A 72089-nucleotide genomic window follows, 5' to 3' on the forward strand; every position below is an offset into this window, starting at 1 on the left:
TCGGTCCCATTACCCGACCATCGACCTTTAGTCAATAGGGGGTGGGTTCGCCGAAGGACTAAGCAACGCTGGGACCCAGTAGCTAGAGGATGAGGTGGAGGACACAGCAAAGATGCTAGCCAGCAATATAGATCTGTTTGGTGAGATGGATGGTAATGGTGGTGCTCAGTAATCTGCTCATAGATTATCATCTGTAAAATCTTGACAGTGTAATTAGAACGCGCGAAAGCGCAAGAAACAATTATTTATCGAATAAATGTTATAATGTGCATGTATATGCAATATATGCAGTTTGCTTGTATTTCGGCAAAAAAATCTTCGCAGTTTCAATCCTGACACGATTATGCGTAGTTCAAATAACGTCCGAACAGTTGGTCTGCTACTGATCCCTATGGCCTTGGCCGCCCCATAGTCTATAACATCGAGCGCGGAGCCTGTGCACATGTAGGAATAATAGGCATGACCCAGGAACCGTAGCCGACCACCCATGATATAGAGCGCGGAGCCCGTGGCATGTGTAGGGAGAGATTGGTGACTGGGTCTTCTCCATAAAAAACCATGCAAAACATGTGCTGCTTGGCAGTTGTTGTATGAACTTGGAGATAAAGGCAGCATAAGCGGCGTCCGAGCAATGTGTTCTATGTTGAACTCTCGACCTTGGCTGACCCATAGTCCATAGCATCGAGCGCGGAGCCCGTAGACATGTAGGACAAATAGGTGTGACCAAGGAACCGCAGCCGACCACCCATAATGTAGAGCGCGGAGCCCGTAGCACGTGTAGGGAGAAATCGAAGACTAGGTCTTCTCCGAAGAGAACAGAAAAGAAAAGATGTTGCTCTCCGATCGGGAAAAGTGTTCGGCGATTTTGGAGAAAACATGTTCGGCGATAACGTTTGGAGAAATCGTGTTCGATGATTTTGGAAGAAACATGTTTGGCGATAACATTTGGAGAAATCGTGTTCGGCGATTTTGGAGGAAACATGTTCGGCGATTTGGAGAAACGTGGTCGACGCAGTTATGGCTATTACGTATTGGAGTTCGTTATGGAGCTCAGCGACCGCAATTGGATGTTAAACCATAATTGAGACAAAACGGAGACAAGTTATGGAGACTAAAACTTTACTAAATATAAAATTGGAGAGTACATATCTGGAGTGTTTCAAGGATAGAAACGTATAAGGTGTTCAATGTGCCACGAGTTAGGAACATTGACTCCTTCTAAGTCACTTAGGCGATAAGAACCTAGTCGAGTAACCTCCTTTACAACGTAAGGCCCTTCCCAAGGGGAAGAGAGCTTGTGCATCCCTTCAACTTTTTGTTTTCTGTGGAGAACGAGATTGCCGACAGCAAATGAATGACCTTTGACGTTTTGGTTGTAGTACCTCCGCAAGCCTTCCAGATATTTAGCTGTATGAAGGTAGGTGATTAGGCGTTCTTCCTTGGCCCTATCGACGTCCTCAGACCGAACGGCCTCGGCCTGCTCTTCATCATAATTTTCCACTCTAGGAGCTCAGAAAGTAACGCCCACTGGTAGTATGGCTTCTAAGCCATAGACCAAAAAGTATGGAGTCACACCGGTGCTGCAACTAGCTTGAGTATGCAATCCCCAGACTACAACTGGAAGCTCCTTGAGCCATCTACCCGGGTGCTTTTCTTCTTTCTAATATAGTCGCTTTTTGAGGGCATCAAGGATCATGCCGTTCGCCCGTTCGACCTGGCCGTTGGCTCTTGGATGGGCAACGGAGACATATTTGATGGAGATGCAATGGTCTTCATAGAACTCCTAGAAGTGATGGCCAGTAAACATAGTTCCGAGATCAGTGATGATGCTGTTCGGTAGACCAAATCTGTGGATGATATCTTCGAAGAGCTCAACTGCTTTCTTTGCAGTAGCCGAGACGAGCGGTTTATATTCAATCCACTTGGAGAACTTGTTAATGGCGACATACACGTATCGAAAACCACCTGGTGCTGGTTTGAAAGGGCCAATCATGTCCAGTCCCCAGCACGCGAAGGGCCAGGAAGCTAGGATGGTTTGCAGCTCTTGCGCCGGCACGTGTATTTGTTTAGCGAAAAATTGGCATCCTTCACAACGTCGGACGAGGTCCTCTACATCAGTGATAGCTGTGCGCCAATAAAAACCAGCTCGAAAAGCCTTGCCGACCAGTGTTCTCGAGGCCACGTGGTTGCCATAGGAACCAGAGTGAATTTTGAGAAGTAGCTTTACTCCCTCCTCTTGGGTGATGCATTTCTGCAGTATCCCTTCCTTGGCGCTTTTCCTCATTAAGTTGCCATCCACCAGCACATAAAGTTTGCTTCGACGAATTAGGCATTTAGTTTCAGTCTTGTCGGCGGGTACCTCGACGCTGGTGAGGTACTTGATGAATTGCTCCCTCCAATCGGCGACCGGTGAAGGTACCGCAAGTACCAACTACTCGGTAGGGGGGGACCTCTTTGACTTCCTTATCTTCTTTGATGGATGGCGTCAGGAGATCTTGAACAAAGACCCCTGGTGGGATCATGGCGCGAGAAGAGCCTAGCTTGGATAAGTGATCGGTGAGCTAATTTTGGTCACGTACCACGTGGTGATACTCGATGCCATAGAATTTTCCTTTGAGCTTCCTGATTTTGGCGTAGTATGCATTCATCTTCTCACTAGAACAGGACCAGTCCTTGTTGAGCTGGTGGATAACCAGCGTGGAGTGCCCGTACACCATGAGGCGTTTGACGCCGAGCTCGACGGCTATATGGAGACCATGGAGACACGCTTCGTATTCAGCGGCGTTGTTGGAGGCCGGAAAGTGTACCTAGAGAACATAGCGTAGCTTATCCTTAGTCGGCGTAATGAACAAAATGCCCACACCAGCACCATTGATGTTAAGGGCACCGTCGAAGTACATGATCCAGTGTTTGGGGCAAGTTGTGGCGATGGGCTCTTGGATCTTGGTCCATTCAGCGATGAAATCAGCAAGTGCCTGTGACTTAATGGTAGGTCTGCTTCTGAATTCGATGGAATAGGTGCTAAGCTCAACAGCCCACTTAATGATGCGGCCATTGGCCTCTTTGTTGTGAAGAATGTCCCCTAGAGGGAACTCAATGACCACGGTGATCTTGTAGTATTCGAAGTAGTGGTGGAGTTTGCGCGACGTAATAAGAATGGCGTATAACAGCTTTTGTACCTGAGGATAACGAGTTTTGGGCTCACTAAGTACCTCGTTGATGAAGTAAACTGGACGTTGCACTTTATAAGCGTGCCCGGCTTCCTCGTGTTCGACGGCAATAGCTGTGCTCACGACGCAAGTAGCGGCGATGTATATTAGCAGAGTCTCATCTAGACGTGGCGCCGTCATGATCGAAGGCTTTGTTAAGAATAGCTTGAGCTGCTCAAAAGCTAAGTCTGCCTCCTCCGACTAGGAGAATCGCTCAGAGGCCTTGAGGAGTTTGAAGAAAGGTAGCCCTTTTTCACCAAGGCATGATATGAAGCGACTTAAAGCAGCCATGCAGCCTGTAAGCTTCTGTATATCCTTGATGCATGTCGGTCATTTCATATTGGTGATGGCAAAGACCTTGTCAGGGTTAGGTTCAATACCTCGAGCACTGATGATGTAGCCCAGCAGTATACCGGATGGAACTCCAAAGATGCACTTTGAAGGGTTCAGCTTCCATCGATACTTGTTTAGGTTGGCAAAGGTTTCTTAGAGGTTGGCGATAAGGTTGTTGGCTATCTTGGTCTTGACGACCACGTCGTCTATGTAGGCTTTGACATTGCGGCTGATCTGTTGATCAAGGCACATCTGGATGGCCCTTTGATAGGTAGCCCTGGCGTTCTTGAGTCCGAAGGACATAGTTGTGTAGCAGTATGCACCGAATGGCGTAATGAATGATGTCTTGATCTGGTCTTCTTCCTTGAGGGAGATCTAATGATAGCCAGAGTAACAATCAAGGAAGGAGAGTAGGTCACAGCCGGTGGTAGAATCTACAACCTCGTCTATCCGAGGCAAGCCGAAGGGGTCTTTAGGGCAGTGTTTGTTAAGATCAGTATAATCAACGCATGTTCTCCATTCTTTATTCTTTTTTCGAATGAGAACAGGGTTTGCTAACCAATCTGGATGATACACTTCTTTTATAAACCCGACAGCTAAGAGCCATTTTATTTCTACCCTAATAGCCTCCTTCTTGTCTAGTGTGAATCGGTGGAGTTTCTGCTTGATCGGTTTGGCGATCGGCAAGACATTCAAGGAGTGCTCGTTCTTCTCCCGTGGTACCCCCGACATGTTTGTAGGTTTCCAAGCAAACACATCAGCGTTGGCATGTAGGAAGGAGATGAGCACGCTTTCCTATTTGGGGTCAAGGTGAGCCCCAATCTTCATGGTCTTGGAGACGTCGTTGAGGCCGAGGCCGACCTCCTTGATTTCCTTAGACTTGGTGGAGGCACGAGGAAGCTCTAGCTCTGGGATCTCCATATCATCGGTGGGCACTGTCTTGGCTTCGGCGACCATGCTAGCCATCTAGATGGAGAGGTCAGTGGCTTCGATGAGAGCGAGACTCTCTGTCTCGCAGGCATAGGCAACGGAGAGGTTGGCCCGTAGAGTTAGGACTCCTACAGGCGAAGGCATCTTCATCACCAGATATGCATAGTGCGGTACAGCCATGAACTTGGCTAGAGCTGGCTGGCCAAGTATGGCGTGGTAGGCGGTGTCAAAGTCGGCGACGTAGAAGTTGATATGCTCAATGCGGTAGTTGCTTGCCGTGCCGAACTGTACTAGTAGGATGATCTCTCCAAGTGGTCTGGATGCCCTTCCAGGTACCACACCCTAGAAGGAGGAGTCAAAGGGTGTGAGATCTGTTATCGCGAGGCCCAACTCCCTTAGGGCCCCGGCGAAGAGTAGGTTCAAAGCACTGCCACCATCATCGAGGACTTTTCTAAAGAGCATCTTTGGACAGTTGCGTCGAGGACGAGGGGAAACGCCCTATGTAGGGTATGTCTGCCCATTGGTCGGCCCTACTAAAGGTGATGGGGACCTCAGACCATGGGTGATAACTAGGGTTGGTGGTGGTTTCCTCTGAAGTGACGGCAAGCACTCGTCGGGCAGCGAGCTTCCATTCTCTTCTACTCTTAGTGGAGGCGAGGCCCCCAAAGATGGTGGCAACCACCTTATCGTAGTCCTAAAAGGCATTGTTGTTGCCCCTAGGTGGTCAGCGACCTCCGGCTCCATTGTTGGCGTTGTCATCGAGCCTCTTGTCCAAGAACTCCTTAGCCAGACCAATGCAGTCCTTCATCTTGTGTTTGGCATTTTTGTGAAGAGGGCACGAGCCGTCAAGGATCTTTTGGTACTGTTCATCGTAGTTGCGCTTGGCGCGAGGTTGAATGACGGTGGCAACGATGTGTTCTGGCCAGCGGCGGCAATTTTGGCCAGGCTTGTGTCCTCTTGTCCGATCACAGTCGCCGTCGCGATGGTAGTTGCGGTCGTCGGGGCGGCGGTTGCTGTGGCGCCGGTCATCAAGGCGATCATCGTAGTGGTGAGATGGGTGATGAGTGCCTACATCCTCGTTGAAGCGCATCTCAGCTTCCTTGGCATCGGCGTACTGGTTGGCAGTAGTTATCATTTTGCCGATACCGGTGGGTGGCTTGCGGTTGAATTTGGAGCAAAGCTCGCGATGGTGGAGTCCTCGGATAAAGGTGGTGATGACTTTAGCTTCCGTGATGTTGGGAATAGAGTTCCTCATCTCAAAGAAGCATCGGATTTAGCTGTGAAGGAGCTCGAATGGCTTCTGGTTGATGGGGCTAAGATCATGCTTTGTGCCAGGTCAAGTACACGTGGCCATATAGTTGTCAGTGAAGACTTTCTTCAGCTCTTCCCATGATCCGATGGAGTTTGGCGCAAGGCTGGTAAACCAGCTCAAGGCGGGTGGCGTGAGCATGATAGGGAGATAATTTGCCATGACACTGGTGTCTCCTCTGGTGGCGCAGATAGCAGTGGCGTAAGCCTGCAGCCACTGAGTCAGGTTCATTCTTCCTTCGTAGGGCTCGACCCCGGTGATCTTAAAACCACAGGGCCACCGAAGCGTTCGGAGCGCCCTTGTGAAAGCTGGAGGCCCCTTAGGGTTGTTGACACCATCGTCTGTGGTGTTGCGGTCAGGGATAGGCTCAAGGGCTGAGTCCGGGTTGCTGTACTCCTTTTCGTACTCCTGGCGATGAAGCACTTCATCCTCATGGCGACCGAAGCGACGTTGCTCGATATGCCATCGCGCATCCTGGAGGTTGCTAAGATGCACTCGAGCGTCCTGTTCGACCTCCTGGTCATGTTGGCGATGGTGTTCGGCGTGATGCCTCCTGGCTCCCCCCTAGAGAGGTAGTGACTAGTCAACAAAACGGCTTTGACTAGGGCGGCGATTGGATCTTGGCACAGCTGATCGGTGAATCATGCTCATGGAGCACGAAGGTCTTTGATCCTCGTGAATCTCATTGACCTGACAATGAGCCACTTTAAGCATGGCGGCAATCTTGACGAGCTCAGATGTTTGAGGGAAACGAGCGAGCTCATTAGCGGCTACTGCCAAATTGGCGCTTGGAGTCTTGAAGATGTCATGGCCATCAATGCGGAGAAATTATTCGTTGAGGTCACGGTGGAGCGGGAGCGGTCTTCCTTGAGAATCGAGCCGATTATTCCGAGCAGCCTCGGCCCTTGCAATGGCTACCTTGTTTTCTCATTGCTGTGCGCGGTTGACACCCTGGTTCTCCTGAGCAACGCGCTCCTCCTCAGTTTCACCGTTACGAGGAGGGCTGTCGATGCTGCTGTTGAAGATCGCACCACCCCGGAAGGGTGGAAGGAGAAATTGCTTGGAGAAGGTTTCGGCAAGGGTCTCCATAGAGCCCTGAGACTCGGAGCCCTGAGTTTCTTCTGGGATAGTCTGGAGGGGCACCCTGGGGCTCCGACCTAAGTGTAGCATGTTGACGGCTAGCGGAAGCTGAACGGCGACCTAGTCGGTGAGTAGACGGGCGCAGTCCACCTAGTCAGTGTGTTTGCCCCTCAGGGCGTGTTGATAAGCGGCGGTAGCGTTGGTGGGCCCAAAGGGTAGGGCCATAACCATTGTAGTTTTTTGAGCGGCCTTCGATAGATCTAGGTTGGAGGGCGATCGACGCTGAACCAGAGTGTCCAGAGCCAATTCGGCGATGGAGAGACAATCGGCGAGCTTCAATCCGACCCGATTGATGGATTCGATCAGATCGCCATTGTTGATCTGCCTCCTCTGGTAGCGAGGAAGCGGATAGCGAGTCATTGCTGAAGGAGACCTCAGAATTGGCTCCAAGATTGGATCTATAGTTGCAGGTGCGGGGGTGGTCGGCGCAGAACCAATCTGCCCTGGCTTGAGGAGCTCTCCGACTCCGTTAGCGTTGAAGACCCACGAGATGGATCCAACCATGAAGATCTGGCTGGGCTACGGAAGGGACAAAGTGCCTACGGGAAAAGCCATCTTATTCGATGAGGAAACAGCACACACACCCCTATCTAGCGCGCCAACTGTCGATAGAATATCATCAGCAGTCCTCCGAGGGGTATCCCACGAAGGTAGATTGATCGGCAGAGGAGCGTGAGATCAAGAATAAGAAGGCAACAGAGACACATGAGTTAGACAGGTTCAGGCCGTCAGTATGACGTAATATCCTACTCCTGTGGTCTGTTGGTTTGTATTAGCTATCGTATGATATGCCGTGATTTTGGAGGGGGTCCCTACCCGCCTTATATAGTATGGAAGGCAGGGTTACAAGTCGGTTAGATCTAAGAGATAACCAAAAAGTAATAACTAATTACAGGAATCTTGGGATCATACATATCCTAATAGATCTCATAGTATCTTCCCGATGTCTTGCGGGAGGCGCCGAGCAGAATCGTGTCTCGCAAGGCTTTGTCTTGTGGGCTAGGCCACCCCTAGGGGTGTAGCCCATGTGGCCTGCCGTGGGTATCAGGGTCGTACACCCCACAGAACCTCTTGAGAAGATCCTTAGTATACTTCTCTTGAGAGATGAAAATCTCTTCTCTCATTTGCTTGACTTGAAAACCAAGAAAGAATGTAAGCTCTCTAATCATTGACATCTCAAACTCCTTCGACATCAATTCACTAAACTCTTTGCAAGAATCTTCATTTGATGATCCAAAGATGATATCATCAACATACACTTGACAAATGAAGATATATCCATCAAGCTTCTTAGTGAATAGTGTGGTGTCGACCTTCCCAATAGTGAAGCCCTTCTCAATGAGAAAGTCCCAAAGGCGCTCATACCAAGCTCTTGGGGATTACTTAAGCCCATATAACGCCTTGGACAACCTATAAACATGATTAGGATATCTAGAGTTTTCAAACCCGGGAGGTTGATCAACATAGACTAGTTTATTAATAAGCCATTTAAAAATACACTTTTTACATCCATTTGATATAGTTTCATTTCATGATGTGATGCATATGCAAGGAAGATACGAATGGCTTCTAGTCTTGCTACCAGTGCAAAGGTCTCTCCAAAATCCAATCCTTCAAGTTGAGAGAACCTCTTTGTAACTAGTCTTGCCATGTTCCTCACAACAACGCCTTGATCATCTTGCTTGTTGCAGAACACTCACTTTGTTCCAATGACTCTTGCACCTTGTGGTCGCTCTTCAAGAGTCCAAACTTCATTGCGGGTGAAGTTGTTCAACTCTTCATGCATGTCATTTATCCAATCCGGATCTTGAAGAGCTTCTTCTACCTTGGTAGGCTCAAAACAAGAGACAAAAGAGTGATGTTCAATAAATGAAGCAAGTTTTTGAGATCGAGTCATTACACCCTTTAATGGACTCCCTATGATGAGATCTTGTGGATGAGCTTATAGTAGAGGTGAGTTTCTTCTATCAACCACTTGAGAGGGAGGTTGTGGAGCATCAACATCTTGTGTTTGTACCACTATTTGATCATGGGAGACATGAGTGTCTTCATTTTCTACTCTCCCATCTTTATCACCATCTTGTGGCACACTTGATGAAGAAGGTGGATTGATCACTTGTACAACATCTTCATCATCTTGAGGCTTGATGTCTCCAACCAGAATATTCTTCATAGCCTCCCTCAATGGTTCATCACCTACATCATCAAGATTCTCATATGCTCCTTGGGAGCCGTTAGATTCATCAAATTCCACATCATATATTTCTTCAACTAAGCCGGTGGCATGATTAAATACTCTATATGCTTTGGACTTTGATGAGTAACCAACAAGAAAACCAATATCACAATATCTTTAAAACTTTCCTAGGTGTTGCCGCTTCTTATAAATGTAGCATTTGCAACCAAACACCCTAAAGAAGGAGATGTCTGGCTTCTTCCCATTGAGCAACTCATAAGGTGTCTTGCTAAGAAACTTTTGAAGGAATAGACGGTTGGATGCATAGCATGCGGTGTTGATAGCTTCTGCCCATAGAGCTTCGGGAGTGTTGTACTCATCAAGCATTGTTCTTGCTAGTGTGATCAATGTTTGGTTCTTTCTCTCAACTACACCATTTTATTGAGGAGTATATGTTGCGAAGACCTCATGCTTGATCCCAACTTCATCATAATATGCTTCAATGTTTGTGTTGTCAAATTCTTTCCCATTGTCGCTTCTAATCTTCTTGAGCTTTACTTCAAACTCATTTTGTGCTCTCTTGGCAAACTTCTTAAAGCATGATGCAACTTTAGATTTGTCATGAAGTAAGAACACCCATGTGTATCTTAAGTAGTCATCAACAATCACAAGACAATAAAGATTTCCTTCCAAACTCTTGTATGTTGTTGGTCCAAATAAATCCATGTGGAGGAGCTCTAGCACTCTTATGGTTAACATGAAAGCTTTTGTAGGATGAGTATTTGCATCTTGCTTGCTGGCTTGATATGCACTACAAAGCTTGTCCTTCTCAAACTTCATATCCTTCAACCCTCTCACCAAATCATTCTTCATTAGCTTCTTGAGTGAGCTCATCCCAACATGAGCAAGTCTTCTATGACATAGCCACCCAAGTGTTATTTTGATGAATAGGCAAGTCTTCAAATTAGCATCTTCGGAGGTGAAGTCCACTAGATATAGGTTATTGTATCTAAATCCCTTGAATATCACTTGATCATCATCTTTCTTAGATACAACCACTTCCTTCTTGGTAAATAGGCATTGGAAGCCAAGATCACATAATTGTCCAACGGATAGCAAGTCGAAGCTCAATGAAGCAACATATAGCACATTTAAGATTGAATGATCATTTGGTATTGCCACTTTGCCTAATTCTTTAACTTTGCCCTTTGAATTATCTCCAAATGTGATTCTTTCTTGTCCATATACTTCTTCATATAGGGAGGTGAACATACGAGGATCACTGGTCATATATTGTGTGCAACCACTATCAATTACCCAATGACTTCCATCGGTCTTATAGTTCACCTACACATAAGAGATCAAGCTTTAGGAACCCAAACTTATTAAGGGCCCTTGACTTTCTCAACAAGTGACTTTGCAACCCAAATTTTTTTAGGCCTATTCTTGTTGGGAGGTCCTAAGAACATAACTTTCATCTTGCCACTAGAGTCCTTTCTAAGCATGTAATGAGCATTAAAAACAAAGGGTCTAGCATGCTTGGGCAAGAGTTGTGGTGGTGGAGTTTGACACTCATAGGCAAAGTGGCCTTCTTGTCCACACTCAAAACAGCTCTTTGGCTTTGGCTTTGACTTTTGTTGTTGTTGTTGAGCTTGAGCCTTCTTCTCTTGGTTTGCCAAATACCCAATGCCACTTCTATCCATCTTTATGATGGTGTTCATTAGTAGCTCACTTTGAAGATGCTTGCCTCTTGTGAACTTGCTCAATCCAATCTTGAGATGTTCTTTCTCCAACTTGAGCTTCTTGTTCTCTCCCCTGCGTGCATCAATATTCTTCTCTTCCTTGAGTTTCTTGTTCTCTTCTTTGAGCTTCTCATTCTCAAGAATCAAATCACCACCATGATCAAAAGTTTCTAGCACTATAGTGTTGGTGGTTTTGAGCTCTTCAAGATTTTCTTGAGCTTTTCATTATCATGCTTGAGCTTGACATACTCATCATAGTTGTCGGTTTCAACCACTTGCTTACCTTTGCTACTAGATCCTTGCTCAATGCTCTCAACAATTAAATCATCACATGATGTAGCTATATCAATCTTAACAACATCGTTAGTAGCATCACGTGGCTCATTGGATAAAAATTCTTGAGCAATGACAAGATTATCATGATTGATCTTGAGAGTTGTATATTCTTCTTTTAGCATATTGTGGCTAGTGATGAGCTCATTATGTATCCTCTAAAGTTTATCATATTTATCTTTAAGCTCTTTCTTAGAAGATTTGAGCTCCTTGAGTTTGGATGACATAGCATCATTTGCTTCTCTAAGCTCAACACTAGCCTTTTCCGCTATATCACATTTAGCTAAAAGAGAATCATTCTTAGCTTCTAGCTTATCATTCTTAGCTCTAGTATTTCTAATAATCTTAGTGTATTGATTTAGCAATTTAACAAGATCATCATATGAAGGTGATTCAAATTTATCATCATCACTATCACTATCACTATCATCATTATTAGCATGATCAAGCGTGAGTACATTTTATTAGCACTCTTTTTAGGAAGCATATCAAAACAATTAAGCTTTTTTATAATGAGATGATAGCGTTCCTCACGCTCGCTCTTAGTTCCCTCATGGAGCGCACAAATGTCCAACCATAGTGCATGGGCGTCCTGGTGGTTCCTCACCCGGTTAAACACATTTTTGCAAAGGCCCCCTAAAGATGGTGTTTCGAGCCTTTGCATTCCATTTCTCATAATTTACTTCATCACCTTGAAGGTACGTGGGATCCAGAGGTTTTGGGAATCCTTGTGAGGCGGCTCTAAGTATTCCAACATCTAGAGCTTCTAAATACGCCTTCATGCGGATTTTTTAATAAGGAAAATCATCCCCCTCAAAGATAGGAGGAGGACCATCCCCATGAGACATCTTTCTCTAGATGGTTAAGTCTAAAAATGTGAGCACGAGGCTCTGATACTAATTGAAAGGATCAAGATGGCCAAGAGGGGGGGGGGGGGTGAATTGGGCTAATTCTAAAATTCTTTACAATAATTAAACCCTACGGTTAGCCCACTTCACTCCTTGTGCATAGAAAGTGTTTCTATTGTTCTACCGCACAAAAGTTTAGCAACCTATGTTCTAATCCTACTCTAGCATGGCAATTCTATGAATGTAAAGACAAGTATTGAATTGCTCAAAGTAAAGGGAGAAGGAGGAACACGACGATGTTTTATCGAGGTATCAGAGAATCGCCACTCCCCACTAGTCCTCGTTGGAGCACCCGTGCAAGGGTGTAGCTCCCTCTTGATCCGCGTAAGGATCAAGTGCTCTCTACGGATTGATTCTTCAACACTTCATTGCGGTGAATCACCAACAACCGCTCACAACTTGAGTTGGGTCATCCACAAGCTCCGCCGAATGATCACCAAGCTCCCAATCACCACCAAGCCATCTAGGTGATGGCGATCACCAAGAGTAACAAGCACGAACTCTCACTTGACCACGACAAGCCTAATGAGAAGGGTGGATGCACACTTTGCTACTCTTACTTTCACTAATGAGGCTTCTCTCTTGGATTCTTAAATCTTAATCACCTCACTAGGACCTTGCTTTTCTTGGCACTCTCAAAGGTGTTTCTCAGCTATTGGAATGAGCAAAAGTGATCCCTTAGATGAATAGAGGAAGTATTTATACACCCTTGTTCAAAATGAATCGTTATGTGCCTCTACGGGGTGACCAGATGCTCTGGTCAAGGTGACTGGATGCTCCAGTCAGTTCACCCACTACTGCGCAGTTTAAGTTGTGACTGGACACTGGCCAGCGTCCGGTCAGCACTGACCGGACGCGTCCGATCGCGAAAACTGCTCTCTGGAACCTTACTGGAGTTGACCGGACGCTGGCACCCAGCGTTCGGTCACTCACCTCTTAGCGTCCGGTCGTAACCAGATGACTTCACCTTGATCAAATGAACTGACCGGACTCTGCGTCAGCATCTGGTCACACCAAAACCAGCGTTCGGTCAACATTTTACCCTCCATTCACTTCCAACTCGCAATCATATGTGTATGAAGTTTGCTTCAATTGATCTAAGGGCTATTTAGGAGCTACCTAGTGCTAGTTTTGACAAGTATGCACGACACCTAACCCACTAGACTCACCTATGTCAAGCTACCCATCCATACCCCCCTTAATAGTACGGCCAAAGTAAAACAAAGTCCTAAACTACTCTAAGCGTCTCTTCAACATCAAACGACACTTAGAACTAGTCCATCCTTAACCTTGTCATCCATCCTTTGAAAACCGAAACGATTTCCATCATAGGGGCATGACAACCATGATTGCCTAATCAATTGTCATTACCATGACCTAACTTAATTGCATCTGCAAAACACACGTTAGTCACAGTAATCTCGTATTGCCATTAATCACCGAAACCCAATTAGGGGCCTAGATGCTTTCACCTAGCTATTTAATATCCTAGATTCCTTGTTATCTATGGGTTATTGCATTGGGTAGTATGATGCTAGTGCTCAACTAAAGCCATGATCTTGTAACTTGACTAATGGTATATGCAATAAATACTAAAAGATGTTTTTAGCAACATAGAATCAGGGGGCTAGAGCATTAGGCTATTATATGGTGCTCTAAATTTCTCTCACTAAGGATTTATCTGTAAGTAAACATCCAGAACTTATAGTACAACTATGAGGGCTGCATGGCTCTAGCTTTAGCTCAGTATGAGAACCTTTTCTAGCTTGTTAGTGGTTACCTTTATTGACGGAAGAATGACTTGATGAATTGGGTATAGTGTGGCATCTGTCCCCTTGTGTATAGGCTGCACATCATTGTGCCATCGCAAAGGGAGGCTCTATATCTGTTTGCCGAGTGAATCTAATGGCCCTAACTTGTTAAATGAACCTTTGAAAGGCTTCATAGTGAATTATGCCGACCTTTCTAGGTAGTGGGTTAAGAGGCTGATCACCTCGGGCGAAAGGATAAATCACGACTCACAGTAAAAGTGTACAACCTCTAAAGAGTGTAAAACTGGTATATCAGCCGTGCTCATGGTCACGAGCGACCTTGGAACCCTTACAGAATAGATGATGAACACTGATGATACGGATGATAAAGATACTCATTAATGGTTAATTGTTTATACTATTCATTATTCATGTTTACCTGATCATGTATTTACATGGCTTATGATAAACTTGTTGATACTCAATTGCTAAAATCATGACTCATTAAAAGGTAATCGCAGTTAAACCAGTGTTAGCCTTTTGAGCCTCACGAACCCCATGTTATATTTGTTGAGTACGACATATATTTATGCTTGCTTTACTTTTCAATTATTTAAAAAAATCTCGGATGGATAACAGATTGCTAGTCTGGAGGAGTTAGGCTTGTGATCAACCAGTCAGTTGTCCCTGTAGATTGGACTCTTCACCCGAAGATCGGAGTTGTCTTTCCGCTGTTCGTTGTCTAAGGTTATATTCTTTATGCTAAGTACGTTATATATTAAGCATTGTCTTTTGATATTACCCTTATTTGTAGCTATATATGAAATTTGACTTCCTAGGTTCATATATGGTGCGTATCTGGTTTTATTCTTAAAACTAGGTGCTACATTCTACTTGATCGTAATGAAGCAGCGCCACATCCCAGAGTGTCTTTCCTTGACATGAAACACGCCGGCCAGTGGGTGGCGATGTTGGCGGCGGGACCGACTGGGCTACCCGTGGATCATGTCATGTCATGTTATTACAGCTACAGGCCAGCGACTGTTGCTCCTCCAGTCGACACGTGTGCTTTCGACGGCGGCGACCCAGCTGTCGCGGCCGTGTGCATCTCCGTCCTCGCGATGTGGGCGAGCGGCCACCCCGTCGGGGGGCTACGCCACACTGCTAGGGCACTGCCGGGCCGGTCATGCGCAACACGCAGGGGTGGCTGCGCTTTGCGCCACATCAAGAGAGAGAGGGAGAGAGAGAGAGAGGATGGGGACAGCGGAGACGGGGACGGTGCGGAGCCAGCGGCGTCGACGAGTGGGGGTGGGAGCGGCGGTGTTGCCTAAGGCGGCAATGGGTACGGAGCGGTCGATTTATTTCCTTTTTTGGGATGCGGGCGAGCGGCGCGAGCAAATGGAGCGGGTTGTTCCACCCCGAAGGACGCATGGGTCTAATCATTGTCGTTAGAAATAAGATCGAAGAGAATAAAAGATATCTGTTTTGACGCTAAAATATATTTCTTACTTCATTTTTTTATTTGCAACTTGGGTATTTTTATGGATATTTTTTATTACTTTTTAGGAAGGAAAACTCCTTTTTTAAAGACCACTCGTCCGTCTTTGTTTATCCTTTCAAATACAAATGTTGATAATGTTTTCAATATATATATTCATAATAATTTTTTTAGTGATACAAATGTTGATATACTATTTTCAATACTTCCTCCATCTTAAAAGTATAAATCTCGATTTCCGAAGAGTCATTCCTAGATTTGACCAAAGATTTATAAAAAAATATTACTAATAATTATTAAGCATCACTAGATTAAACATGAAATATATTTTTATAATAAACCTATTTAAAGATATAAATGTTGATAATATTTTTTATGGATATAGTCTAACTTAAAATTGTTTGACTCTTTTGTTATTAACAGAGAAAATATATCTAGTTAATTAAACTTGACGGCTCACGGCTGGCCGGGTCTGCCGTCTCTGTTCGTTCGTGCAGCCTGCAGCCAGCGGCGCCAGCGAGAAGTGGTTCGGATGGACGGACGCCATGGATCACTCTGGGTGCACGCATTGCAACTGCAACCACTCCAACTTGGCTGTTGGGCAGTGGAGAGGGACGACGAGTCGGTGACGATGCGTGTTTTGTTGCGTGCTGTGCACCAAGCCAGCTGCATGCCTGATTTTGTTGAGTTCGCGACGTGCATGGACCAATGCATCGCATCGCAGCCATCGTTGCGTGCATCCCTCCTCCGCATGAGCATGCACGCAACAGTCTTGGATTGGCATCCAGTTAGCTCCTCTGCGGAGGTTTGGCAGCGCCTAGATTTGATATCGATGTATTACTTCCCCTGTCCCGAAATAAGTCCTTGACTCAATCGCGACTTTGATCGAATATTTAAAAAAAAACTAATGTTTATGATACGATAAATATCATTAAACTAATTATGTCATCTATTTTCGTAGCAAACCTATTTAGAGATTTTTTTACGAGCTTTAGAGATACGGTTTTTGATACTATTTTCTATAAATTTAGTCAAAGTTAAGATTGATTAACTCCTCAAAATATGACGTGGGGACTTATTTTGCTACGGATGGAGTATATGTTGTGTGTTCAGGTATGGTCTACAGTGGCTACTGCCCGCAATTCTCGTGAAGTCTAATATTTTTAAGTTTTTTAATTATAGATAGAATACATTCACATTAAAATTATGTGAGACATAAATATTAATATTATTTTCACTAAAATTTTAGCTTGTCCTAAATTTTAAGTTGTTTTTTTCCGGGATGGAGTGAGCAGACATAAGCATGGAATTCTGTTTGGAGGTAAACATGCATTCCGGGTAATGAAAATAGCGTGTACTGCAGCTGCGACTGTGTGCATGTTTACACGGCTGGCGCACGTAGCAGTTCAGGTGTGTTCGAGAAGAGTTTTTTTCAAGTATCCATGGAGCTTCCTCTTCATGCAAGAAAACGTGCAGTCCAGGATCTTCTTCGATGTTGAAGGGAACAACACCAACTGTCCTTGGAGATATTAATTTCAAGTACTGCAAACGACCCTCTTAATTTCACTTGTTGCCAAAAGATTCACGCGATTTAGATATTTTTAGTGGTTGCATGGTGAAGTACAGCTCATACCAAAAGTTTCTTTTTAGCAACCAGAGTTCAAATTTCTTGCAAACGTCAGTAGTGGTTTGGAACTTTGGATCTCGTAGGAATTATAGGAATATGCTAAAAAAAATCTCACAGGATCCAATTCTTCATATCCTTGTGTACTCCCACGGTCCAAAACTAGAAAAAAAATCTCATTTTTTTAATGAGTCAACAATCCTAAGTTTCAATAATTTTGTAGGAAATAGTATCTATATTTATATCTTCAAATAATCTTATTGTGAAAATGTATTCCATAATTAATCTAGTGATACTTATTAAATTTAGTTTTTTTTAACTCTTTGAGAAAGCGTGACTTTCATTCTTTTTTGGGATGGAGGGGGTAGATTATTTTGGGCATATTTTTGGTTTGTTGCATTAGCATGTGTCTAGACTTGTGCAATGCACTTTACTTTTGTTTATTAGTCCCAAAGCTCTTATATATATAGTTTAGCTCTTATATGTGTAGACTTGCATGGTGCTCAAACCAAGTCCAATACAATGTTAACTAGTACGTTAGTTTTGGTCGTGTTAGGCAAGGTATATTTACACATGCTAATGGGGCATACCACAAACAATGAAATATTCTCACCTCTTCCACCGCTCCTAGAACATTGGACGTCTACTCGAACATGCGTGAAGGTGACTACATGTAACACATCGCAAGCAACCAAACACAAACTTACCCAACACAACTTCTCTGTGCAGCCCAACCAAACAATAAGATATTGCGTACGTTTAAATTGTTTTGAATGGAACTGCATAAGATATAATGCGGCTAAAACTAATGCAAAGCGACCAATCATACCTTATTAGATCCAACCATCTATATTCCTGTTTTACGAACTTGACCAACCAAACATCTTACAATCTAGGGGGCATTTACATATTTACCATTATTACGGATGACATCTTACACTGTGTCACTAACACATGAGTCACTGACATGGTATTGAAATAATATACCAGGTGGGGAGCAATCCCCCCTAAGACATTAAAAGAAAAAACAACCCAACATTATAGGTGTAAAGGGCCAACCCAACATCCCCCTAAGATTCTATAGTGGCTGTGTAAAGGGCCTATTTGGATTACTTTTGGATTATTAGAATCTGGAGTAATAATTTGGGCTGTTTAGATCCCTAAATTATAGGTGTTGGATTATTGTCCATCCATCTACCCTATTAGTAGATTTGAGATGGATTATAGGATTGCAATAATATGTTGGTGGTATTTTAATCTAACCCATAATATAGAATGTCTGAATCACCTAGACATTATTTTATTTGATTACTACAATCAAATAGACCCTAAATTCTTACAATCATCCAAAGTGGCCTTACTCTGTCAGGACACGTTCTTGCACAAGTTGGAGACCGAGGCAACCTCACTTTGGTATCTCTACACAATCTAACAGTCGTTTGAACCAAACGGCATAGGACGGTGGCATTTCCATTAATGAATGGCCACTTCTTCTACAATATAACAGTTAGCATGTCTGACTTTGCTCTGCCAAGACTAGATATATCAGTTTCACGTATACAGAAGCATGCGAGATTTTTTCCCCAAGACCGGCCATTTGCATTGTGTTCGGAAAGTAATAATAATAAGTAAATTGGTGAAAGGTCAAATACAGGTGCAAACAGGTTTTGAGACAAGACACTTCGAAAAAGGGGAGGACATATCCAAACTCCTTAAGGCCTCGTACATTTCGCATGGAATGGCCACCTGCAAAATGGAATGCTAGCTAAATTTGTATAAGATTCTTCAGTTGGAGTAATTCCTGGGCTGATTGTACTGTAACTGAACGGGCCCTAATTAGTCTCAAACTGCCCCTGATTTGTGTTCAACCAACAAGAAAAGAATCTCGCAATCCAGCTACCTGGGTGTGCTGGCAAATGTATACGATTTGGTTTTCTATTTCTATTCTACCAGGATAGTATTAGTATGGGAGGGAGCAGTATTCTCATGTCAATCAGGATCAGGTAATGCAATTGCAGCTATCATATTACTGCTAAAAAAATTAGCTCATGCAGCGATCGATCTACTATACGATCAAGAACAAGATTGAAAGGCAGCAAGGCACCATAATTGTTGACGAGGTTCACATCAAAGTCAACTTGAGATTGGTAATTCAAATCTTTTTGCTACCTCAAAATCAAGGAGGTGGCACACATACATGACACAACAAAAGTTTACAATACGGTAACAACAATATTACCTCATGATCAAACCGTAATATAAACTGCAGCAAACTCAATTAACTGGGATTGAGCACTGCTAGCCAGTAGCGGTAAGTATATATATGCAGTAACAACAGGACACGGTAAAAAGCCAGCACCAACAAGCTCGCTCATACACACACTGGTCACAGAGGTCACGACTGATACAGTACAGCTCAGAAGCACCAGAAAGTCGGCGCCGGTGCCGGCCGCGCCTTCTTGGGCGGCGGCGGCTGCGGGAACTCCGGCACCGCGAACACGTCGCTGTCGCTGTCGGAGTTCCAGCTCCTCTCCCTCACGCACCCCTGCTGCTGCTTGGCCGCCGTCGGAAGGACCACGACGGAGGCCGGCACCTTGTCGAAGCACAGCGGTCCGCCGCCGGACCACGCGCCTCCGCGCTTCCCCGGCCGGCCGCCGGCCACCACGTCGAAGAGGTCGGCGTCCAGGGACGGCACCTGCTCGTGGTCGTCGTCGCTGTAGCCGGCCTTCTGCTTCCAAGAACGAACCACCGCGAGGTCGATCTGTTAGCTAGCGTCATCCGGCTGCGGATAGAATAGAACAGAGCGCGGCGACGATGGCTGGGCACGTACCGATGCCGCTGAGAACGCGGGGTCGTCGAAGAGGAGGTCGTCGACGCGCCAGCCGGGGCAGATGTTGGTGAGGTAGTCGGAGATGCTGCTGCCGCCGCCTACGCCGCTGGACTCAAGAGCCGAGGCCTTGGCCGCGCAGGAGCCCTGCGCGCCGAGGACGGGCACAGCGTCGGGCTCGCAGGCGGCGCCGTTGCCGCGGCCGCAGTCGTCGTCGTCAGGGGAGGGGGGCACCTGGTCGACGAGCGCGGCGGAGAGCTTGGCCCCGACGAGGAGGAAGCGGGTGTGCTTGGCGGTGAGGTCGTTGGCGCTGTGGATGGGGTCGTCGCAGTCGGGGCACAGGATGGCGCGGTCTTCCACGCAGAACACGAGGCCCCTCCGCTCCTGCAAGGCGCACCAACCATGTCAGCAGCAGCAGCAGCTCCGAATCCGATCCTCTCCGTCTCCGGCCGAAGCATGCACCGGACCTTGCAGACGTCGCAGAGCGGCGCGGCGGCGTTTGCGGCAGCGTCGGAGTCGTCGTTGCCGGAGGCGGGTTGGAGGAGCGGTATGCGGCGGTGCTTGTGGGCGAGCTTGTTGGCGCGGTGGACGCGGCGGTCGCAGGCGGAGCAGAGCGCGGCCTCGTCGGCGCAGCAGAGCACGGCGGCAGGCGCGGCGCCGCAGACGTCGCAGCGCACCTGCATGGCTAGCCTATCGGAGACCAGCTAGCGCTCAGCCGCTCGGGAGGAGGAGAATCTGGTAGGCACTAAGCTTGCTCTCAAGCTACAGCGTCAAAGGTTGAAAAAAGGAGGCTGGAGAGAGACAGGGGAGAGGACATGGCGGGATGGGTACAGCGAGGAGGAAGCAATAATAAAACAGAGCACGAGGGGTAGTGAGATTAAATTAAATTATCCGCCATGACAGCGAGAGGCGAGATCTTGTTTGGGGAAGAGGGGAGGAGATAAGGGCCAAGCCAAGTTGGCCACCTGGTTTTGTGCTTCTTTGGATTCAATTCACGGCTTACTGCATGGCTCTTCTCTCAAAAGCTAGATTAAGGTCTATTTGATATTTTGAGCTCACGGTCTAACATATCGAAGCCAAAAATTAGCTCTACTCCATTCAAACAGAAAGGCTAACGATCAAACACAACTAGCTAACAAAAGCCAAACTAATAGTTCATTGCTAGAGATGTATGTAAATTTTTACGAGGAATACAAATATACACCGGTTAATAATCAACTATTTTTTAGCTATGACAAACAATTAGTCTTAGTCGGTCCAAACAGACTCTGAGTAATTAGCCATAAATAAGACCTACATAGAATCAACCAGATAGATTTTGCCCAACTTTACTTGATAGCTTTGCTTACTTTATTACATGCATATGCCTGCAAGATATTTGTACTTTTTGCAATGCAAGTGGTTGATGGTTATTGTTGTTGTTCCTTCCAACATTTTTGTAGAAGTTGCGATGAGTTTCTAAAGTCCAATTGGGTATCCATTTAGGTGAAACAAATGATAGCCTCCACTTGGCAATAATATTAGTTCTATTCACATGCATAGGAGGCATATCATCAAGCCGATATAGATGTACATCTTTGTGTAGTTGGATTATTGTAATTTTTACTATATAGATGTAGTAACTTTATATAAAGTTACTATAAGAGCCATGTACATCTTTGTGTAGTTGGATTATTGTAATTTTTACTATATAGATGTAGTATTGATCCTTGATCTATCTCCTGAGTACAATTTTGACTAGTGTTAAGCCATTTTGGCATGCGACAAGGGATCACGACTCCCAACACAAACATGATAGGCCACTTATGGAGTCTTAGCATTCACTCAAGAATATGCTAGAGGCTAAGCAACCTCCTACATACGGTTGCCCAATTAGCTTCCTTGATGTGGAACTTGCTGAGTCAAATTGGAGTCTAACTAAATATGTACACTAATATTATATTAAATAAATAATGAGCAAGATTATGAGCAATAAAACACTACCAACAGGAACAAGTATGTCCAAATAACTCTAAATTAACCACCAATAGATATTGTTTGTAGAAAAATGGTACAACATTTGTATTTTATTGAAACTAAATTAGTTATATGTTTTAGAGATGTAAACATTTTTTTTTTGAAAATACATATGTAGGCAAAACCAATTTTAAAACTAGTTGAGGGCTAAAGTTGTCTAGTTTAGTAGTTAAATGGCCAAAGTAGTTTGATTGTCATTGGACCTTGACGGCCACAATCAGACTCGAAACGATAACTCGATTGTAAAAAATAAACTTCTTCCTTATTCTTCGAGGGGTAAAAGTGAGTTTAGCTATCGTGACCATATACCGGTAATTTTTCAATCTCAAACCTACCAGCAAAGTCTCTCACAAATGTTTATGAGTTAGAACTTTTTTTTTGCGAACAAATTTATGAGTTAGAACTTGCATACGTTCATTCATAAAAGTAAGTATGGGTACAAGTATGCAAGCATTTGCATCTATAAATATGCCCTACATTAGTTGCTATTATTGTGCAAAAGTTACTTCCTCCGTCCTGAAATATAAGGGGCCCAAGTTTGCCATAAGTCAAACTACGCTAAGTTTGACTAAATTTATAGAGAAGAATATCAACATCTATAACTTCAAAGAGGTATATTATAGATATATATTTTATAATATATTTAATTAAGCTAATTCGAAGTTCTCTATATTTTTTAATAAACTTAGTCAAAGTTACTACTATAGTTTGACTAAGGATAAACTGAATCCTTTATATTTTAGGACAGGACAAAGAGAGTATACCATTGATAGAAGGCTACAACATCATAATAAAAAATATTTCTGACATTTACAAAAAATGAGTAAAATCTCGTTAGAGGATATAATCCCATCTACATGCATGCCAATGCCATAGATAATTTTTTTTAGACGAAAGAAGAATTATATTAGATCAGAGCTGAGTACATCATCACGTTACAAGCACACTGAAATACACTAGGTATATCCAGATCATCTAAATTGTACCCACGCTTTGTATAGCACAAAATCTCAACTCCAAACCTGTATGATGATTCATATAGACGACCGCACGGTCAAACACTTGGCTAAAGGCCTGAGAACATATGTCCAACGAACGACAGCCAACATTCCTGCAGGCGAAGTGGGGAAACTTCTTTCTTTCTTGTGTCTTTCTTCTTCTTTCTACCACCAAAGAATAAGAAAGACTGATCTGAAACTTATTCTCTCTAGTCCTTCGCTGTGGTCAGATCTAACCACAATAAAACGAAGAAGAGGCCGGAGAAAATTATTCCATGACGATGACATCATCTCCGCCTTGATGTCGCCATCCGGAAAGCCAAGTCTCCATGTCGTCAAGCCGACAAAGTTGCTGATGCTGATGTCGCCCTCATCTTCAATAGAGCCGCCATGGAGAAAACGAATCCACACTGCCCCCTCGCCGTCGCCAGAGAGGAGGAGGAGGAGATAAATTCCTAGTACCAAGAAACTTGGCATGGAGAGACTATAACCCTAGATGACCCGGTCTACTAGAAAACTTATAAAAAATGATGGATCCCCACTCCCTCCGACCTCCGACGAGATACAGGAGGGAGAAGGGAGGGAGACCAACGGTGGTGGATGCGGAGGCGATGGCGACGACGGCGCTAGGGCGAGCGACTCGCTAGTCGCGGAAACTTCCCCTTGAGACCTCGATAGGAAACCAGCCCAAAACGGATCTCAACCTTGACTCCAATGCCATAGATAATTGAGCTCGCTTGTTTGCACTCAAAAAATCTCTCCCCCTGTACTGTACTGCACACACAGTGTGTAAACTGGGCCTAGCAAAGTCAATGCTGCACGCCTCGGATCACGACTTGATGGCACTATAAACCTCTGTGAGTGGCATGGTCCATGTGACAAAAAAAAATACGCATGTCATGTTCTGGATGTGTACGTACGTACGGGGCCCAATTAATGGACGCGTGGACCACCACTGTACGTGGCACTGTGTAGCGTGCTTAATCTGCGTGATGAGCGCGTTAGTTGTTCATCGATCGTTTCATTATTTCTGCTCCCATCGATCTCAAGTCTCAACTGTTGCTAATCCGGCCGGCCGGGCCGGCTTATTATTGTTGCTCCCATTGGTCAACCAAGAGTACCTACCTACAAGTAAGCTAAGTAACAATTAACTAACAAGCACAGCGATGTGGTTGCCATGGCGACGACTTCTTCTTGCTCCTCTTAAACATATGTGTCGACCATGGATCGATCGCCCAGCTACTACTTTTTTTTTTTCGAAAGCGTGCGCTGCACGTGCTTCATTAAGAGAAGAAAGAGTTTTCGTTACACCATGGTTGCACACCACGGCGAGTTGCCATGATATATAAACCACGCACACTAACAAGGATCGCCGGCTTTAACGGCGGTGCTAAACCGTTGTACTAAACGTTTAAACAAATGTTGCGACCGAAGGAGGTGGGTGCGCGCTGTAACCGCCAGCCATGAAGAACGACGCCAGACACCTGTACCCGGCGCCGATGTAGGCGTCCAGCTCTTCGGTGACCACGGCGAGCACCTGTGTCGTCGTCATGGCAACGTTGCTAAAGGTCCTGTTGTTCCGTTCTTTCCAGATGATCCAGGCGACTAGGAGGACGAGTGAGTCGAAGGCCCGTCTGAAGGTTCCCGGGACTTCGTCGCGTGTCAGCAGCCACCAGTCGGCGAGTGTGGAGTCGTTGCCCGGTGCAAGGTGCTGGTGCCCCGCCGAGGCGAGCAGGCGTGCCCAGACCTCGCGCGTGAACGGGCAAGAGGCCAGCAGGTGGTCGGTCGTCTCGCCATCTTGATCACAGAGCGCGCACGTAGCTTCCGGCTGCAGTCCATGTCGTTTGGGACGGTCCGCTGTCCAGAGGCGGCCATGCAGAGCGAGCCAGAAAAAGAACTTGACCTTTGGCGGCATGGCCGCCCTCCAAACGAACTTGGCGCCCAGCAGAGAAGTCATACCGATGAAAAACGCCCTGTACGCCGACGACGCGGTGTAGGTGCCGCTGGCAGTCCACTTCCAGATGAAGCGGTCGGAGGTGTGCGGTGATAGCTGGAACGTCTCCAGGGTGTCCCAAAGATGGATATACTCGCAGAGTACCGCAGCGGTGGGCGCGCCAGTGATGTCCCTGGTCCATTGCCGGCCGTCGAGGGCGTCCATGACGGTGCGGTTGCGACGGCGGCATGCTACTGCCCTGAAAAGGTTTGGGGCTGAGCGGCAGATAGGCCCGTTCGGCAGCCAAGAGTCCGTCCAGAAACGGGTCGAGGCGCCGTCGCCGACCTAGACGGACACCGAGGCCCGGAACATATGGTCGACCTTGCGTTCCGGCTTCGACGGCAACAGCGACCAAACCGCGTCCGGCTGGGATCGACGCAGCCACTCCCAGCGAAGCCGCAGAGCAAAGCCGAGCACCCTCAGGTCCGGCAGGCCCAGGCCGCGGAGGTCCTACCAATCAATCTGTATGTAGCTGCAAGCATTATTGAAGTATGCTGAACTTTAAGTCGCTTGCATGCTTACCCTTTTGAGGTCACTGGTACCTCAGTTAGTTAGACACTTAAACCTGATGGAATATTGGACATTCGGACCTGATGATTTTTTTTTGAGCAACACCTGTTTATTATATATCAGACCAGGAAAAATTATCGGGCCAAAAATTTTAGTTCACGCCCACCTGACCGATGTGATGGACCAGGCCAGGTTATTTTATTTCTCTCTTTTTTAAAAGTTATTTTTCGTATAGGTCGGGGTTTTTTTTTTGGGTTAGGTTGAAAATTTTGAGCCCATCTGATGCATTGTTCGGATCGAGTCAAGTTAAGTCAGATTTTTATAGACAGGTCAGGTCGGGATGCCTGTGTCAACGATATTCATCCTTAATCCATCAGCCCGTCGTCGCCCTGTCAGAAAAGATCAAATTTGGTTATCTCTGAATGAAATCCGACAACAGGGAGTAGGAAACGATGGTAAGGGTAAAGGAAAATGCTGATCGCAACCACGAGGCCTGGCTACCAGAACGGCGTTCTGGAAAGGGCCACGCTGAGGCAGGTCCACCATACCCCACCGCCAGGATGGTGGAGGTGATGTTGGGATTATTGCTAGAGATCGTAATGGATTAGTGATTTTTGCGTACAGTCTGGTGTCGATCGGGGACCGATGGTTGCCGCCGAGTCGATCAGACATTCAGACTGCTCCAGAGCAGTTTCAGCAATGCATGCAGAGCACCGGGAAGGATACCTCAGAGCATAGCTTCGCTGTCCAAGAAGCAAAAGAGTACGCTCCGAGAAGCAAAAAGAGGAAGTTGGTTGGAAACGCACATCGAGTGGCTTGGGCGATGAAGTGACTAGTGAAACCTCGGTAGTCAGGTGTCAGCTCGGATATATGTCGCGCGTACTCCGTACGTCCTGATCGCTTTGGTTGTCGTCGATCAGCTAGCTACCTATATGTGTGTATATGTATCCATCACCTCCATCCAGGAGTACGGTAGGTCAGAAAAAATAGTGTTTCAGATGGAGCACCTTTAATTTTGCCCTCTAGATTCACATGTTCTTTTAAGTAGGAGTTTATGGAGCTAGCTGAGGCTGATGAGTTGTTTGACTTTAAAAAGGTTTGGGAGAGATCTACGCTACGCAGCAGCCATCTGTGACGATTCCGAGGGAGAGTTGTTTTGTTTCTATCTCCACGGTTTTTTTTCGCGACCACAACTTCACGCGTAGTTCGTTAAGATGAAGAGCCGAAAGAACGGCATCCACAGCGCAGCTACCGGATCCCGAGAGATCCCATAGTGTAGGTTACAGAACCACAGAGAAAGTGGTAAGGAAACCGAACGACAATAGAACAGCAAGAAAGGCAACAAGGAGAGACCCTCCACTACAAACCTAACCGACTGGACCTACAAGGAAAAATACATTAACACAAGGTTGTAACACCCCTGGTGTTACGAGCTTGCTTAGTACCGAGATTTAAGCACGAAAGGGATTAGCCAAGTAAGTTTTCGGGTTTTAAAAAAAGTATAACACATGTGAAATGATAAACAAATTCTATGTGACTCACTTTTGTGGTTGGAAAAAAATCAAAATAAATAGTGTTAACTAGTGCTCTTGGGAGCTCAAAAATCAAATTTGACGTAAGATAAGCTCTTTTTGTTAAGTCGGCAAACACTTGAACTATTGTTTAAAATACCATTTTTGGCGAATTATATTGAGCAAAATAGTTAAATGGTGCTTAAATATTTTTCTCCTATGGGTTAGTATAAGGTATGGACTATTGCATGAAATATTTGTCGGTAGCCGTTAATATGGTTTAGGCCTTTTAAAAATTGTAACAAAAGTGTTAATGGCTGTTAGTTCGAATTGAAATCCTTAGCTTTTCTAAGTATGGAAGGGTAGTAGACAATGTCATTTTGGCATTTAAATTCTAACTAAAATGTTTAAACACTAGTTTCATGTTTTTGTACTGTTAGTTGCTTCTAAGTAAGCACTTGAGCATGGTGTAGGTCGAAGTTGTGTTGTACGTCGCGTTGCCTCCTTTAAAATTGCTCTAACGTCGTTAAAACGCGTGAAATCATGTTGTGGGCGCTCTGTTCGTGAACTGGCGATCAACGCGACGAGCTCATACTGGCATCCATCTATCTCCTTCCCTGGTTGCCCTCTGGTCATGGCGATGGCGTTGCTAGGTCGTTGGCGATGTGGACTTTACGATTGGGGAGTTAGTTGAACCTCAACTGTGATCAGTAGTAACTTTTGCTACGCTTTAAAACACATGCATGTCACCTAGGGCAGCCGTTCGGACTGTGTTCGCGGTCACCGAGGGCACATCACGGTTGGCGTCGGGATCACGTTGCAACCAAGCCACGGCCACCGGCCTGTGCGTGCGCTAGGCCAATGCCGCGCTGCGCCCAGGCCTTGCTTGGCCCGACCCAGCTGACGGTCGTCTGGTCCCACTGCCGTGGCCTGCGCGCGCCAACGTTCAGCCACCGAGCCATGCGCTGGGTCATGGCGCTCGCCCCACCCTTTGTCCTACCTACCACGTCGAACCTCTGGGCATGTGGCATTGCCGCCGCGTCTAGGTCGATGACCCCGGTCACCATGGTGATGAGACGTTGCCCTGTCCTGCCCCGCTAGCCGACGCTGGTGCGACCTACTCGGGTCCGGCCGCTCCAATTCAAGTGCGTCGCGCCAGCCCTCCCCGATCTCATCACCTGTGTGCACGTGGTCATACTACAGCTATCGGTCGAAGCCGTCGTATTAATCCACTCGTGCTCACTCATGTGCCTCTCCACGACATGACCACAGCGGGAGCACCGCGCGCTCTGCCTCTCGATTTGCTTAGCTCGGAGCTTCGCTGTTCAATTCCTTACACCAGCAAGTGGACCAGGGAGTCGACTAGCCAGGTGACCCCTATCGAGGCTTTGCCGTGCCTTGGCGTGGACAAATTTAGTGTTTCCGCGGCCGCCGGTCATCACGCCTCCGAAACAGAGCATGACTTGGGGGTAAGGCCCTACCCCTCGGTAGGGGTTCAACTAGTTGTTCCTATGAGCTCACCTTGGTCCCCTCATATTGTTGCTCATCTTCGTTCGACCAAGAATGACGCGAGTGAGGACCTGACGCGTCGGTGTCAACCTTGGAGCGCCGCCGATATCACTGCGCGCACGTGGTCGGGCCACCTTGGCACTCCTTTGCCTCAACCGCCACCGCAGCGCGAATCCCGATGAGCTACTGGTGCTTACCTGCTATCTCCACCACCTCGATAGTGCCTTAGGCCACCGAAACACTTGCGTCGCCGCACGGTTCTGCCCGTCGTCGAGGCTAGGCTTCGATAGTGCACCATTAAGCTCCCAACCGACGTCCATCCTTGCGTGTTTAGTCGTAGATGGCGACCGACCCACTGAATGGGTCCACGCAGGCCTCTGGTGGCCGACGTGGATGCCTAGTGCCACCGCTCGCTGCGCCGCCATGCACAGGATGGCCAGGGGTGCGTGCGGGGAAATTTGGAAAAATCTAGGGGGTTAAGTGAATTCGTCAGAGAAAGGAAGGAATAGTATTAGGACCTAGTCGTGGTTCGGGAAAAGTACGATGGCTCATTTGCTAAAGTGCCAGCGCGGGCTACCCGTCGTGGGCCATCTCGCGTGTGGGCCGCGTCCCGCGCTGGGCCACCGGGTCTGCTAGGCCGAATGCTTGCCACCGGCCCTTTTTGTTTTCTAAAGCATTTTCTAATTTAGTTTCTAAGGTAAACTTGTAAATTCAATATAAATTTGTGTAGTTAACAAAAAAATATGAAACCAATTTTGTTAGGTTCCTAAAATCATGATCTATCTGTTAGTATATTTTGTTCACATAGTTTTATAATATTTTTAGGAGTTTTCTAATTAATTTAAGATGTTTAATATTGTAAGATATAAACTTGTAGGAATTGTTGTGATAAATTGGTGATAGTGTTGGCTCTAAAACTTTTACAGTAAATTTCTAACATTATTAGGTGCTCACTGTAATTTTTGTAGCTCTATAATAATTAGTTTTCTAGGGTAGCTAAATGAGCTCTTGTTCGGATATATAAATTTAATCAATAAGAAGCCAAAACACCTTGGGATTGTAGAACTAAAATATTTTTCTAGAAACAAAGCCTTACTTCACAACGTGATACGTAGGCTAGTACGTTAGTCATTAAAGCTAGATCGTTGGCTTATGGAGCGTAATCGTATTTTAGAGTTACAGTTGCCGTTGATTATTTATGTCTCTGCGTTGCATCCACGTACATCATAATAGGAACAATGATGGATCATGGAATTGACCGAAGTAGCGGAAAAGATGGTGCCTGATGATTGTGTCGCCATGATGGAATGCTAACTTTTAGTTATATCTTACCTAGGCAAGCTCCGGTGCATAACCTCTAATATTCTGCACTTTATATTATGCATGTGCATTAAGTTTTGATGAGTTGAATAAAATGAACTTGCATATATATATATATATATATAACTACTACCTTGTATAGCCACTTTGAGTTATGATAGTTACTATGTTAATTTACGAGATTATAGTAACTCCATACTAAGTGATTTACTGTAACGTAATGATAAATATCTCCATGTGTTATAGTAACACAACTATCGTAAATATGTATTGATATTATCGTAAATTAGTATATAAAATTATCGTAAATGAAGGTGGCTACGGAATAACTTATTTTGTAGCTGGCTACTGAATATACTCTCCCTATATATATATATATATCCTTATCCTATGAGTCCTATTAGTATGTCAGGATCATGTAGATTGCTATGCTATAGGATCCGGTAGAAGTCAAGTGATTACTTGTCACTCACAAGAGATATAAAATATATTATTGTTGTTATTATATTACTATCACATGGAATATATATGGAGGATAATTGAAGATCGGGTGGGACTGTGCTTTAGATTTGGACTTTGTTAGGCAACCGAGCGAGGCTCGGATTGCATTTGTTCCGCCTGTGTCGATTGAGGACCATCCGTTGCTGTGGATGGTAGTCAGGTCATAGACTTATTATCCTGAGCACATACTTGCTTATAGGAGCGGGAAGGCTCGCTACGCTCTTATCGTGGGTTTCGGCTCTTTTCAGACCGACTGATTGGGGGTGGGGAAATGTGGAGGTCTAAGCACCATGTTGAGATTGGGTCTCAAGTGTGGAAGCTTGGAGTTCAAGTTTAGATGTGGACCTGGACCCCTCGACAGGAGTGGAATGGGTTGGTCTTATTTGTGCCTGGGGTACAAACGGGGCATGTGTTTTGAGGTATCCAGCTGGGATACATTGATTCTCGAATCGCCGTTTCTGTGAGACGGTACGACTTGACTATGGTCTAGCACCGTAGTAAGAACTAAAATATTAAAGATGGTAAAATAGTTCTAATTGCTCACCACCTGCTTGAAAGTAGCATAGGAGCTTACATAGAATGTATAGTTAATGAACTAATGATGACTGCTAATAAAATTTAATATAAGGACGCACGTTTAGTAATGCTTCCGCAGAGGCAATAACCCACAAGCCAAATAAGCCTTTCATATCCTTAGAGTCTTTTATTTTTCTCCTGTCGGGTAAGTCTTGATAAGTATAATCGAGTACTCAGGTTTTTATTTCCCCTGTTGTAGATGATCGGAGGATGCTTAGATCTGACTCTTGTGTGTGGAAACCTCCTGCTGGGCTCAGAGAGGATTTCTTTCACGCTACGACCATAGTATTTATTTATAATCCTCACTAAAGGTTTTTTATAAAAAAAGATGTAAAATCTGTTAGCATCTCTTGTATAAAAATATCCACTATGTTAATGCTCCACCATATCATTAAATTAATCCTTGCTTCCTCTGTAACTCTGATAACATTGTTATATTCCACTGTTATAACCAATTGAGGTAATATTCGGTTACTGTAAGAAATGGCTTAAGAATGTTGTATGCTTTACTCTCTCATTTATGTTCCTGATGGAAAAATGTGAATTTTTGAGTTCTCCCTGTGCTCGACGGAACTGCATAGTTTAGTGTCCTTTTTTGAGTACTTAACATCTAATGAAAGATAAGTACTCCTGGGAGGCATTAGATTAGGCGCTTCTGCCACAAAGGCTGCCAACGTAGGAGATGAAGCCGCGATGGTAAAGCATCCACTGAGAAGAGATGAGAGTACGACGGCAAAGCATCCGCCCGAGCAAGAACCACGGCGGCAAAGCATCCGCCTAAGACAACATGGCTGAAGGGGACCATGACGCCTAAGAGGGGGATGAATTAGGCAACTTAAAATTCTAACTCTAAATTATGACCTCCTTTTCTAACCCTAGCAAAACCTATGCAATAGATAAACTATCTAAATATGCAACTATAGTTTTGCTAGTGTATTGCTATCTCTACCACAAAAGGAATAATGTAATCAATGTAAATGCGGAAGCTAAAGAGCAAGATAGAGATATGCAAACTCGCATCGACGACTTCGGTATTTTTACCGATGTATCGAGAAGCGCGCAAGCTTCCTCCTAGTCCTCGTTGGAGCCCCTCGCAAGGAATCCCTCGCAAGAGCCAAGCTCCCGGTCAGGTAACTCCGTGGATAGCCTTGGGCCTTCTCCACGCGCAAGTGGGTCTCCGACGTGCCTTCCGGCAAGCCTTTCCCAGATGCTCCCCGCCGTCTTTACTATCAAGCTTCCGACCGAAATGTGCGGGCCTAGTTCCCTCTGGTACACGGTGGCGGCCACACCACAAACACGGTTGGTGTGATCTCACAAGACTACAAGCCCCTCTGATGTACAACAATGGTGCGCGCAAGCACCAAGTAGTAAGAGGTATGCAAACCTCACTAAACATTAGGCCTAAACCTAGAGCAAGCGCATAAGCGATGGTCTAATCAACCTAAGCACTTCGCAAAACACCTACGCTAATCACCTAATAAAACACTAAGCACTATGCAAGTGGAGATCACTAAAATGGTGTATCAACACCCTTGATATGTTTCCTCAGCTCCACTTAACTCATTTGGCCGGTTGAGGGGTCTATTTATAAGTCCCACTGAGAAAATAGCCGTTGGGGACGAAATCTCGCTTTTCTGCTACTGACCGGACGCTGGAGTCGTCCTGATCGGATGCGTCCGATCGTCCCAACCGTTGGAGCCGCGAACAACTAATCGGACGCTACCAGCGTCCGGTCACTTGCCACCGGACGCATTCGGTCGCAAGTTTGCCGCTCTAGAACCTCTCTGTACTCGATCGGACGCTGCTGTCCTGCGTCCGGTCGGTTTGCCGCCAGCGTCCGGTCACTTGCTGATTGTGTTGTTGGGCTGACGAACAGTGCCATCGGTGTGTCCGGTTGATTCACTTGTTCAGCGTCCAGTTGCTGCTGCTGACTCCTGCTGTTGCCGAGCCATTGATCGGAGCGTCCGGTCACATTCTTCCGGCGTCTGGTCACTTCTATGAGCTCGTTTCTTCACAATCTTGCGTACAGCTTGGTTCCTATCTTCATGCTTGGACTTTGCTTGATATCTTGGGCCTTCTCTTATGCTCCTAAGGTCTTGCTTGAGGTGTTGATCATCAGATCATCATATCGCCTTTGCCCAAGTCACGTGTTACATCCTATTGAACTACAAAACAATCACTTGCAAATTTATTAGTCCAACTTGGTTGTGTTGGTCATCAAACACCAAAATCCAAAGTAAATGGGCCTAGAGTCCATTTTCCTTACAATCTCCCCCTTTTTGGTGATTGATGACAACATGACCAAAGCAAGCAAATAATTGAATTTTAAAATTTAAAAACTACCTACTTGCTAGGATGCACTACAAGGGGCAAGATTATATGATGATAAAAGATACTACTTGTAAAACTAAAGAATACCACTTTAAAATCTTATCTTGCCTTTGCAAATGTCCCCATGTGGCATTATGGATTTAAACATTGCTTCCTACAAATTCTCCACATTACATAAGCTAATCCATAATCCACTATTCTCTCTTTCTCAGACCATTACCACTTGTAGACCATTACCACTTGTAAATGATCTAGCTTTTGGTCCTACAAATTAATGCTTGCTTTTGGTCCTCTAAATTCTCCCCCTTTAGAATCAAACACCGAAAATGAAGACATTAGTAGCACAAGGGAGGGTCAAACTTTATGATCCTTTGTGTGTAGAGTGAAATAGATCACAAAATTTGGCTCTCACATTATATAGATTAAGCTCCCCCTAAATATATGCATACATATGGTAGAACACAACATATGCATATTTGGTAAATTATTGTACAAGGGAATTTAATCTATATAATATATGGAGAAAGCATGTAAATATTAAAATAAAATCAACATGATGATATCGGTTTAGAAATACCACATGTGGAAATCAATTTGAATTCTACCACTTGCAATGGGTGGTGGATATTTGAAGTATGATGCTTAACTCCGGGGACTCTATTTTCCTTGCAATGAGACTACTACACACATGATAAGCTTGAAAAGGTGTTAGTCTCAAGGCATCCAACTTGTAGAGTAAATTCCCCCTAAATTTGTGCACACAAGTATGAAATACTTGTAGGAAACATGCACATTGATTTTAGAATAAAAAATACCATTTGAAAGATGACATCACATGAATGTGAGAGTCATTTTTGAAGGCGATATTCGGGAGAGATTATCTACAATTTGGACTTTGGCACATATTAGATGAACAATCGAAAGACAAGCTATGTGTCGTGCTCCTAAACAATTTTAAACTATGTAGAATTGCTCCAAGGAATAAGAATGAAACCGAGCAAGCCTACCATAAGATATACCTAGTGTATGTATGACAAAAGATATAAGCATGCAAACACAAACATAGGCATGAAAAGTAACTAGATGCTTAAAGATACCAATTTGTAAGAAATACCACTTGTAGGAAATGCAAATTGATACTACTTGAAGGAAATTGAATCTAGTTACCTAACATGAGAAGGGGAATTTGGGTCCATAGTATTCACTAACCCACTTGGAAATGATTTTGACCATCATGATGCATCCCATGAAATATACCCATACTTTGCCAAGTCTCCAAATTCCCCAAAGTCCATTGGACTTCTCACTTCCCTTTCGGGATCTAAACCTTCTTGGTGCTCTTCATATTAGAAATGATTTCCTTTGGCACCCAAAAGCGTTTGACCCCATTATTGGCTTGCTTGTTCACCTTGATGGCCACCACCTTATCATTTTTCTTCTTCTTCAAGAGATAAGGTGTGGAGGCCTTCTTGTCCACCTTGTTGGTGTAGGTGTTGGAGAGCTTGCTTGTTTGCTTTTTCTCTTTCTTCTTTGCTCCTCCCCCATTCTTCACCTTGCACTCATAGGACTTGTGACCTTCCTTGTGGCACACGTAGCAAACCATGGTTTGTCCTTCATCAAGCTTCTTTACTCCCTTAACGGTGTTATCTTGATGAAGTTGGGCTTGCTTTCCCTTGCCTTTCACTTGAGTCAAGTCCTTGGTGAGGCGAGCTACTTCTTGCTTGAGTTACTCATTCTCCTTTACAACCTCTTATGTGCGTGTATCTACAATAACTTTCTCAACACAAACTTGGTTGCACAAAGATGAGTCTAAACATAAATCATTACAAGAAGTAGAGGCATCCTTTTTAGTCATATTAAAGGTAGAACTTTTCTTTTTAGATGCCTTGGTGGGGGTTGTATTAACGGCTTCAAGATTATCAACTTTATCATCACAATGTTTGCACATGGTTTCCATTTTAGCTAGCAAACTTTTATAAGCATCTTGTGAGCTAGCTAACTTTTCTTTTATTTTTTCATTTTTCTTTACAAGTTGCTCATCATTGATTGTGCATGCATTTGTTGTTGCACTAGCCTCAAGTTGCTCAATTTTAGTAGAAAGTTCAATATTGAGATTAGCAAAGTTCTCATATTGTTCAAGCAAAGTTTTGCATGCTTCTTGTGAACTATCTAGCTTTTCTTTTAATTTTCCGAGCTTTTTTGTTGACTAGTGCAAACTTTAGCATAATTAAGATTTTGTTGCATAATTTCATCATAAGAAGGCATTTCATCATCACTATCACTCTCACTAGAGGATGAGCTTTCATTACATCGTGCCATAAGGCACACATGAGAAGAATTTGATGATGAGTGTTTGCGCCCTCGCCTCTTGTGATGGTGTTCTTCTTCACTTGAAGAATCATCTCATGATCTTATTGATGTGAGGGCTTGGTTCTTGCACGCCTTCTTCTTTGTCTTAGGTGTGGGCTTGTTTGGACAAACTTCCACAAAGTGCCACAACTCGCCACATCCATAGCATCCTCTCTTTCTTTGCTCATTTCTTTGATTGGTGAAAATGAGATCTTGAATTTGGATAGGCTCACCCTTGACATTGAGCTTTTGGATCATCTTCTCCACCTTGTTGATTAGTTTGATTGATTCTTCATCAAGGTCGGAGGTGGACAAGAAAGATTGGTCATCATCACTTGAATCTTCATCATCATCATCCTCTTCTTCTTCATCTTCACTTGAGGAGCTTGAGCTTGAGCTTGTCTCAACTTGCTTGCCCTTCATCTTCTTTTTCTCGCTACATGCGAGAGCTTTGCCTTTGCTTGATGAAGAGGCTTCTTCTTGACCCATCTTGTGTGACATTTCAAATGCCACTATCTTGCGAATGACTATGGCCGGGGTCATGGTGCTCAAGTCCTCCATGTTGTGAAGGATGGTGATGATACTTGCATATTTATTTTGTGGTAGCATGGAGATGATCTTCCTCACGATGTCCACATCATCTAGCTTTGTTAGTCCTATTGAATGGAGCTCATTGATAATTAGATTCAAACGAGAATACATATCACGAACAAGCTCATCATCATTCATTATAAAGGAATCATAATTTTATTTAGCTAGACAATGTTTTTGCTTATGGACATTTGATGTGCCGTCATGGAGCTCTTGGAGTTTTAACAAGATTTTATGTACCGTATTTAAAGTGAACACTTGGTTAAACACATCCGTGCTAAAAGATTCAAACAAGCAATTCTTAGCTCTAGCATTGAAATAAATTTCCTTTTCTTCACTCTTCGTGGGTTTATCTAGATTCTTAATGGGTTTCATCCCGTCACGAGTGACTCTCCAAACTTCCAATTCAACCGCCTCAAGGTAGCAAGCCATTCTAGCTTTATAATAAGGGAAGTTAGTGTCGTCAAAGTGCGGAGGCCTAGAGATATCTATCCTAATCACTCTAAATAGCATCGGCTCAACGGCGGCTCAGCTAAAGGTCCAAATTGAGCCAACCGGCTCTGATACCAATTGAAGGGGACTATGACGCCTAAGAGGGGGGGGGTGAATTAGGCAACTTAAAATTCTAACTCTAAATTATGGCCTCTTTTTCTAACCCTACAAAAACCGATGCAATAGATAAACTATCTAAATGTGCAACTATAGTTTTGCTAGTGTATTGCTATCTCTACCGCAAAAGGAGTAATATAATCAATGTAAATGCGGAAGCTAAAGAAGGTAGAGATATGCAAACTCCCGTCGATGACTCTAGTATTTTTATCGAGGTATCGAGAAGCGCGTAAGCTTCCCCTAGTCCTCGTTGGAGCCCCTCGCAAGGAATCCCTCGCAAGGGCCAAGCTCCCAGTCGGGTAACTCTGTGGATAGCCTTGGGTCTTTCTCACACGCAAGTGGGTCTCCGGCGTGTCTTCCGACAAGCCTCTCCTAGATGCTCCCCACCGTCTTCACTATTAAGCTTCCGACCAAAACGTCGTGGGCCTTGTTTCCTAAGGTACACGGTGGTCGCCACACCACAAACATGGTTGGTGTGATCTCGCAAGACTACAAGCCCCTCCGATGTACAACAATGGTGCGCGCAAGCACCGAGTGGTAAGAGGTATGCAAACCTTACTAAACACTAGGCCTAAACATAGAGCAAGCGCATAAGCGGTGGTCTAATCAACCTAAGCACTTCGCAAAGCACCTACGCTAATCACCTAATAAAACACTAAGCACTATACAAGTGAAGATCACTAAAATGGTGTATCAACACCCTTGATATGTTTCCTTAGCTCCTTTTAACTCATTTGGCCGGTAGGGGGGTCTATTTATAAGTCCCACTGAGAAAGTAGCCGTTGAGGATGAAATCTTGCTTTTCTGCTACTGACCGGATGCTGGAGTCATCCTGATCGGATGTGTCCAGTCATCCCGACCGTTGGAGCCACGATCAACTGATTGGACACTGCCAGCGTCCGGTCACTTGCCACCAGACGCGTTCGGTCGTAAGTTCGCCGCTTTGGAACCTCTATGTACTTGATCAGACACTACTGTCCTGCGTCTGATCGGTTTGCCACCAGCATCCGGTCACTTGCCGATTGTGTTGTCGTGCTGATGAACAGTGCCATCAGCGTGTCCGGTCGATTCACTTGTTCAGCGTCCGGTCGCTGCTGCTGATGCCTGTTGTTGCCGAGCCACTGGTCGGAGCGTCCGGTCACCTTCTTCCAGCGTCCGGTCACTTCTATGAGCTCGTTTCTTTATGATCTTACGTATGGCTTGGTTTCTATCTTCATGCTTGGACTTTGCTTGATATCTTGGGCCTTCTCTTGTACTCCTAAGGTCTTGCTTGAGGTGTTGATCATCAGATCATCACATCGCCTTTGTCCAAGTCACATCTTACACCATATTGAACTATAAAACAATCACTTGTAAATTTATTAGTCCAACTTGGTTGTGTTGGTCATCAAACACCAAAATCCAAAGTAAATGGGCCTAGGGTCTATTTTCCTTACAATCTCCCCCTTTTTGGTGATTGATGACAACACGACCAAAGCAAGCAAATAATAGAATTTTAAAATTAAAAAACTACCTACTTGCTAGGATGCACTGCAAGGGGCAAGATTATATGATGATAAAAGATACTACTTGTAAAACTAAAGAATACCACCTTAAAATCTTATCTTGCCCTTGCAAATATCCCCATGTGGCATTATGGATTTAAACATTGCTTCCTACAAATTCTCCACATTACATAAGCTTCTGCCACAAAGGCTGCCAACGTAGGAGATGAAGCCGCGATGGCAAAGCATCCACCGAGAAGAGATGAGAGTACGGCGGCAAAGCATTCGCCCGAGCAAGAACCACGGCGGCAAAGCATCCGCCTAAGACAACGCGGCTGATGGGGACCGTGACGCCTAAGCGGGGGGTGAATTAGGCAACTTAAAATTCTAACTCTAAATTATGGCCTCCTTTTCTAACCCTAGCAAAACCTATGCAATAGATAAACTATCTAAATGTGCAACTATAGTTTTGCTAGTGTATTGCTATCTCTACCACAAAAGGAGTAATGTAATCAATGTAAATGCGGAAGCTAAAGAGCAAGGTAGAGATATGCAAACTCGCGTCGATGACTCCGGCATTTTTACCGAGGTATCGAGAAGCGCGCAAGCTTCCCCGTAGTCCTCGTTGGAGTCCCTCGCAAGGAATCTCTCGCAAGGGCCAAGCTCCCGGTCAGGTAACTCCGTGGATAGCCTCGGGCCTTCCCCACGTGCAAGTGGGTCTCCGACGTGCCTTCCGGCAAGCCTTTCCTAGATGCTCCCTGCCATCTTTACTATCAAGTTTCCGACCGAAACGCACAGGCCTTGTTCCCTCTGGTACACGGTGGCGGCCATACCACAAACGCGGTTGGTGTGATCTCGTAAGACTACAAGCCCCTCTGATGTACAACAATGGTGCGCGCAAGCACCAAGTAGTAAGAGGTATGCAAACCTCACTAAACATTAGGCCTAAACCTAGAGCAAGCGCATAAGCGGTGGTCTAATCAATCTAAGCACTTCGCAAAGCACCTACGCTAATCACCTAATAAAACACTAAGCACTATGCAAGTGGAGATCACTAAAATGGTGTATCAACACCCTTGATATGTTTCCTCAGCTCCACTTAACTCATTTGGCCGGTTGAGGGGTCTATTTATAAGCCCCACTGAGAAAATAGCGGCGAAATCTCGCTTTTCTGCTACTGACCGGACGCTACTGACCGGACGCTGGAGTTGTCCTGATCGGACGCGTCCGGTCGTCCCGACCGTTGGAGCCGCGAACAACTAATCGGACGCTACCAGCGTTCGGTCACTTGCCACCGGACGCGTCCAGTCGTAAGTTCACCGCTCTAGAACCTCTCTGTACTCGATCGGACGCTGTTGTCCTACGTCCGGTCGGTTTGCCGCCAGCTTCCGGTCACTTGCTGATTGTGTTGTCGGACTGACGATCAGTGCCATCGGTGTGTCCGGTCGATTCACTTGTTCAGCGTCCGGTCGCTGTTGCTGACTCCTGCTGTTGCCGAGCCACTGATCGGAGCGTCCGGCCACATTCTTCCAGCGTCTGGTCACTTCTATGAGCTCGTTTCTTCACGATCTTGCGTACGGCTTGGTTTCTATCTTCATGCTTGGACTTTGCTTGATATCTTGGGTCTTCTCTTGTGCTCCTAAGGTCTTGCTTGAGATGTTGATCATCAGATCATCACATCGTCTTTGCCCAAGTCACGTCTTACATCCTATTGAACTACAAAACAATCACTTGCAAATTCATTAGTCCAACTTGGTTGTGTTGGTCATCAAACACCAAAATTTAAAGTAAATGGGCGTAGGGTCCATTTTCCTTACAGCGGCAAAGTATCCGCAAGAGGGGGGCGGTCCAACACACACTTAGCAACATCTGCATGAGAGGGGATCCCGAAGCGACAACGGTGGCAAAGTATCCGCCCGAGCGCAAGCGGCAAAGTATCCGCTGCGAAGAACCAAACGACTACGGCAACACCAATCACCAGGCTGGACATACTGAAGCGAAGATAAGCTGAAGCACACACAGATACAGCACAACGAGGAGCAACTCCGGCGAGAGTAGCGAAGCGACAACAAAAGTGCCCTAACGAAGCCTCCAAGGAGAGGATGACATCCACACACGCCAACGACGTTGGAAGGAGCGCACTAGATGAACTTTCGTCCTAGAGCCGCCGCCAACGGCACACGTAGCGAATAAAACCTTCGACGATGCCACCAAGAAGGTAGATGGCATACGGTTTGCCACCGCCGCCGACCCGATGCAAGACGTCGAGCAGGGTTTTCACCCAGAGAATGTTTGACCGCCGCCGCAATGGCCGCCGCGGGTAGGCTCCAGACATGGCCCCGCCCACTATCCACCGTGTGGGCAAACGCGTGGCCAGCAAGACCGCCAGCCGCAAGCCACCGTCCGACAGGAGCTGGCCATGGCCATGGCCGCGGACCGCCTGTGGCCGGCTACCATCCGCCCAGACCTGCCCACCACTGACCGAGGCAGGAAGTCGCTTGCGGGCAGCAGACGCCAGATCTAGCCTTTGGTGGCACGGATCCGGCCAGCCAGCCGCCCTACGTCACCGGAGCCGAAGAGGGTGGAGGGTGGCTGCGGACGGAGCCCTCCTTTTGGGACCGCCGCGGGCCGCCGCCGCCACACGCCGAAGGGCGGCGACAGCGGCCGAAGGGGGAGGCGGGGTGGGGGATACCCTGCGGCTCCGGCGAGGTCGCCCCCGAGTCGCCCTTCAGGAGCGCTCAGGGAAGAACGGGAGTTACCACCAACCAACTGTGAGAATGGACGTATCTCCACGGTTCGCGTGCAGTCGTTCTCAGCAGTACTCGCTCTTTCAGCGAAGCCACCTTTGGCTCTTGAATTCCCGATGGATTGGATGGATGGCGTCCCGCCCGCCCGTCCGTCCGTCCGTCCTTGCGCGCATGGGTTTTCCTGGGTGCCATTAACTCCCCGACGTTGATAGAGATCATATACGTACATACTACTAATATATACGAGTATACTTATATAGTAGTACTAGTACATATATACTATACTTACAACTTGACAGCCAGCCTAATAACAGTGTAGCTAGCAGCACATACTTACAGTTACAGCTAGCTTGCTATACTCTAATTCGTTTGCATTAGGTTAGGTAGAGATACGATGAGATCTATATATATATATATATATATATATATATATATATATATATATATATATATATATATATATATATATATATATATATCTCCATCCGAAGTTCCGAACGCAAGTCGCTCACTCGGTCGGTCGCTCATCCATGCATCCATGCATCGCTCGCTCAGCTCGCCTCAAAAAGGCGTTGGCATCGGGCGGGCATGCATCGGCAGGTGATGGAGGAACGCACACACAGCCCGCGGCGAACCCACGTGCCTCCGTGCGTGTCGGCAAGTCGATCGATCGACGCGCGGTCGTTCGCTGCCCGCGGGACCAGCGGGCAGCGGTGGTATGCATGCATGTGGGACACTGGAAGTGGGAGAGAGATCGAGGCCAGCCCCGGCCGGCCGGGCGGCGCGCGCGGCGTCGGCGTGTTGCATGGGAGAGGGGCGGCGGGCCGCCGCCCGCGGTCGATGCATGCATGCACGCCGCCGTCGCTTTCGTTCCCTCTTCGTCGCGGGAGACGGAGATCGAATGATCGATGGACTAGCTGCATTATTGGATGGATGATGATCGGGGTCGGGTCGGGGCAATGCATCATGGCCGGGACTCGATCGGCAGTAGTGTCGTTGGGCGTTGGCCCACGTACGTACTCCTCCATCCATCCCTCGCCGGCTCGCTCGCTGCACATTCCTGACGTAGCTAGCTAGAGACATCCATCAGGACATGGGCACCGACCGGCAACGTCTGTACTACCCACAACTACGCGTCCATCCATCACGGCCATACATGCATAATGCCATGTCATGCCATGCTCCGTCGTCTCTAGCTAGACTTGCCGAGAACCTGCGAGACGCATGCGTACGATCGATACGTCGTCGTCCCGCCGGCCAGCTTCATCTATCATACTGTAGGTTTTATTTCCAGCAAGTACTTTTTTTTATATACTTACACAAAACTAGCTAAACCGCTGCAAAATCAAATTAAAGAACTCAAGAAGCCAAACTAAGCCAAACTTGCTAAACAGCATCTGCGTACGCGTTTGTTTCCGCCCTGTTGGCTTGAACGGCTTATTAACCATTGAACTGTGTTTTTCTCTAACTTGCTTGTGTGGCCCAATAACACTACTACAGAAACGTTTTTTAGGAGCGACTCGTAACCCTTTGTAGGGACGGTTCTCAGGCCACTTCAAAAATCGATTTGTAGGGGCGGCTGTAATACCTGTTTGTAGGAACCGCCCCTACAGTACGTTTTCTTGCTAAAAAAAATCAAATTTATAATTCAAATTCGACCAGAACAATGTTTGTTTCCGCGTATTCCATTCAGCGTTCGCGTTGCCGAACGCCCCACGACCAACGTTCCAAACCGCGTTCGCGGTGCCGAACATCCCACGACCAACGTTCCGAACCCCTTAGACTACAAGCATAAGAGTATTATATAAACTACAATTACAAGTCCAATTCACAAGAATATATACAATCCACCATTAAATATATAAATTCCATACATATGGTTATCAACGTCCTAGAGCTAGCCTTTCAGTCTCACGAAGGTGTTGATAGGTGTTGGTACTAAGGATTTCTACCTAAGTCAGACTCTCAGTCAAGGTAGGCGCCTTTGACGTGAACAATCTGATCCAATATGAAGTTGCAAAGGTCGCCGACGAGCTCTAAGAGTTGGTCATCCTTGTATGGGTCTCTTTTCATTCCTTTCTCTTCTTTCCACTACAAGAGAACAAGTTTCGGTTTAGTATTTTATACCATGTACGAAGTTTTTATACTAGGGGTGAAGAGGTTTAAACTTACCCTTAAGGGGTGTTTACTGTAGGCACCGGTGTTACTCATCATAGAACATATATAGTATCCACAATGTACACTCATAGGCTTCTGCTTGGGGCACTGTGTGTTTTGCATATGAAAATGTTAAGTAATACTTTTAACAGCCATGTAATGGAGTACTGAAGAAGTAAGTTACACTTACCGCACATAGTATTTTTATAGCCAGCTTTTCCTTCCTTGCTGGATCATGCCTTCCGTGATGTGCAGTGACATAGAACTTAAATGCCCTGTTCGAATTATTTTAGCAAATACAATTTGTTAGTATCCAAAAGTGTGTTTTAGGTACGCGAGAAGGTATAAAAAATAAAAAAGGTCTATAAACCAAAGTAGTCCTATAAAACAACAATATATATAAAAACGAGGAGTAGTAGTAGTAGAGACCTCAGAAACATGTCAAACATCATTTGATCATGAACTTGGAGCATCAAGGCATCATAACAGAGAAGAGAGGAGAAGGTAATGTAGGGGCGGCTGCTAATGATGCCAAGTTCCTCACAAGTTCTTGATCATCAGCTCATATTCCATATAATATATGAACTTGGACAATTTTATCATCGGCAAAACAAAGGAGAGGAGAGGAGATGGGAGATTTGGCAAAAAAAAGCAACAATTGCTTAACAAACATAGCGAGAAAAAGGTGTAAAAAAAGCAGCTGCTGCTTCCCAAACATAGATGATAGAAAAGGTGATAAAAATAGAGGAGATGGGAGATTTGGCAAAAAAAAAACAGGTGTTGCTTCCCAAAAATAGCAACAGCTGTCATACTGACTTTGCTCGATCACACATGAACATCATATGCTTAATATCTTCCGAACCTGATAGGCAGATCGGACAATCAGAAGTAGTAGACAGTAGTAGTAGGGAAGTAGTTGAAGTAGTTGACAGAAGTACAAGTAGTTGATAGAAGACAGAAGTAGAAGTTGTAAACAGTAGTAGTAGGGAAGTAGTAGAAGTAGCAAAAAAAGCTTATGGTAGAAGACAGAAGTAGAAGTAGTAGTAGGGAAGTAGTAGAAGTAGCAAAAAAAGCTTCTAGTAGAAGTAGTAGGAGGAGTACAGAGTAGCTGCACAACAAAGCAATCAAAAGAGGAGAGAGGAGGTGAGAGTTTGCCAAAAAAAGCAGCTGCTGGTTGCCAAAAAAAATAGAGCAGCTGCTGCCAAACATAGAAGTAGTAGACAGAAGACCAGAAGTAGTAGTAGGGAAGTAGTAGGGAAGACAGAAGTAGAAGTAGTAGACAGTAGTAGTAGGGAAGTAGGCAGGAACTGCACATGCACTGCGGTTGTAGCACTGGCTGCGACAGAGAGAAAGAAAGCTCGAACGCTGGTCTGCAAATGCCGAGAACAAGACAACGAAAATGAGTTCAACTCACAATCGGAGATACCAAATCAAATGACAAGAAGAAAATTAAAACTACAAAGATTAATCAATGATTGATTGCTTTAGTAGGCCACGGATGCAAGCACTAAGCCATAGACCACTAAAAAACAAGTAAGAACGAGCTGCTGCACTTGGCTCCAAAAATCACCAGTCAAATCCGACGAACACAGAAAGGAAGAGGCAAGCGGCTCTGCACGGCTGCCGGCTCTGTCTAGGAGCGGAGGGACCTGGTACCATGCTCGGCTGCTGGGCTCTGGCTCGGCGAGTAGCCCACCAAGGGCGAGCACTCTGCTGTGCCGGTTTGCTCAGGCCTAAAACACAGGAGACCGATGAAGCGAACAAGAGGAAGAGAACAGAGACAGAGAAAAAGAAGCACATGGCGCCTACCACAAAATCTATTTAAATGAACTTCACTAATAACTTATCTCTAGCACAAATCTCAGTAGGATCCCTTCACAGCTTACACATGAATCATATATGCATATGTTAATTCTCCTTACATGACTAAAAAATCAGAGAGAGGTTGCTATTGCATCGAGGAAACAGATGGAGGTGATGTGCTATTGCTGTTGGAGGAAGAGAGGGAAGGAATAGATGGGGCCAGAATAATGTGCTCCATGGCGGCAAGCCACGTTGGCCCATTTGGACTATATATATAGATGAGACCTAAATTAAGATTATGGGCCTGGTTTTGCTTTTCGAGAGCAATGAGACAAAGATGATACAACCAGAAAGGTTTAAGGGCAGCCCTTGCACTTCTCTCTATCAAGTCAAACCTCACCAAATGCAGTAAGCGGTAGTTGCAACTTTGGAAAAGAAAAAACTCACAAACATAGAACAACAATCAGCACATAAGATTAAAGTAATTGAATTATATTGCTCACAATAGTCTCTTGCATTAGTAGCAAGTAACAGCATACAAGCTTTCTGTATCAACAAATTAAGCAATATTTATCTAAGTTTTCTATTCACCAAATGTATACATTTTCTAGAATTCACAATGCATAAATATGGAAGCTAAAATCAACTTAAAAAGAAATTTCATTTGTCTCCGGTTTAATATAATAACATCTCTATTTGGCTTTCAGTTATTCAATTTGAAGTGCTAGATTGTTAAAATTTTGAGTTATCTTTTACCATGGAACCCAGTATGTTTAGGATAGAAATGATATATACAACAGCAACACAATGCGAAAAAAGGTCCTCTCCCTCAAACTCATGGTGCAAAAGAAGTCAGCAAGGCGGAGGTCTAAAGGTATTATCAATGGCAAATAACCAGCTATGGCACCTACAACCTCATGTAAAAATAAAAAGTAATGTTTCTTCATACTCACAGATATTGCAGGCGCTCAAGGTGACCTAGTTCAGGAACAAGACTGTCTGACAAATTTGAGTTACCCAAATCCCTACAAGATACACAAGTGTCAGAAAGAAAAGTACTTAATGAAAGAAATAGAATATAACCTGTGGTCATGTCATACTCACTTCATACAGATAAATACAAAGATAAATACATGTGGCTGGTTGACCCAGCATTATTTGAGTGGGAAAAAACATAAGATGTCAATTAGGAGCATGGAGGCAATTTGTTGGTAAGTTAAGACAGAGTATGTCAGCAGCAGCACAGCAATTCCATACACCCTTGTACCATACTGTTAGATTGACATCATACAAGTAGCTGGTGCTTAATTATACATTTATATCGCACAGTGTTCAAATTTTTGTATGACAAATTTAGTGACCCAGGCATATAACATACATTGTGATGTACTATATATGATATAAACTTGTATAGATAGCACAATGATGTGTCACAGTGTCTGGTCATTTCTTAAAGAGAAAACTAACTAATACATTGATCCCAGTAGTCATTAAAACACAAACCAAAAAAGAAGGTGCTAGTTCCTAGTTTGCTATAGATAAATGATGACATATGAAAGCTGCATTAAATGAAACCATTTCCATGAAGCAATTGCTTTCAGCAACCCAAAATTATATGATAGTAGGCTTTGGACCCGATAATATAACAGTAGGCAATTTATGTGCACAATGAAAGTGGTAGCATCAAGCAATAGGTAAACCCAAAGCTATAGTTTGCATCAGCATCATTCTATAAGCATGCCATGAGCGTGTGATTACAGTAGATCTTGAACCAACATACAAGAAAAATCTATCTAGCTGAGTATAATTTTCCCTTAATTAAACTTATTGCGCAAATTTTATAAGAAAAATCAAGACGAACGGTAGATGGGACTGGTGGGAGGGATAGCGATGCCTCACCTTTGGAGCGCTTCCCACCGGCGTGTGCAGCGGCGTGCGGAAGGGCGCAGCACGGGAGTAGAGAGGCAGCGTGGGGAGGGGCGCAGCGGGAGCAGGGAGGCTGTGGGGACGCCGTACTCGAAGCGGTGGAGCGCGCCACCGCGGAGGAAGCAGTCAGGAGCAGGGAGGCGCAGCGGGAGCAGGGAGGCACTCGGGCTCTAAAACCCTAGTGCGAGCACTTTGGGCAGCCTGACGATGTCGGGAAGAAGAAGAGAGCGCCCAGCACTGACGGCGTCGGGAGGAAGAAGGGAGTGGCGTGCGGAGGGGCACAGCGCGGGAGCAGAGAGGCGGCGTGGGGAGGGGCGCAGCGGGAGCAGGGAGGCCGCGGGGACACCATATTCAAAGCGGTGGAGCGCGCCGCTGTGGAGGAAGCAGTCAGGAGCAGGGAGGCGTAGCGGGAGCAGGGAGGCGCTTGGGCTCTAAAACCCTAGCGCGAGCACCGTGGGCAGCCTGATGGCATCGGGAGGAAGAAGAGAGCGCCCAACACTTGTTCACCAAAGCGCCCATGGTTATATACCCAGGAGGATTTGTAGGAGCGGTTCCTGATCCAGCCGCCCCTACAAATACATTTGTAGGCGCAGTTCCTGTACTTTTTATTTGACAAAATTTGAACATTTCAAATTTCAGAAAATGACAGCCTCAAACCTGATTTTCAACCACTAAATGATTTCAGCTGTAAAGGTGATGAATATAAAAGTTGTATAACTCGTCAAGATCTCCTACTTTTATTTTGGCCATTTCTTCATTTCATAAAGTGTTAAGTGATTTCATGAAGTTTTAGTAGTAATAGAGTGGATGTTGAAATAGATTCATCTGGATATTGCAAAGGGTAATCTCACACACATGCATAAAATATAGTCCCACACATATACATAAATATATAGTCTTACACACATACATAAATATATAGTCTCACATGCATGCATAAATGAAATCTTACAAACACACACTTACACAAACACACCACGTTCAACAACTAGCTAGCCCACTGTAACGACTTTCCCCTTGACACCTTTTTGTTCCCATGGCAATATGTTTTTGGGTAGGTTCTTTTCCACAACACTGATCTTCTTAGGAAAGTCTGTGAATAGCGGCATCTCATCGTAGTTATTATAAGCTTCAACATCGTCCACGCCATCAACTCCAATAATGTGTTGTTTCTCGGAGGCAACCACATGATTTGTCTTCTTTTTCGGGGGAAGGTTACTTTGTGGGTCAGACATATAGAAAACTTGTGCAACACGTGAAGCGAGCACCCAAGGGTCATCTTGGTAGCCTAGATTCTCGAGGTCCAGGACTCTCAATCCGATCTCGTTCAGTTGGTGTTGTTTGATCCAGCGGCATCAAAACAGGGCCACCGTTATATCCCTTCCATAGTCAAGCTCCCATATCTCTTCAATGATGCCAAAGTATTGGATCTTTCGCCCCAATCCATCGAGAGCCTCTATTCGAACGCCGTTGTTTTGGTTCACATATTTACTATCCTTTGCGTTGGTATAGTACGTATACCCATTAATGTCATAAGCATTCCAAGATGTCACCTGTCTTGATGGCCCCTCCGCCAACCTACTGATGGTAATAGATTCTATGGTTTCTCCAGGTGGTATGTTTTGGTCCTTCAACCATGTAGTTAGTCGTTGCTTATGCTGTTTCATGATCCAATCATCCGAACGATCATTTCTCTCCGCCATAATGATAGCCAAGTGTTCATCAATGTATGATTGCATCAGTTGTGTACTCTGCAAGACACTGTAATGTGCCCGACTCACCTCTTTGTAATCATGGTCGATGAACACTTTTCTACCACTGATGCTCTTCCCAGCCAGCCTACCCTTGTGATGAGAATCGTGTTTACCAATCCCATTCTGTACTTTTAGGTACTCTTGACAGCACTCGACGACTTCTTCAGTACTATAACCCTCTATCATGGAGCCCTATGGATATCCTCGATTATGCACGTATCGACTTAGAACCGACATGAACCACTCATAGGACCACATTTCATGTAAGTAGCAAGGGTCCAGCGCATGTATCTAATAAACTATGTGAATCATGAGATGTGGCATTATATCAAAAAAAGCAAGAGGTAAACACATCTCTAGTTGGTTTTGTGTTTCCACCATAAATTCATATAGGTCACTCAACTCTTGCTTGCCAATTGTCTTCTGTGAGATCTTCGAAAAGAAGTAGCACATGTGGGTGATGGCCATTTTCAAGAACTCTGGCTTTATAGCCCTGATTGCAATATGCAGAAACACTGTCAGCATCACATGACAATCATGAGCCTTGCAGTGTTGAAAGGTCCTAATATGGCTAGAGGGGGGGTGAATAGCCTATTTAAAAATCTACAAATCAACTAGAGCAATTTGATTAGTATGACAAATAGCGTAATGCAAACTTGCTCTAGCTCTACAAGGGTTGCAAGCCACCTATCCAACAATTCTAGTTTCAATGAATACTTAGGCACACAAACTAGCTATGTAATTACTCACTAAGAGCTCTCAACCTTGCTACTCTAAAGAGCTCAACTAGATGAATGTAAATAATAAAGCAAGCTCTCAATTCTAATTACACTAAAGAGCTTGTATCAACTAGTTTGCAAGAATGTAAATGAGTGAGTAGAGTGATTATACCGACGTGTAGGGGATGAACCAATCACAAGATGAATATATCGCCAATCACCGGGAGAATGACAAAGAAGAGAGACAATCGATTTTCTCCCGAGGTTCACGTGCTTGCCAACACGCTACGTCCCCGTTGTGTCGACCAACACTTGGTGGTTCGGCGGCTAAGAGGTGTTTCACAAACCTCGTCCACACGATTGGACACCGCAAGAACCGACCCACAAGTGAGGTAACTCAATGACACGAGCAATTTACTAGAGTTACCTTTCGGCGCTCCGCCGGGGAAGGTACAACTCCCCTCACAATCACCGAAGGCGGCCACGAACAATCACCAACTCGTGCCGATCCTTCACCGCTGCTCCAACCGTCTAGGTGGTGGCAACCACCAAGAGAAACAAGTGAAATCCGCAGCGCAACACGAATACCAAGTGCCACTAGATGCAATCACTCAAGCAATGCACTTGGATTCTCTCCCAATCTCACAAAGATGATGAATCAATGATGGAGATGAGTGGGAGGACTTTGGCTAAGCTCACAAGGTTGCTATGTCAATGAAAATGTGCAAGAGAACTCCCTTGAGCCGGCCATGGGGCTATAAATAGAGCCCCCATCAAATAGAGCCGTTATACCCCTTCACTGGGCAAAACGCGCTCTGACCGGACGCTCCGGCCATACTGACCGGACGCTGGCCCTCAGCGTCCGGTCGCCCGATGGACGCCACGCGTCACCAGCTTCAAACGCTGTTCGTCAGATTCCAACGGCTACGAAGTTGACCGGACGCTCCGGTCAAAACTGACCGGACGCTGAAGCCCCAGCGTCCGGTCGTTTCCAGTAAGCTCCCCGAGGCATGTTTTTTCGACCGGACGCGTCCGGTCCATCTTGACCGGACGCAGACCAGCGTCCGGTGCTCAACCCCAGCGACTATGCCGTCTGACAGCTCGACCGGACGCAGCCCTTCAGCGTCCGGTCGCTGAGTGACCCAGCGTCCGGTCAGTAGACCGACGCCAGCATCATTTCGACCAATTCCATTTCAACTCTAACTTCTTCACCCTTGCTTAAGTGTGCCAACCACCAAGAATTTTGCATCCGGCGTAATAGAAAATAGACATTTCATTTTCCCGAAAACGCCGAATCCCGCCGAGCAAGCTCGGCGGGAGGGAGAGAGGGACCCAAACCCATCTCAACCCTGCAAACACCTTGCGCGCATGTGTTAGCATATTTTCACAAATATTATCAAGGGTGTTAGCACTCCACTAGATCCTAAATGCATATGCAATGAGTTAGAGCATCTAGTGGCACTTTGATAACCGCATTCCGATACGAGTTTCACCCCTCTTAATAGTACGGCTATCTATCCTAAATGTGATCACACTCACTAAGTGTCTTGATCACTAAAACAAAATGGCTCCTACATTTTATACCTTTGCCTTGAGCCTTTTGTTTTTCTCTTTCTTCTTTTCCAAGTTGCATTTGACCATCACCATGCCATCACCATTGTCATGATCTTCGCCATTGCATCATCACTTGGAGTAGTGCTACCTATCTCATAATCATCTTGATAAACTAGGTTAGCACTTAGGGTTTCATCAATTAACCAAAACCAAACTAGAGCTTTCAATCTCCCCCTTTTTGGTAATTGATGACAACCCTTATACAAAGATATGAATTAAAGTTCATTTGAATCCATGTTGCTTGCCCAAGCATATTTACCATGTGTAAAGGATATAGGCAAGTTTCATGAACTCCATATGGTAGTAATTGCTCCCCCTACATATGTGCTAAGAGTTTGGATTGTAGCTTGCACATATGCTTAGATAGGAAATATAGGAGACAATTTCTACCAAGTGATGCTAAGGTATAAGAGATGGACCTTTGAAGCGTGATACCAATCGGAGTACACCAATATACTATCCTTAGCATCATTAGTAACTAGACATACACAAAAACTAGAATACCCCATGAGATCAATATTAAAAGTAAGGGTCTAGTTTTCATAATGTGAGCATGAGTCTAGTTACTTTTAGCCTATGCATGCTAGTTTTTCATTTCATCATTCAAACCTATAACTAACATACACCACACAAGCATGGATGTTGAAACTTAGAATTTGTACCATGCGAGCAAATATATGAAATGTTCATTCAAATGCATCATACAAGTTTATGAGCTTGCTCCCCCTACTTGTGTGCTCAAAATTTTAATTGATCCCTTTCCTTTAGCATATCTCTCCCCTTATGTCCAATGCTCCCCTATCACTCATATCTTTGTTTCTCTCCCCCTTTGTCAACAATTAGCACAAAAGGTGAGCTTAAATTATGGATAGGTTGGGGTGAAACATGTGAAATAAGGATCATTTTCTCAATTTGGTTCAATCTAGATTATTTGCAAAAGATATTTAACTCGGTTTGATCCAAGGACAAGCTTCTTCACACCTCCAAATAAGGGTTATCTTGTACCATGTTGAGTTAAACACTTATAGCTCATTTTCTAAATCAAACACTAGGTTTACAAGCCCACAAACATGTCATATGCTACCACTAGATCATTTCAAACATACAAGCAATAGTGGTACCATATAAGCATCAAATTCGTTTGATTTTCATGAATGATCCTAGGACATGATAGGAATGACTAGATGCACTAAACAAGTCCTTAGTAATGAATGGATGACATGTCAATCAACTTTACCTTGCTTTGCTCGAAGGAGAGGCATGTCATATTATGGGGGTGCATCAACACATATTGGAGAAGTCAAGTATGTTCAATTCATTCCTTAGCTTGCAAAACCTCTTCTCATCAAGTGGCTTGGTGAATATGTCGGCAAGTTGATCTTCGGTGCCCACACTCTCTATGCAAATGTCCCCTTTTTGTTGGTGATCTCTTATGAAATGATGGCGGACATCAATATGCTTTGTTCTTGAGTGTTGAACCGGGTTGTTGGTGAGCTTGACGGCACTTTCATTGTCACATAGCAATGGCACTTGCTTGAACTTGATTCCAAAGTCACTCAAAGTGGCCTTCATCCAAAGTAATTGTGCACAACAACTACCGGCCGAAATGTACTCCGCTTCGGCGGTTGAAAGTGCTACACTATTTTGCTTCTTTGATGACCAAGATACAAGTGATCTTCCCAATAGTTGACATGTGCCCGATGTGCTCTTTCTCTCAACTTTGCATCCCGCATAATCGGAATCCGAATATCCAATCAATTCAAATCTTGCTCCTTTGGGATACCATAATCCAACATGTTGTGTATGCTTCAAGTACCTCAATATTCTCTTTGTTGCCTTCAAATGACTTTCTCTTGGTGAGGCTTGAAATCTTGCACACATGCATACACTAAACATTACATCCGGTCTTGATGCGGTCACATAGAGTAGACTTCCAATCATAGACCGATACATCTTTTGATCCACCATGTTGCCACTAGCATCACTATCTAAGCTTCCACTTGTCCCCATTGGTGTACTAATAGCTTTGCTCTCATCCATTTCAAACTTCTTGAGCATGTCCTTGATATACTTGCCTTGACTAACAAATGTGCCATTCTTCATTTGCTTGATTTGAAGACCAAGGAAGTAGCTAAGTTCTCCAATCATAGACATCTCAAACTCACTTGCCATCATCTTGCCAAACTCCTCACAAAATTCTTGATTTGTTGATCCAAAGATGATATCATCAACATAGATTTGCATTACAAACAAGTCATTTCCAAGCCTTTTGGTGAAGAGAGTGGTGTCAACCTTTCCCATCTTGAATCCCTTAGAGAGTAGGAAATCCCTCAATCTCTCATACCATGCTCTAGGTGCTTGTTTCAATCCATACAAAGCCTTTCTCAACTTGAACACATGGTTGGGTTTCTTTTCATCTTCAAAACCGGGAGGTTGCTCAACATACACAAGCTCATTGATGTACCCATTGAGAAATGCACTCTTCACATCCATTTGATACAACTTGATGTTGTGGGCACAAGCATAAGCTAGCAAGATCCTAATTGCTTCCAATCTTGCAACCGGGGCATATGTTTCTCCAAAGTCAAGACCTTCAACTTGAGTATAACCTTGAGCCACTAATCTTGCTTTGTTCCTTATCACTATCCCATCTTGATCTTGCTTGTTCCGAAAGACCCACTTGGTTCCAATCACATTATGACCCTTAGGCCTCTCAACTAACTCCCATACTTGGTTTCTTGTGAAGTTGTTTAGCTCTTCATGCATAGCATTGACCCAATCAACATCATTCAAAGCTTCATCTATCTTCTTAGGCTCAATGGATGATACAAATGAGAAGTGCTCACAAAATGATGCCAATCTTGATCTTGTTTGCACACCTCTTGAAATATCACCAATGATAGTGTCCAATGGATGATCTCTTGCAACATTGGTTGGTTGAAGCACTTGCACTTGATTGCTAGCATTTGATTGATCACTTGGTTGAGATGATGAACTAGCCATTTGTTGATCTTGCACATTGCCATTACTAGTGCTTGCTTGGATTTGATCATGAGAACCACTAGCTTGCACATTTGAGTTAGAGAGCACTTGATTCTTGTCATCTTCAATATCAATCACCTCTCTAGGCCTTATATCACCAATGTCCATGTTCTTCATTGCATTGACCAATTGAGTGCCTCTTACATCATCTAGATTCTCATCTTCCTCTTGGGAACCATTTGTTTCATCAAATTCCACATCATGAACCTCCTCAAGAGTACTACTAGCCAAATTCCAAACTCTATAAGCCTTGCTAGTAGTGGAGTAACCAAGCAAGAAACCTTCATCACATTTCTTTTCAAACTTGCTCAATCTAGTGCCTTTCTTCAATATATAGCATTTACATCCAAAAACCCGAAAGTATGCTATGTTGGGCTTTCTTCCATTCAATAGCTCATAGGGTGTCTTCTCCATCATGGGGTGACAATAGAGTCGGTTGCTATAATAGCAAGCCGTGTTGATTGCTTCGGCCCAAAATGAATGACTCACATCGTACTCACTCAACATTGATCTTGCCATATCAATCAAGGTTCTATTTTTTCTTTCAACTAGCCCATTTGATTGAGGAGTATACTTGGCCGAGAATTGATGTCTAATTCCAAATTCATCACACAACTCATCAATTCTAGTGTTCTTGAATTCACTACCATTGTCACTTCTAACTTTCTTGATGGTTGTTTCAAACTCATTGTGAATGCCCTTGACAAATGATTTGAATATTGCAAACACATTACTCTTGTCACCAAGAAAGAACACCCAAGTGTATCTAGTGAAATCATCCACAATCACAAATCCATATTTATTTCCACCAATGCTAGTGTATGTGGTTGGTCCAAACAAGTCCATGTGCATCAACTCAAATGCCTTAGATGTACTCATCATACTCTTCTTAGGATGTGTATTACCAACTTGTTTTCCGGCTTGACATGCACTACATAGCTTATCCTTTTCAAATGTGACATCTTTCAAGCCTCTAACTAAGTCATGCTTGATCAATTTGTTCAATTGTTTCATTCCAACATGACCAAGCCTTCTATGCCATAACCAACCCATGCTAGACTTAGTGATCAAACATGTTGACAATTGAGCTTCTTTAGCATTGAAATCAACTAAGTATAGATTCTCATATCTAAATCCTTTGAATATCAAGTTTGAGCCATCTACACTTATGATCTCTACATCATCCACACCAAATATGCATTTGAAACCAAGATCACACAATTGGGCTACCGACAATAGGTTGAAGTTCAAGCTCTCTACTAGTAGCACATTGGAAATGCTCAAATCATTAGATATTGCAATCTTACCAAGCCCCTTGACTTTGCCTTTGCCATTGTCACCAAATGTGATACTATCAATCCCATTGCTCTTGCTTTCATTGATTGAATTGAACATTCTTGAATCACCGGTCATGTGTTGTGTGCACCCACTATCAAGCACCCAATGCCTTCCTCCGGCTTTATAATTTACCTACAAAAGAAGATCAATTCTTTTTAGGTACCCAAACTTGCTTGGGTCCTTGTAGGTTAGTCACCAAGGTCTTTGGTACCCAAATGGCCTTCTTCTTTGGGCCCACAATTGGTGTACCAATGAACTTAGCCTTCACACCATTGGCACCCTTATAAAGCATGTAACAAGAATCAAATTTGATTGAGGATACATTAGGTAGCTTGTTCTTGTTTGTCTTGCAATTTTGCTCTATATGCCCAACTTGCTTGCATCTATTGCAAAACCGACCATTGCCCTTCACAAAGCTAGCTTTGGGAGTGACAAAGGCCGCCTTGCCTTTCTTGGGGGTATAGCCTAATCCCTCTTTGTTGAGAGAAAACCTTTGGCTACCCAAGCACTTTAGCAAGCGGGCATCCCCACCATAGGCATTGCCTAAGGCACGAGTGAGCTCATTCACCTCCTTCTTGAGGGTCTCATTTTCCACCACTAGTGATGTATCATTCATAGGTGGAGTGAAAGTGGTAGTGCTACAAGAAGTGTTAGTGGGAGCAATAGCAATAGGCTTATAAGTAGATTCATTAATAAGATCACATGTTAGTCCCACATCACATGTAACTATCACTTGCTCCTCCTTGGCTTCCTCCTTCTTGACTTGCTCAATGAGAGAGGAGTGAGCTTTTTCAAGCTTTGAGTGAGCTTTGCCAAGCTTCTCATGGGCATCCATTAGCCCCTCATGAGTGGCATTGAGCTCATCAAAGGATTGCTCAAGAAATTTGACTTTCTTGTTCAATTCCTTACACTCCTTTCTCTTCATCTCAAAGCAAGTATGTACTTGCTCACACATGTCCATGAGCTCCTCCTTGGAGTACTCATCATCATCATCATCACTCCTACAAGCATCACTTTCACATTCATCATCATCACTCACATCATATTTTACCTTGGTAGGTTTTGCCATGAGGCACGTCGATGGAGTATCGAAAATAGAGGGCTTGTCGTTGATGGCGATGCTTGCTAGAGCTCTCTTGATAGATTTCTTGTCATCATCACTAGAGCTATCACTATCCGAAGAGCCATCACTATCCCAAGTGACTACATAGCCTCCACCCTTCTTCTTCTTTTGAAAGGTCATCCTCTTCTCCCTCTTCTCCTTCTTTTCTTTCTTGTCCTTCTTGTGTTTGTTCTTCTCATCTTCATCATTGTCACTATTGTAAGGACAATTGGCTACCACATGATCGGGACTCTTGCAATTATAGCATCTTCTCACATATTCTTTGCTCTTGGTATGATCTCTTCTTTTTCTTGCACCATAGCCTTTCTTCTTCATGAACTTGCCCATCTTGCGCACAAAGAGAGCCATAGCTTCATCATCAATATCACTAAGATCCTCATCATCACTTGACTCTTTCTTTGACTTGCCCTTGTTCTTGTATGATGATGAGCTAGCCTTGAATGCTACACTCTTCTTCTTCTTGTCCTCATCTTCCTTCTTGTCCTCCTTGTCATCCCCCTCCCTTTCCACACGGTATGTCTCTTGTGTCATGACTTCACCTAGTACTTGGTTGGGGGTGATCTCCTTTAATCCTCCTCTTATGATTAGCATTCTCAACATTTCAAACCTTGGAGGTAGACTCATCAAGAACCGATGAGAGACATCATCATTCTTGATCTTTTCTCCCAAAGCCTTCAAATCATTGACAATGACTTGTAAGCGATGGAACATCTCCGGTATGCTCTCATCATCTTTCATCTTGAAACCTATCAACTTGTCCTTGAGAATATATAACTTGGCACTCTTCACCTCCGGTGTGCCCTCATAGGTTTCCTCCAATCTCCTCCACACTTCATTTGCTCTTTCACAATCCTTGATTTGCTCAAACACCTTTGGATCAAGGGCATTGTATAGGGTGTTGAGAGCCATTGTATTGCATTGCTTGTTAGACTTATCTTGGTTGGTGGGATTGTCGGGATTAATGATAGCATAATCATTCTCGGTTACATCCCATACTTGATCATTGATTGAACCAAGATACACACTTATCTTTCTCTTCCAATAATCATAGCTTGTGCCATCAAAGAATGGTGGTTTGCCCCCCACATGGTTGAACACAACTTGAGCCATAATTTGACACCGAGGTTGTTAAGCCTTCAATCAAACGGTGACCACGGCTCTGATACCACTTGAAAGGTCCTAATATGGCTAGAGGGGGGGTGAATAGCCTATTTAAAAATCTACAAATCAACTAGAGCAATTTGATTAGTATGACAAATAGCGTAATGCAAACTTGCTCTAGCTCTACAAGGGTTGCAAGCCACCTATCCAACAATTCTAGTTTCAATGAATACTTAGGCACACAAACTAGCTATGTAATTACTCACTAAGAGCTCTCAACCTTGCTACTCTAAAGAGCTCAACTAGATGAATGTAAATAATAAAGCAAGCTCTCAATTCTAATTACACTAAAGAGCTTGTATCAACTAGTTTGCAAGAATGTAAATGAGTGAGTAGAGTGATTATACCGACGTGTAGGGGATGAACCAATCACAAGATGAATATATCGCCAATCACCGGGAGAATGACAAAGAAGAGAGACAATCGATTTTCTCCCGAGGTTCACGTGCTTGCCAACACGCTACGTCCCCGTTGTGTCGACCAACACTTGGTGGTTCGGCGGCTAAGAGGTGTTTCACAAACCTCGTCCACACGATTGGACACCGCAAGAACCGACCCACAAGTGAGGTAACTCAATGACACGAGCAATTTACTAGAGTTACCTTTCGGCGCTCCGCCGGGGAAGGTACAACTCCCCTCACAATCACCGAAGGCGGCCACGAACAATCACCAACTCGTGCCGATCCTTCACCGCTGCTCCAACCGTCTAGGTGGTGGCAACCACCAAGAGAAACAAGCGAAATCCGCAGCGCAACACGAATACCAAGTGCCACTAGATGCAATCACTCAAGCAATGCACTTGGATTCTCTCCCAATCTCACAAAGATGATGAATCAATGATGGAGATGAGTGGGAGGACTTTGGCTAAGCTCACAAGGTTGCTATGTCAATGAAAATGTGCAAGAGAACTCCCTTGAGCCGGCCATGGGGCTATAAATAGAGCCCCCATCAAATAGAGCCGTTATACCCCTTCACTGGGCAAAACGCGCTCTGACCGGACGCTCCGGCCATACTGACCGGACGCTGGCCCTCAGCGTCCGGTCGCCCGATGGACGCCACGCGTCACCAGCTTCAAACGCTGTTCGTCAGATTCCAACGGCTACGAAGTTGACCGGACGCTCCGGTCAAAACTGACCGGACGCTGAAGCCCCAGCGTCCGGTCGTTTCCAGTAAGCTCCCCGAGGCATGTTTTTTCGACCGGACGCGTCCGGTCCATCTTGACCGGACGCAGACCAGCGTCCGGTGCTCAACCCCAGCGACTATGCCGTCTGACAGCTCGACCGGACGCAGCCCTTCAGCGTCCGGTCGCTGAGTGACCCAGCGTCCGGTCAGTAGACCGACGCCAGCATCATTTCGACCAATTCCATTTCAACTCTAACTTCTTCACCCTTGCTTAAGTGTGCCAACCACCAAGAATTTTGCATCCGGCGTAATAGAAAATAGACATTTCATTTTCCCGAAAACGCCGAATCCCGCCGAGCAAGCTCGGCGGGAGGGAGAGAGGGACCCAAACCCATCTCAACCCTGCAAACACCTTGCGCGCATGTGTTAGCATATTTTCACAAATATTATCAAGGGTGTTAGCACTCCACTAGATCCTAAATGCATATGCAATGAGTTAGAGCATCTAGTGGCACTTTGATAACCGCATTCCGATACGAGTTTCACCCCTCTTAATAGTACGGCTATCTATCCTAAATGTGATCACACTCACTAAGTGTCTTGATCACTAAAACAAAATGGCTCCTACATTTTATACCTTTGCCTTGAGCCTTTTGTTTTTCTCTTTCTTCTTTTCCAAGTTGCATTTGACCATCACCATGCCATCACCATTGTCATGATCTTCGCCATTGCATCATCACTTGGAGTAGTGCTACCTATCTCATAATCATCTTGATAAACTAGGTTAGCACTTAGGGTTTCATCAATTAACCAAAACCAAACTAGAGCTTTCAAGTGTGTTATTGACAAGTCCTTCATCGACACTAGCTTCTTCACATTTGTTGAAAACTCAGTCGAGACTTTGACCCCCCTCAGGAAAGTGCATATAGCTCTCTTCTCGTCTGGTGTTAGGTTGAAGCACGTCATGGGTAGAGTGTATTTTTCATTAGCCTCAGGTACCGGGTGAAGTTGTGGCATCACGTTTAGCTGCACCATGTCTTTTCGTGCTTTCAGACCATTTTTTGACTTGCATGTGTCTATCAAGGTAGCAATGATACTCTCAAAGACATTCTTCTGCATGTGCATAGCATTAATGGCATGGGGGACCTCTAAGTCTGGCCAATAAGGCAGATTCTGAAAGAAGATTGATTGTTTCTTCAAAGGTACGCCTTCGATAGGAGGTGTGCTTCTATCTCTGTTAGTCCCATCCGGATTCTTCTTTCCTTAGACGACATGTATGTTTTTCACCATTCTGTACATGTGTTCTCTGTTATGACGTCTCTCTAGAGGGGGTTCAATCTCTAGAGTATTGTCATAAAATCTAAAGAACAATTTGCTGCGGTACTTGTGACTTGTCTTTAAAAAGCGTCAATTCCTTAGGTAAACTATCTTCTTGGATGCATCTAGGTATACCCATATAGTACCATCTAAGCAAACCAAGCATCCCGTCTTCCCTTTGATCTATCCAGACAAAGCAAACAGCGCGGGGTAATCATTGGTAGTAACAAATATTATTGCTCTATATATGAAGTCCTTCTTTCGGAACGCATAGTACATCGGCTCCCCATGCCTCCATAGCCTCTTCATTTCTTGCATCAAAGGCTCGAGGAACATGTCTATATCAATGCCTGGTTGTTTAGGGCCAGAAATAAGAATAGTGAGGAGAAGGTACTTTCTCTTCTGACACAACCACGTTGGGATGTTGTACATGGTCAAGATCACTGTCCAAGTGTTGTGGTCGCTCATCCTCTCATTGAAGGGATTCATTCCATCGGTGCTCAAGCCAAACCGTACATTCCTTGGGTCATCGCTGAATTCTTTATGCTTCTCATCGAACCTTTGCCACTGACTACAATCAGCCGGGTGTGCAATCTTATCATCATCCACCTTGCGCTCATCATCCCACCATGTCATGAGTGCAGCTTCTTTAGGGTTTAGGAAAATACGTCTCAAGCGGTCGGTCACTGGCAGGTACCACATTAACAAGGTAGGATTTCTTCTCTGCTTTGCATCGTTGCCTAATGGAGTGTCCTCTGGAGGCTAAGATTCTTGTACCACCTTTTTTATACCCTTCTTATTCCTATTTTTCCCTATGGAGGCTTCGTCCCCACCGTAAAGGTTATTGTTCTTGTACTGGCTGGCCCCACACCGGGGACATTTATCTAGTGACTTGAACGTTTCGCCACGAAAAAGTATACAATGGTTGGGGGCATGTATGGATTTTTTTCAACCCCCATTGTCAATGGACTTATGACCTTCTTCGCTTGGTATATGTTGGCGGGAACTGAGTTTGGTTGTGGCAGCACCCATGACAGGAGATGCAATAGATCATTGAAACTACAGTCTGACCAACCGTACTTAGCCTTCAGGATGAGTAGATCAAGCACAAAACGTAGCAATGTCCAATGTGTTGGACATCCCTTTTCAACACCATACACAGTCTCCTTCGATGTTTTTGTCACCCTTTCCATATTTTCTAGACCTTTTGGGCTATTTAGTAAAATCTCTGGTCTAAGGGCTCGAATCATGTCATCCAAATCATCTTCATCCCCGACACGTGCTCCACCATCATTATTGGCACCACCTTCGTCGTTACCTGTAACACCCTGGTGTTACATTGTAATGTTTTGCTGAAATAATTCGTAAGCATCTGATTTATGTGCATTGGTGTATGATAGGCTTTATAATCCATGTTTGGCTTGGAAACATTTTTACGAAACGTACCGAAAAAGGTTATGTTTTGTGTCACATAACGCGTTTATTACCTGAATCAAAATTTTGTTAACACAAAATGTTATAAACGTTTTGGGAATGATGATAAAAAGTTGCGGTCGATGACATGGATGGCTAGCGCATACTTCCTAGGGGTCGAGTTTGGGGTTTCGATGCGAAACCTTTATAAACGACGCCCTCCGCGGCGGTTTTTGAAGTGGTCGACGAAGCCACCTTTGGCATTAGTTGTGGAACAATTGTCTTAAGGAGTAGCGAAATGTCGCAACTATGGGTGATGGCTCGGTGTACCCCTTGTCGCATCGAGCATTTGGCTTAGCGTTTGGGACATGGCGTACGCAAATTCTAGCTGCTTTAAAAATCATGCACACCACCTGGCTGGGCGCTGGGCGTGGTCACCACCACGGTCGGCTTGTCAACGCGTTGTGTCACGTGGGCTTGAGCCACTGCACGCTCGGCTGTGCTGACGACGCCGTTCACTTGTACGCCCCGCGCATCTTGACGCTCTGCCTCGCTGCTGCTTGCCTCGCCGACCGACGCGTGGCGCCCGGACCGCGGCCGTGCTCTGCCCGTGCCTTGCTCTGCGCCACCATGGCCGTGTCGCTACCGGGTCCCGCGTTCGCGTCGCCTGCGGCTACATTGGTACCACGCCTGGACTCCCTTGGCTGCTTGCGCGCTGGTCTACGGCCTGCTTCGCCATCACCTCGACGTCGCGTTGCGGTGTCCGTGGGCTGGTACTACCCGCAGGCGAGCCATGCCGTGTTTCGTCGTTTGCTGCTGCGGCCGTGCGAACGGCTGTCGGGAGCACGCCCTGAGGTTCCCCATGGCCAGGCAAGTCAGTACCGAGTGTTGACATCGCTGGTGAGCCATACCGCGATGGGACCTCCTCTGTATCCGTTGTCCCCTTGCCGTCGCGACCCCTTTTCTTCCAATTCGCCGTAGTGGGTGCACCGCTTTCCAATTGGCTTTGCTTGCAGCTCCGTTAGACAGCCGGTCGTCTAGCCTACCCCACCGCGCTGCCATTCTCGACTCACTGTGCTTCAATTTTGGACTACCACGCCACTGGGTCCATAAGGCTGTGCCGACGCCCTCCAGCGGCGAGCTAGTCCCGCAGTGCACCTCGTGGCGATTCAGTGCACGCACAAACTCGCCATGTCCTCCTGAGCACCCCGCGCACCTTAGTCCTAGCATCACAGCAGGCCAGCCCCACCGCCATGGTAGTGTCCCCGTCGGTCATCACCGCACCGCCGCTGCTCACGTGGCCAGCCTTGCTCAGATCGCCTCCAACCTAACCGTCAACGCAGGGGTGTCGGTGAGTGCTCCCTGGTGCTCGCTAGCTCGTGCGCTGGCCTCGCCTTCGATGTTGCTCATGGGAACGCGCTCGCTCTTGCAAGTCGGGAGTCACCGCTGGGAAGGGGCTTCATCTCTGCACCTCTGCTCACCGTGTCGCCTCCGGTAGCTTCGGCTTGTCGTCAAGGTACTTATCGACCCCTTAGGTAGACCGTAGAGGTCCAGGTGAGGTTGGCATAGTCGTCCAGTGCCGCGCCGTCGCGCCGGTGCGCGCCCTGGGGGGGCCAGGGACCTCCTCACGGTGAAGAAGAGGAAGTGGGAGGGTGCTGGTGTAAAATGGTAGAGTAGCGAAACAGTACCATAGAGCTCGTAGTAAATGCTGAGTTCGTCAGGGGTGTTCATGCAATTTTTACCGTGCGCGCAGGCTTTTCCCTTCGCGGGCCGTTGGCCATCTGGGCCGTGCCTCCGCATGGGCCGCGCGCGGGCGGGATGGCGAGTTGGGTCGGGCCGCGCGTCGTGGGCCAGTTAGGGAGGTTTCGTTTTCTCCATTTCATTGTATTAGAAATTGTTTATCTATTTAGGTTATGAACTGAACTTCAATAATTAGTAGTAAATTGCATGATTGTCCAAAAATAGCGAAACAAAGTTTGTTAGGTTCGCAAAAATATTGACTACCTGTTAGTACAGTTGGTTCCCCATTAGTGGTTAGGATGGTAGGCCCATAAGCTTGAAGTAGAGGGCTTAGCGGTATATCGATCTTTAATTGCAAGATTTGTTGTGGTAAACCGACGATAACTTTAGCTTTGAAATCGTTACCGTAGTTTCCTTAGGCATTTATATACTTGTTGTAAAAACGGTAACCATAGAACGAGTTGTTTAATGCCGTAATTATTATCCTCGCTTTATCGTTAACTGGCATTAGGAGTATGAATATCCGTAGTCATCATATGAATAAGGGGCGCGGTCATACATGTTAGTAGGACTGGTATATAGCTTAGACTTTAGTAGAAAGACCTCGCTTAGCAATGTAATAGAGGTACTTTTGCATTAAGAATTGCTGTTGTCATAGTGTAATCATTGCATCGTCATTTTATGTAGATCACGAACAGGTAGACTTCGTACCCGTCGATGATCCGGAGTACGATGAGGTGATCGAGGAGTACGAGGAGGAGCTTTTCACACAGGAGGGAGACCAGGAGCCTGTTGGTACTGACTTTGCTGACTCGGCACCTGCCCAAGGCAAGCCCCGGTGCATAACCCTTATTTTTAAATGATCACTGAATATATTTATATGATATGCATTTACGTTACAGGCATTTTATGGAAACTACATGCATAGATATATCCACCTTGAGTCCTACTAGTGCAGGTCGAGTAGCTGCTATGCTCAGGATGTCGGTAGCGTGAGTAACCTGACGTTACTCGCAAATAGGTGATTACACTAGAATATCATGATAAAATAATGGAAAGGAAAAATGGTGACCGGAAATGGATGTGGATTGGATTCTGGTGGGTGTGAGGGGTTGTGTCCTGCGGCCAACAGGGCATAGCCCGGTTACACTTTTTCCCTGTCTGTGTCAATTAAGGACCGGTCGTTGTATATGACTCTAGGCAAGTCACAGACTTTTGTCCCGAGCACATACTTGGGTATGGGCGTAGGGAAGACTTGCTGCTCTCTTGTCGCGGATCCGGCTCTTTCCGGACCGACTGATGGGAAGAGGAGGTGGTGGAGGTCCTTGCGCCGCACTGAGTCTGGGATTCAGAGGCGGGGGCTTGGAGTCCAAGTTTGGACGGGGACCTGGACACCCGGGACAGGAGAGTGGTGGGTTAGTCCCGCTTGTGCCCGGGGTACAAGCGGGGCATGTGTCTTCAGGGCACCCAGCTGGGCACATTGATTCACGAATCACCGGGTTACCCGGTACGGCTTGTCTGCGGTTTAGCACCGTAGTAAGAACTGGAAGTGGAAAAGGAGAAGAAACAATATTGATTGCTCAACTCTTGCTTGAAAGTAGCATAGGTGCTTATATAGACTGACTAGATAAAAACTTAATACGGCTGATAATAATAATATATCAATAAGGACTCACTATTAGTACTGCTTTTGGCTAAAAGAAAACCAGCAACCATAAAGCCTAGCATATTCCTTGGAGTCGGGAGAGTATTCCCACTATCGGATAAGTCTTGCGAGTACATTGTGTACTTAGGGTTATTTACCCCTGTTGCAGGTGATGCTTGAGGAGTACCTTGTGTGGAGGATTCTTCTGGTGGGCTCAGACAAAATCCTCGTTATCTTATCGCTAGATGTATCTTTTAATATTCCGTTGTTTACCATTCTGAACTCTGTATTTGGTATTGTAATAATGTACTTTTCAGAAACCCTAATGTATGAGATGGACTTGTGTTGTAACTCGTTTTCATTATTGGATCCTTGGGGAAAAACGTGGATCTTTCGGGCTCTCCCTCGGGGTGTGTCCGACAGATACCGCTCGCGGTAGTGGCTTTCGGGGTGCTTAGTGTCTGGTGGAAGACGAGCGCCTCCGTAAGTACGCTATTTCGGGTGGTTCTGCCACAGTTGGTACCAGAGCCAATAATGGTCATGAGTTCCTCACTCTTTTACAAAACTAAAAGTTTGACCAACAAAAGTTTTGCGAAAAGTAGGATGCGATTAAGTTAAGTTATATAAGTATAAGCCCTAGCTATATGGTATATCTAGGATAGCGGCACTGGTTTTACCTAATCAGTTTTCTGTAGGTACACTGACTTACGTTGCGTAAGAAATCGCTTAGTATACGGAGAGTGAGTGTGTGATGTGCCGAACATGTTATGAACGCCGCTATATTCCGGCTTGAGTGAACGTATAGGTCGAAGCATGCATCATATATAGCATCTTACTTGCACTAGGAATTCCCCTTCATGTATAATGAAAGTAGTAAATGGGTTGGACTAACTTAATGAATACTTTAATAAAATGTGCTGTCATCTCTTTAATCCCTAGATTCTAATCGGAAGGGTGTCCTAATCGATGGTTCGTCTCTCTTACAGATGAATCTGAGGTCCGGACGTGGGAGCACCAGTTCGGGAGCGGCCAACGAGGGCCATGGTGATAGTGCTCGGGCCTTTGAGCATGACAACGAGGGAGCTCGGGAGGTTCCACCTTTGGTTCCTCATCCTTTCCCGCCACCACCACCGCCTCCGCCGCTGTCCGCCGCGGAGGTCATGGTGGAGTTGTTAGCTGCTCGTCGGGAGTCAGCCGTTGCTCGACAGGAGACTGCTCGTGCCTTGGAGGTTATGGCACAGGCCATTGCAGGTCTCGCCTGTGGAGGCCCCGGAGGCAACGGCGGGAATGGGGGTGGTGCTCGCCGTCCTGAGGGATAGTCCTCTTATCAGGACTTCCTCAAGACCCACCCGCCCACGTTCACGCCGTCGGATGATCCGTTGGAGGCGGAGCACTGGCTTCGCACGTTGGAGCAGAAGTTTCGGCTGCTCAGAGTGGCCAACGAGCAGAAGGTGCACTTTGCATCCCAGCAGCTTTTGGGGTCTGCAGGTGCCTGGTGGGAGACTTTCCTAGCCGCGGAGCTGTCGGATCATCCGGCAACGTGGCAGGAGTTCTCCACCGCCTTCCGTGAGTTCTTCATACCTGCTGGCGTTATCCACCAGAAGGTGACTGAGTTCATGGAGTTGCGTCAGGGGAGCAGGACGGTAATGGAGTATGTGAATCAGTTCAACCACTTGGCTCAGTATGCTGGTAGTTAGGTGGACATGGATGACAAGAAGAAGGATCGCTTCTTTCGTGGTCTCACTCCCATTCTTTAGGAGAAACTGTACCTGGGAAACTATCAGACCTTTGGGGCTCTGATGAACGCCGCCATTGCTCTTGAGGGTTTTCAGCGGGCATCTCAGGCGGATTGGAAGCGGAGGAGGGTGGCAGCTGGATCCTCTAGCCACCCTCATACTTAGAAGGTGCAAATTGTGAGGCGGGGGTCCTATCAACCATCCGGCGGGCCTCTGTTCCGGTCACCCCAGCAGACCTCACATACTTCTGCTACTCAGTACAAGGCACCTCAGCAGCAGGTGCAGCCCCAGTAGACTCAGGGACAGCAAGTCCCACCTCGTCAAGGATTCGGGAACAAGCCAGGTGCTTGTTTCAAGTGTGGCAAGGAGGGCCACTATGCCAGGGAGTGTCCTCAGCAGCAGACAGCTCAGCCGTCTTAGCCGTCTACAAATTCTAAGCTGGTTAAGAGGACTTTCATCAAGAGGAAGGTGCCCAGCAGATCCGGTCAGGTGCACTTCACGGATGCTCAGCAGGTTGTGCATCAAGAGACAGTTATGGCTGGTATGTTTACCATCGAATCCCATCCAGCTTTGGTGTTGTTTGATTCTGGTGCATCGCATTCCTTTATGAGCATGGGGTTTGTAGAGCGGCACAATTTATCACTTGTGGCTATACCGTATGCCTATAAGATCCGTACTGCGGGTTCTCAGATGTTTATCAATACCCATATGGATACAGTAAGTTTGGTATTAGCCACCCACCCGTACCGTCTACAGTTCATGATAATGCCTGGACAAGGCATTGATGTTATTCTTGGGATGAACTGGTTGTGGGTGTATGTGGTAGTATTGGATATGAAGAGAAGAAGCATAGAGCTACGGCTTCCGTCTTCTGAGGATAGGATGTCTCTCATCATACCCTCAGAACCGGTCTTACCTGTTGCTGCCCATGCTGAAGCCGTTCCTGATCTTACCTCCATTCTAGTAGTATGTGAGTTCCCTGATGTTTTCCCTGAAGATCTTTCTGGTTTGCCACCGGACCATGAGGTAGAATTCTCCATTGAGCTCGAGCCTGGTACTGCTCCTATCTCCAGACGTCCGTACCGCATGGCCCCAAGAGAACTAGCAGAAATGAAGAAGCAATTGGAGGAGTTGATGGACAAGGGTTTCATCCGCCCAAGTTCTTTACCATGGGGTTGCCTAGTGATTTTCGTGAAGAAAAAGGATGGTACACTGCGGATGTGTGTGGATTACCGCCCCCTCAATGCGGTAACAGTCAAGAACAAGTATCCCTTGCCCTGCATTGATACTTTGTTTGATCAGTTAGCTGGTGCCAAGGTGTTCTCGAAGATAGACCTCCGGTCAGGCTATCATCAGATCAAGATCAGGCCACAGGATATACCAAGGACAACTTTCTCTACTAGGTATGGACTTTATGAATACCTAGTGATGTCTTTCGGCCTCACCAATGCCCTGGCCTTCTTCATGTACCTGATGAACTCAGTTTTTATGCCGGAGCTAGATAAGTTTGTGGTAGTTTTCATTGACGACATCTTAATCTATTCCAAGGATGAGGAAGAGCATACCCGTCACCTCCAGATAATACTGACTCGGCTAAGGGAGCACCAGCTGTATGCTAAATTCAGCAAGTGCGAGTTTTGGCTTGATCGAGTGCAGTTTTTGGGACATGTGTTGACACCTAAGGGCATTTCTGTGGATCCCAGCAAGGTGCAAGATGTAGTAGATTGGAAGTCTCCAAGGTCTGTGCACCAGATCCGTCAGTTCCTTAGGCTAGCTGGATACTATCGACGTTTCATCCCTGATTTCTCCAAGATAGCCCAGCCCATGACTAAGCTGCTCCAGAAAGAAGCTAAGTTTGTTTGGAGTCCAGCTTGTGAAGAAGCTTTCCAGTCCCTGAAGACTTTTCTGACCACTGCTCCTGTGTTGGCTCAACCTGATATTGAGAGGCCCTTTGATGTTTACTGTGATGCCTCGAAGACGGGTTTGGGGTGTGTGCTTATGCAGGAGGGGCGTGTGATAGCTTATGCTTCGCACCAACTAAAGAAGCACGAGGTGAACTACCCTACCCACGATTTAGAGCTAGCTGCTGTAGTTCACTCTCTGAAGATTTGGAGGCATTATTTGTTAGGCAACAAAGTACATATCTTCACAGACCACAAGAGCCTTAAGTATATTTTCACTCAGTCTGAGTTAAACATGAGACAAAGGAGATGGTTAGAGTTGATCAAGGATTATGATTTGGAAGTCCACTATCATCCAGGAAAAGCCAATGTGGTGGCTGATGCTTTGAGTCATAAGTCGCATCAGGTTGAGGAAATACCCTTGCCACTCCACCACACTGAGGTGCTAGCTCAGATTGCATTAACCTTAGAATTGCTGGAGCAAATTATTCAGGAACAGAAGGGAGATCACGAAGAGATTCCTCACATCAAGAAGTTGCTAGCAGAAGGGCGTGGACCTCATTTTAGCATTGATAAGCAAGGAGTCGTAAGATACAAGGATAGACTGGTAGTCCCATCCAATGAAGAGCTGAAAAGAAAGGTTTTGCAAGAAGCCCATCATTCCAAGCTGTCTATCCACCCTGGTAGCAACAAGATGTATCATGATCTGCGCAGGCTGTACTGGTGGTCATACATGAAGCAAGATATCACCCAGTTCATTGCGGAATGTGACACTTGTGGCAGAGTCAAGGCAGATCATATGCATACTCCTAGATATCTACAGCCTTTGCCCATTCCTGTTTGGAAATGGGAAGATATTTCCCTAGATTTCATTGTGGGTTTACCCCGCACCTCCTCTGGTTTTGATTCTATTTGGGTCATCGTGGACCGTCTCACCAAGTCCGCCCACTTCCTTCTGGTGGACACTAGATACAATGCTAAGAAGTATGCAGAGTTATACTTTGATTAGATTGTGACCCTACATGGAGTTCCTCTCACCATCATCTCTGATAGAGGGTCAGTTTTCGTCTCTCGTTTCTAGGAGAAACTCCAGGAGTGTTTAGGTACTCGCCTTCTCAGGAGCTCGGCATACCACCCATAGATAGACGGTCAAACTGAGAGGGTGAACCAGGTGCTCGAGGATATGCTGCGGGCTTGTACAATCTCTTTTCCTGAGAAGTGGGATCAGTGTTTGAAGCTGGCTGAATTTTCTTATAACAACAGCTATCAGGAGAGTATCCATATGGCACCATTTGAAGCTTTATATGGACAGAAGTGTCGAACACCACTAAATTGGGTTGAAGTAGGAGACCATGGGTACTTTAGGCCTGATTTCATAAAGGAGGCTCGAGAGAAAGTAAATATAATTCATGAACACTTGAAGTCAGCTCAGAGTCGACAGAAGGCTTACGCAGATAAGCGAAGAAGGCCTTTAGAATTTGCAGCTGGAGATTATGTGTATCTCAAGGTATCTCCTATGAGAGGGGTACATCGGTTTGGTGTTCATGGCAAGTTAGCCCCTCGGTATGTGGGTCCATACAAGGTGTTGCAGCAGTGTGGTCCCGTGGCTTATCGTCTCCAACTCCCTGAAATTCTCTCGGCAGTTCATAATGTATTTCACATCTCGCAACTGAAGAAATGCCTACGAGTTCCTGAAGAATCTGTGGAAATAGAAGGACTTCCGCTCCAACCTGACATGTCCTACGTGGAACATCCTATAAAAATCTTGGATGAGAAGGAGAGAGTGACCAGGAACAGGGTGATAAAGTTTTACAAGGTACAATGGCAAAACCATTCAGAGGACGAAGCCACCTGGGAGCAAGAGAACTATTTAACAAAGCATTACCCCCATCTCCTCTCTGGGCCGGATAGTTAGTTTTGCGCAAAAATGTACTCCATACCTTTCCTCACACTAGGCACATGAAATCTCGGGTCGAGATTTTGTTTTAGGGGGGTAGATTTGTAACACCCTGGTGTTACATTGTAACGTTTTGCTGAAATAATTCGTAAGCATCTGATTTATGTGCATTGGTGTATGATAGGCTTTATAATCCATGTTTGGCTTGGAAACATTTTTATGAAACGTACCGAAAAAGGTTATGTTTCATGTCACATAACGCGTTTATTACTTGAATCAAAATTTTGTTAACACAAAATGTTATAAACGTTTTGGGAATGATGATAAAAAGTTGCGGTCGATGACATGGATGGCTAGCGCGTACTTCCCGGGGGTCGAGTTTGGGGTTTCGACGCGAAACCTTTATAAACGACGCCCTCCGCGGCGGTTTTTGAAGTGGTCGACGAAGCCACCTTTGGCATTAGTTGTGGAACAATTGTCTTAAGGAGTAGCGAAATGTCGCAACTATGGGTGATGGCTCGGTGTACCCCTTGTCGCATCGAGCATTTGGCTTAGCGTTTGGGACATGGCGTACGCAAATTCTAGCTACTTTAAAAATCGTGCACACCACCTGGCTGGGCGCTGGGCGTGGTCACCACCACGGTCGGCTTGTCAACGCGCTGTGTCGCGTGGGCTTGAGCCACTGCCGCGCTCGGCTATGCTGACGACGCCGTTCACTCGTACGCCCCGCACGTCTTGACGCTTCGCCTCGCTGCTGCTCGCCTCACCGACAGACGCGTGGCGCCCGGACCGCGGCCGTGCTCTGCCCGCGCCTTGCTCTGCGCCACCATGGCCGTGTCGCCACCGGGTCCCGCATTCGCATCGCCTGCGGCTACATTGGTACCACACCTGGACTCCCTTGGCTGCTTGTGCGCTGGTCTACGGCCTGCTTCGCCATCACCTCGACGTCGCGTTGTGGTGTCCGTGGGCTGGTACTACCCGTAGGCAAGCCATGCCGTGTTTCGTCGTTTGCTGCTGCGGCCGTGCGAACGGCTGTCGAGAGCACGCCCTGAGGTTTCCCATGGCCAGGCAAGTCAGTACCGAGCGTTGACGTCGCTGGTGAGCCATACCGCGACGGGACCTCCTCTGTATCCGTTGTCCCCTTGCCGTCGCGACCCCTTTTCTTCCAATTCGCCATAGTGGGTGCACTGCTTTCCAATTGGCTTTGCTTGCAGCTCCGTTAGACAGTCAGTCGTCTAGCCTACCCCACCGCGCTGCCATTCTCGACTCACTGTGCTTCAATTTTGGACTACCGCGCCATCGAGTCCATAAGGCCGTGCCGACGCCCTCCAGCGGTGAGCCAGTCCCGTAGTGCACCTCGTGGCGATTCAGTGCACCCACAGACTCACCATGTCCTCCTGAGCACCCCGCGCACCTCAGTCCTAGCATCGCAGCAGGCCAGCCCCACCGCCACGGTAGTGTCCCCGTCGGTCATCACCGCACCACCGCGAGCTCACGTGGCTAGCCTTGCTCAGATCGCCTCCAACCTAACCGTCAATGCAGGGGTGTCGGTGAGTGCTCCCTGGTGCTCGCTAGCTCGTGCGCTGGCCTCGCCTTCGATGTTGCTCACAGGAACGCGCTCGCTCTTGCAGGTCAGGAGTCACCGCCGGGAAGGGGCTTCATCTCTGTGCCTCTGCTCGCCGTGTCGCCTCCGGTAGCTTCGGCTTGTCGTCAAGGTACTTATCGACCCCTTAGGTAGACCGTAGAGGTCCAGGTGAGGCCGGCGTAGTCGTCCAGTGCCACGCCGTCGTGCCGGTGCGCGCCCTGGGGGGGCCAGGGACCTCCTCGCGGTGAAGAAGAGGAAGTGGGAGGGTGCT

At 45.7% G+C, this 72089-nt stretch overlaps 3 protein-coding genes across 4 annotated transcripts; 1 reads left to right on the top strand and 2 right to left on the bottom strand.

The window, feature by feature from the left end:
- Window positions 1–19217: 19217 nt before the first annotated feature.
- On the bottom strand, window positions 19218–20656 carry LOC136521585 (B-box zinc finger protein 20-like). 2 transcript variants are annotated; one of them, XM_066515334.1, is made up of 3 exons: window positions 20248–20656; window positions 19784–20164; window positions 19218–19714 (listed from the first exon to the last, which is right to left on the bottom strand). In XM_066515334.1, the coding sequence occupies exons 1-3, from the start codon at window positions 20461–20463 to the stop codon at window positions 19370–19372; spliced, it is 942 nt and encodes a 313-aa protein (XP_066371431.1). In that variant the 5' UTR covers window positions 20464–20656; the 3' UTR covers window positions 19218–19369. The 2 variants fall into 2 exon arrangements, with proteins under 2 accessions (XP_066371431.1, XP_066371432.1); XM_066515335.1 differs by having other exon boundaries at window positions 19218–19681; window positions 20248–20650.
- A 3549-nt stretch (window positions 20657–24205) lies between these two features.
- Window positions 24206–24952, bottom strand: LOC136524651 (uncharacterized). Its single transcript, XM_066517934.1, has one exon. The coding sequence runs from the start codon at window positions 24950–24952 to the stop codon at window positions 24206–24208; it is 747 nt and encodes a 248-aa protein (XP_066374031.1).
- A 40907-nt stretch (window positions 24953–65859) lies between these two features.
- On the top strand, window positions 65860–69345 carry LOC136524652 (uncharacterized). Its single transcript, XM_066517935.1, has 4 exons — window positions 65860–65928; window positions 66031–66342; window positions 67126–67489; window positions 68696–69345. Exons 1-4 carry the CDS (start codon window positions 65860–65862, stop codon window positions 69343–69345), a joined length of 1395 nt encoding a protein of 464 aa, XP_066374032.1.
- Window positions 69346–72089: the final 2744 nt, after the last annotated feature.

This window comes from Miscanthus floridulus, chromosome 18 (assembly GCF_019320115.1).
Source record: "Miscanthus floridulus cultivar M001 chromosome 18, ASM1932011v1, whole genome shotgun sequence".
Lineage (NCBI taxonomy): Eukaryota > Viridiplantae > Streptophyta > Magnoliopsida > Poales > Poaceae > Miscanthus > Miscanthus floridulus.

Excerpts from the sequence above, each read along its gene's own strand:
- LOC136521585 (XM_066515334.1), bottom strand. The coding sequence starts at position 20,463 with ATGCAGGTGCGCTGCGACGTCTGCGGCGCCGCGCCTGCCGCCGTGCTC. Across the intron at positions 20,165-20,247 it reads CGCTCTGCGACGTCTGCAAG|GAGCGGAGGGGCCTCGTGTT; the intron begins GTCCGGTGCATG and ends TGCGCCTTGCAG. Across the intron at positions 19,715-19,783 it reads CCGCGTTCTCAGCGGCATCG|ATCGACCTCGCGGTGGTTCG; the intron begins GTACGTGCCCAG and ends GCTAGCTAACAG.
- LOC136524651 (XM_066517934.1), bottom strand. The coding sequence starts at position 24,952 with ATGGACGCCCTCGACGGCCGGCAATGGACCAGGGACATCACTGGCGCG.
- LOC136524652 (XM_066517935.1), top strand. The coding sequence starts at position 65,860 with ATGGTGGAGTTGTTAGCTGCTCGTCGGGAGTCAGCCGTTGCTCGACAG. Across the intron at positions 65,929-66,030 it reads AGACTGCTCGTGCCTTGGAG|GACTTCCTCAAGACCCACCC; the intron begins GTTATGGCACAG and ends TCCTCTTATCAG. Across the intron at positions 67,490-68,695 it reads CTCCATTGAGCTCGAGCCTG|GAAAAGCCAATGTGGTGGCT; the intron begins GTACTGCTCCTA and ends ACTATCATCCAG.